The sequence below is a fragment of the Macrobrachium nipponense genome, chromosome 43 (assembly GCF_015104395.2).
Source record: "Macrobrachium nipponense isolate FS-2020 chromosome 43, ASM1510439v2, whole genome shotgun sequence".
In the NCBI taxonomy this organism is placed as follows: domain Eukaryota; kingdom Metazoa; phylum Arthropoda; class Malacostraca; order Decapoda; family Palaemonidae; genus Macrobrachium; species Macrobrachium nipponense.
In genome coordinates, this window is record NC_061104.1 from 33,142,773 (window position 1) to 33,214,861 (window position 72,089).

The 72,089-nt window shown below is 36.9% G+C and overlaps 1 protein-coding gene and 1 pseudogene across 1 annotated transcript; one reads left to right on the plus strand and one right to left on the minus strand.

Annotated features, from left to right (window-relative positions):
* Positions 1-1,037: 1,037 nt before the first annotated feature.
* On the plus strand, positions 1,038-22,880 carry LOC135213635 (deoxynucleoside kinase-like). The gene is made up of 7 exons (XM_064247666.1): positions 1,038-1,168; positions 9,503-9,731; positions 10,490-10,612; positions 13,062-13,240; positions 17,387-17,505; positions 18,120-18,214; positions 21,136-22,880. The coding sequence occupies exons 2-7, from the start codon at positions 9,504-9,506 to the stop codon at positions 21,310-21,312; spliced, it is 921 nt and encodes a 306-aa protein (XP_064103736.1). The 5' UTR covers positions 1,038-1,168; position 9,503; the 3' UTR covers positions 21,313-22,880.
* A 282-nt stretch (positions 22,881-23,162) lies between these two features.
* LOC135213636 (tetratricopeptide repeat protein 21B-like) lies at positions 23,163-53,596 on the minus strand (annotated as a pseudogene).
* Between the last annotated feature and the right edge of the window lie 18,493 nt (positions 53,597-72,089).

Sequence of the window (72,089 nt, forward strand, 5' to 3'; positions counted from 1 at the left end):
CAATACCAGTTAGAACCAACACCGATTCCTATACAGGTTCTTACACTGGACCCCTATAATGGTTCTTACACTGGACCCCTATACTGGTTCTTACACTGGACCCCCCTATACTGGTTCCCTTTTACAAGGAAGAAATAAGTAATTTCAAAAAAATATAAGGGGAGATACATTCGTTTCCCCTCAGCGTTGCCGTACTCGTCTCGAACACAGCAATTTAAGCTTACGCAACTGCGCACTTGGTTGCAGTTACGTACTTACGTACATACACTCGATCATAGACAATCTCAACTTCGAGTGGCTAACTTAACATCTTGATAAGATGAAAAGCAATTCGGTTTTCCAGTCCACCAATTTCCATGAGTACTGTCATAAATGCTAAATGAATGATTTCCATCATTACAGCAGGTTGTTGCGAGCTTTCTTTAACCACAGATATTTGCGGTATTCGTCTTGGAGTATTGATATGCTGTTTAAAATGAATCATCATGGAGTAGTGACTGACAACCAGTTTAAATGGATTAATCATGAACTAATGATGTTTTTAAAAGGGTGAATCATTGATTAGCGACATGCTTGCTAAAATGGTTATTCTTGGATTAGTGGCATTCTGCTTAAGATGGATAATCGCTGATTAGTAACATGCTGTTTAAAAAAAATGGAGTAGGGACATTCTGTTTAAAATGATTATAATTGTGGATCAGGGACAAACTGCCTAAATGTAAGCTCATGGATGCATCAAATGGCCAGTTTTGTTGTACTAATGACAATGTAGTACAAATTACAGTTCATAATAAAGGAAATATACGAGGAATTAAGCAAAACTTTCGAGAGAAGAAGAAGTTGAAGAACGCTTTTGTAATTGTTGATGGTTGTTGTTGCATAAGCAGTTGCCTGCTAGTGCCAACATGCTCATGCAAGCTGAATTGACGTTGCACCATAGTGCATTGTGGATTGTGAATTTGTGAACTAAGCAAAACAGCAGTTTTCCAACGCCATGAACGAACGATTACGCCATTGCTGTGGTGGTGTGAAGGAAGAAAAAGCTGAATTATTGGGAACGTAAATATGAAAGTGGCATCTTACTTTGGGATGTATTTTCACCGGAGTTGGCGCGAAGGTTCACCAGTTCGAAGACATTTTTGCCCATATTTTGCACTAACTTTTTAAGGTAATATGTGACATATACGTATATGGCTGAGTCTGTTTAGTGTATTGTAGTTCTTAGCGGTGTGTTGACCATAAATTCTATAAAGCTGGTTAATTAACTAAGGCTTCCTATACTAGCTAAACGAGTTAATGAATTAGACAAGGCCTGGGATAACTTCTGTTTGGTATACTTCAAGATGCGCATTTTCATCAGATTAATACCTCAGCTTAGGCCTTAGGTTAACGCCAGCTCTTGGCAGGGCTACTATACCAGGGTAAAAAAACCCGAATGGCCGCCCTCTACCGTAGTGCGACCACCCTCCTGAAAAAGAAGTAAGCCTAGGGCTAACAACCGACTGGACTGGCCAACTCACCGACTACCGCGGTTTTGGCCACCCTCCAAAAAAAGTACTTTAACACGTCCTGACACCAGAGATGGTCATCAGTCATGAGTTGTTGGTGGTGATAAAAGGAGCTCAAGACCTCTACCTACTCTCCTTTCGAAGTATTTCCTCCAAAGTTAGAAATTAAGGCCATATTTTAAGATAAAAACAGAGGTTAATGAAAAGTGTGGCCAATGCAGTGCACACTACCCCCATGACGCTTTTGAAATTTTTACTTACAATTAAAAATGTTTAGAAGATTGACGCCATCTCGATGTTTGTGGAGTCGCTTGTGTCAACAAACTTCCCATTTCCTGTGCTAAATCCGCACACCACTTGTGCCCATAAAGGGCTGGGCACTTTCATCACAACAATCGTAAACACGCGACTTCCAACCACTACTTATCCAAGGGACTATTTGGTTATTCTTTGCACTCTTCAATTGTTTATCAGTGTTGTCAATTGGTATGTGTTTACCCTCCAAAATGGGTATAAGATTTACACAAAACCAGGATAATAAGTGAAATTAGCGTATCTATTTGTAGTATATATACATATTACAGCAATTTTATCATTACTGCATTACTATGACAACTAGAATTCATGGAAACAGTTTGTAAATGCATCGCCTTATGTGTGACACTCCACTAGATTGGCAACGATGAGTCATTTTTTGTTGCGTCGTCTGCTCGTAAGTACATCAGAAATATTTGTAATTTTTCGGGGTTAATTTGGTTGCAAAAAGGATAATAGACATGAATTAAATAAACATTTTGAAGTAACAAAGTAAAGTTAAACTAAATAATGAGTAAAGTAAACAGTTAAGGGAATAAAGCTTTGCACCTCATACACCACGTACTCGTGTGCTGCCCGTAACTTTGTTTGTGGAGTGAGCGCTTAGGAACCAGGAACAGCAACGTAGTTCAAGTGCAATTTGGAGTGAATTAAGACCAAAACGTGTATAATAACAATCAAATAAGCACTGTGGAGTTTCAGTATTGATGGCAGTAAGGATAAAACCACCGATTACAAGGTAAAAATGAATTCAGTTCAAACCATGACCCGGTAATAAAAAGTTTCATACTTTCACTAATATAGGCAACAAAATGTTGTTTTATTGGGTAAAATTACAGTTTCAACCATTATGGGAAAACTGGAATAAAAATGTATTTGTTGCATCAGAAATAATGTTGTTCCAACGGATTTAACATTTATTTTGACTGCAAACCATCCGATTTAGAGATTTACTATGTAATTGGAGTTAAAAAAACGAGTTTTTCCAGAAAAAGGTAAATGTCCAGGAGAAGGCCGCACCCGTTTTCAAGTATTAACGACGAAAAACGGTAAAAAACGACCGATTGGTGTTGCACATCGCATAGAAACATGAGGAAATTAATAAAAAAGAAAGAAACTAAGAGTTACTCTTACACACAAAATCTAAGCATAAACCTACTACTTCAATTATGGGGGATCCCAGTGGGAAGCGGGGTTTTTGGGTGGGGGGAGGAGGAGAAAAGTGATTTTCGGGGCACTACCGAACCTAATACAACCACCTAACCTTACCTAGGGCCCTGTACCCCTACCTAGCCTAGTGGGGGGGGGCTCCGCCCCCCTGCGACCCCCCCTTAAGGCCACTACCTAACATCCATCAAACCAAATCCAAAGTGATGGTTCTGCTGTATACATCGTTATACTACCACCATTATAATATACTCTATAAATTAATGAAACTTACCTTAAACTGTTGGTTGATAAAAATGTGCTGCTGCTTTGAGGAAACGTGAAGCCGTTGCAAGGTTCCCTGACATGCAACTTAAAGTAGGAAGTGGCCAGGTACCCGACGACCACATTGCACTGCAAACAATCGGTAGGAAATCGAAGGTCTGTCAAAATTAATGCCAGAAGGGCCAGCCACTGCCTCTGCCATAGGTACAGGAAGACAAAATGCCGTTTTTTGCTTCATTATTCGAGTATTCAGTCAAACAAGGATACCAGTGGACACTAGACAGGTAACTTTTTTACTCCGCTGAAATGCTAGTGAAACTTTAGTTTTCGACTAAAGTCGTTCGTAATTGGTTATGAAACCCATGACGTCATAACGATGTCACACCTCTCAGCCAATAATGAGTAACTGGAACTGCTTTTGTTTGCGTAAGAAAGTAAGTTAGAGGGCTCATTAAAAGTAAACATTACCGTAGAGGAAACACCTCTCCCGACTTAGGAAAAATTCGAGGTAAAAACTTAATTTTTTTTTTCTCTGTAAGTATGCATTAGCGACAATAATGTATTGAGAAGAAGTGTTTTGTTATCACGTGCTTTACTCGGGAAAAATATCAATATAATAGATTTCCCATAATGGTTGAAACTGTAATAATACCTTTTATTGTGCTGATTACAACTGCAATCTTGAGTAAGATCAATAAACGTTACATATACATACTAACATTGTTCAAATGAGGGCTGGGAAAGATGGTGGATTGTCTGTGGTTAGACCAGCCAGTCACACGACTGCTGCCATATTGGATTTCAAAACTGCCTTGAAAACATATCTTACGAAGAGCTCACATGCTTGTTTTAGTTCATATGGGGCTTTCATATATCACATTATGTTGATGAAACTTCAATCTTTTGAATGGTATGCTTAAAGATGTATGATTGTATTCTTGTTTCACCAATTAAATATCGAGTGAATAAGACCGAGCCACGCGATGATGATGGATTGTCTGCGGTTGTTTACCCTATGCCATTATTTTGTAATTTAGGAGAAAACAATTCGAGAGGAGCGTAGAGGTCTCAGTGTTCTGCCAGGATGGGCCACAACTCTTGACTGATGCTTACGGCAGTGAATTTAAGTACTTTTTCGGGAAGGTGTCCGCGTTCTGGGAGAAGTGGCCACTATGTCACGGTCCGCTCATTTATCCTATGTACACACAGCAGTGCCTAGTTTTTGTTGTTATTCAGTTGTTGTTGTTGTTGAAATGATCAGTAGATTAACCAAAATTTTTGCTAATAACAATGATTTATTGAAAGAAGACAATGTTCTATGTATTATTCATACCCGGGGGGAGGTTCAAATGACTAGGGCCCTCACCCCCATCCCGTAAATCCACCACTGTTCCTATGGTAGGATCCCCGAACTTTGCCGGGGGTCAATGTGTAGGAAAGATCCCCTTCATCTTAAGCATCCTTGTTAATTTCCTGCCTCAAATTATTTCTCTTACTTAGCAACCAGATTTGATTCTTTGTATGTTAATGTTTCTGTTATATGTCATTGATATTTGGTCGTCAAAACTGACTGACAGTAGGTCGAAGGAAAGGGTTTTTTCCTGGTTCAGCTTGAATATTCCTTTAGTTTTAGCATTCCTGTTAATTATTTGCTTGTTTTATTTACTTTATACAAAGCCACCTAGATTTGAAGTTTTGATACAGTATATTGTTGTTGTTCATGTATGTTATTGAGAATATGTGTTGAAGAAGTTGCTATGTATGATCCTCTTTATAAGTTAGTGTGGTACAGTAAGTTCCAAAACTGAAGCAACAAATTTCAGAGGATTTCGTTCGAAATTCACTAACTGGCAACTACAACTCTTAGCTTAAAAATCATTTTTTTTCTACAGTGAAAACTCTATCAAGCAAAATAAGGCTATCATATGATGCACAAATATCAAATCTATGATATTTATAACATCATAAGAAAAAATTATGGTAACACTAATTATTTTAAAGTATAGTAATTACTTCAAACTATAGAAACGAAACAATTTGAAATTCTCGTTCAACACAGGATTACCAACATTACCAATGTATATTTCTAGCAATGTGGAAACAAATATTTTAATATCATAGTGTATTATCAATTATTTTAGCAAAGATGAATAAAACCATGCAAGTATCAATAGAATGAAAAGGGAAAATCTCCGCGACATTAAACATAATCAACCATGAATGCACCTAAATTCAATAGAGAAGTGGGGTGTGGTTGGTAGTTCTAATTCTAGCTTTTAGGACCGAGCATAAAACACCATCTTCGAGAAAGGCTCTAACTGCTGCTGCAATCTTCAGGTGACTAGGCCTAGTTCCGGGCATTGCAAGGCTTACAATGCAGGGCCACTGTCTGTTATTTAGGCAAAGATAGAACCTTCAGGACCGATACCAGGACCTGTCCTTGCACCTGGGAAACAGACTCGCTATGCAAAGAATAAGAAAGACGGTCGCAAGCAACCAGAACACCCGTAATATCACCATCTGGTTAAGTAGGGAGACGACAGACCCCAACCACCTCTCCCCCCCCTCTACCTCTATCTCTACCCACAATACTAACTCCACCTTTTCACATCAACCTTTTACCTCAAATCTTCGAATCATATCCTAACCGTGAAATTTAAGACTGAATTTGCGCAAGTGGACGTATCATAAGAGAGTTATATCACCCAAACTCATATTTCCACGGACGACCAGTAATCAGTTCAATCCAGTCCAAGCAGTTATTCCATATAACAGAAATGTATGAGTTTTTTGGATATATATATATATATATATACAGGCAGTCCCCGGGTTACGACGGGGGTTCCGTTCTTGAGACGCGTCGTAAGCCGAAAATCGTCGTAAGCCGGAACGACGCTTGGAAATATGTCTTAAACTAATAAAAAGTTATAAAAACCTTACTTGTAATCCTTTGGTTACACTACATGTTGTTTCTGTAGTATTATGTACAACTGGAGTTATTTTCATAAAAGAATGCTGGTTCTTGAAGGTAAAAACTATTGTAATCCTCCTGGTGACACTACATTCTTGAAGTTTTATGTACAACCTGGAGTGATTTTGCAAAATCTTGAGGGCTACAAGAACAGCTGATTACTATTTACGTATCATATAGACTAATTAAAGTAAAATGTATCTTTAAATAGGCTTATATATTAGTATCAACAAAACATTTCCTGCCATGAGTCAGAGGCCGTTTACTGAAAAGCGAACACTTCTCTGTCCTATCTGTTCAGAAAATAAATGTTACGTCAATCCCCGAGACCATTGTTGCCAAAGCCTCTCTCTCTCTCTCTCTCTCTCTCTCTCATTCTCCCTTCATCTCTCTCATCCTCTCGCTCTCTCTCTCTCTCATCTCATCTCTCTCTCTCTCGTCTCTCTCTCTCTCTCTGATCAAATTACATTGGAAACTTGACATACGATTGCCGTAATATACGAATGTTTTGAGATCAAACAGAAAATTGCGAAAATACAAGCTTTGATATACAACGAAATATTTGAGATACGATTTTGCGATGAGTGTTAGTTGTATAGGCGACCGATAAATGGCGTTCAGTCTGTTTGTTTGTTGGTGCTGCATGTTAACACGTCGTTGTTTAGTTCGTTGTATTTGCGCCTATTTTTCGTGTTATTTTGTCTATTTTATTATTAACCATGGGTCTCAAAGCTAAAGACAAAGCAGGTGATAAGAAAAACCCAAGAAAATGATTTCGATGGAAGCAAAACATGAAATTATAGCAAAGCATGAACGTGGCGTTCGTATCGTCGATTTGGCAAACGAGTATGGTCGAAATCCTTCTACAATATCCACGATCATCAAGCAGAAGGAAGCTATAAAAACCCCCGAGACCATTGTTGCCAAAGCGTCTCTCTCTCTCTCTCTCTCTCTCTCTCTCTCTCTCTCTCTCTCTCTCTCTCTCTCTCTCTCTCTCTCTCTCTCTCTCTGATTCAAATTACGTACTGGATAATGTCTCTCTTTGGATACTTCGATTTTGCCAAATATTGAGGGCTACAAGAACAGTTTGATTACTATTTACGTATCATATAGACTAATTAAAGTAAACGTATCTTTAAATAGGCTTATATTATTATATCAACAAAACATTTACTGGCATGAGTCAGAGGCCGTTTAACGAAAACGAACACTTCTCTGTCCTTAACTCGGAGCGTCGGAAGACGCCTCTCTCTCATCTCTCTCTCTATCTCGTCTCTCTCTCTCTCTCTCTCTCTCTCTCTCTCTCTCTCTCTCTCTGATCAAATTACTGGATAATGTCTCTCTTTGGATACTTGGAATTTGCGTTGTAATCTAACCAGAAACTTCGTTTGTTATTATTACTGGAAACAAGCAATGATTTTTTTCATTATTTGCGCTTTTGGACTGTTATATGTAAACTATATGTATTCATTCGCTCGGTAAACTAGTTCCGCATATGAGGCGTCACTAAAAAACATAGAAAAATACAACATAAAAAGTGTCGAAAAATCATCATAATCTCAAAATTTTTGTTGTAATCTAACCAGAAAACTTATTTTTATTAATATACTGTGCTAAACTATAAAGGATTTTTATCATAGTATGCGTTTTTTAAAAGCGTTCGTTAACTCGGAGCGTCGGAAGCGTCAGCGTCGTAACCTCGGAACAAGCGTCGTAACCCAGGACGGATTTTTCCATTGAATATTTAAGAAAAAGCGTCGTAACCTCGGAACGTCGTAAGCCGGAACCGTCGTAACCCGGGGACCTCCTGTATATATATATAATATATATATATATATATATTATATATATATATATATCCAAAAAACTCATACATTTCTGTTATATAATAATGCTTGACTGGATTGAACTGATTACTGGTCGTCCGTGGAAATATGAGTTTGGGTAAGTCTTAAATTTCACGGTTAGGATATGATTCGAAGATTTGAGGTAAAAGGTTGATGTGTGTGTATATATATATATATATATTTATATATATATATATATATATAGATATATATATATTCTATATATATATATTATATGTATATATATATAGAAAGCACCCGAACATGACCAATAGGCCTAGTGCTTGATTCTTAAACAGACCTCTGGTTATTCCTGACAAGATAAAAAGGTCCTGAGAAAGAGGGAGAGAGAGAGAGAGAGAGAGCATAACAGGAGATACTCGAATTGAAATATGCTCGCCAAACATATTCACACTCCGGATCGTATGGACAAGAATAGTCTCACTTATGCACTAAAAACAAAAAAAAAAAAAAAAAAAGTGGAAACCTACGCAAATACTTGTTTGGTGCGACACTGAACGCAATTCCACATGCAAAAATTTGCACAATTGAGATTCGATGAAATTATTAACTAACAAGCTGGAAAATATATTTCCTTGATTCTTGAAATAGGTCTAACCATGTAACCGATGCTAACGCGCATATAACTTGGATTTGTTTTTTGTTTTTTACAACCAACTTGCGTCTTAGTTATATTTCATTTAATCAGATGCTAAACTTCTCTGTGCTTTATCAAAAGAAATCATAATAACTTTCAATATAACGCTATAAACAGAAAGTTAATTTACAAATATTAGGCCAATGCTTATGCACTCGGTTCCTGCTGCACTCTATGGTGAACACTTGATATCACTCTTTTGAGAGCCGCAGATGTTTCTTTGGGGAATTTTTTTTGTTTTCAATAAAGTAACAATTATTGAACTAACATTGATCATTTACTGGGGAAATACTTTCTGCGCTTATACAGTTAATCACTGATTCGTATTATCAGATATAGGATGACAATAATTGGAATAAAATATACTAACTGGCAACCCCACGAGTTTCTAAAGAATTACGATCAATTCTGAGATTTGTCGCTTCACTTCTGGAACTTACTGTACAAGAGAGAGACATGCAATCAAAGTGTGACGCACTCTCTTGTTGCTAGCTAATTTTATATGCCAGAGTTTATTTAACCAGTATGCATTTGCTTTGGAAAATTTTCAACATTAGAGTTTACAGTAAGATTATATTATGACATGTAATGCCACATAAATACATCAGAAGTATTATAAGATTTGAAGTAGAAGAAAAATATTAAACTCATCTAAAATAGAAATTGCAGGGCGAATCATTGTTCATAAGGTTTGGTTTATTTGAAGCTGCAGCAATTGGTTCTAGCCCATGTTCCTGTAAAAAGGCATCACAGAAAATTTCTTGTCTTTTAGGATGTGTTCGAAAATCTTAACCGAATCTCCAGTAAAGATCCCTCCTTCAGAAGAACCTATCATTGACCTCCAGAAAGGATGTAATCTCCTTGATCCAGCTGTGAAGAATCTATTGGGAAGATCCCCATCTTCTTCACCCTTGAAACATGGTGTGGAAGGACCCTCTGGGATGTCATTGTTGCCTGCATCATTGCTTCTTCAAAGAAGTTTTGACTTGATGGCTTCCAAAGTAAGTTCTATTCATTATGTTCTTTTGTATTTGTACAGCCAGCCCCCGATTAGTCATGGATTTTTCTGTGGAACAGACAAGCTTCCCTAGTCTTCTTATATCTTGACACTCCCTCCTTTCCAGTAGTGATATTCCAGCAACCCATCTCACCATCCTCATCTCAGTTCTTTCCAATAGTCCTTCCTCTTTCCTTGAGTGCCCAAGTTTCTGCCCTATAAAATAGTACGAGCCTTATCCACAGTGTTTATTCGAGATATTTTATGCTATATCATATGTTTGGCAATGGTACTTTTTTTCCTTATACCATGTGCATTTGCTTATCTTCCTCTTTCCATTGGTTTTTTTTTTTAAATTGGCCGACCTTAAAGTTTGCCCGGTCTAGGGATGTGCTTAATATATATTTTAGCCCGGCCTGTAAGTGTTAAGCTCAGACAAAACGAGGGTGTAAACATTTCCGGAGAGACGGTTATGGAGGGGGCCGAATTTTGCTAAAGTATTAAACCATAAAAATGACGGTGATTATTCATGAGCTTTGTTCTACTTTTGATAACAGCGCTGTATATGTGGAATGAGGTGCCAAGATCGTTTGCATAAGGTTTTTTATTTTTTAGAGATTTCTATTATTCGGGATTTTCTGTAATTTGGCTATGGCCTGGTCCCAAGGGTGCTGGTTTTAAGAAGCAGGACTGTACTGTATGTGTTTAACTAGAATAAAGTTGTTTGATAGTATATGCCCTAAATTTCTTTATTTTTTACAGGCATCCTCTGAAAGCAAAAGAAAATCAAGACCATTTACAGTTTCCATTGAGGGTAACATTGGTAGTGGTAAATCAACCTTCCTTCATCATTTTTCTGCGCTTCCAGGTGTAGCAACTTACCAAGTAAGGCTCTGGATGTTTTAATTTTTCTTGATTATAAAGTACTACTATGTTGGAGGTGGTAATGGTCAAGGATGATGAATGTAGTAATCCTATTTCAACATGATTTGCAACTCTGGCTTCCTTTCAACATGATTTTGCAACTGGTTTCTTTCCAGTTAACAAAATTCTATATATGATTCTCTGTTTGTAAGAAAAAAATGTTAGAAATAACTAGAGTATTATCAAGAGTTAATTTCTGCTCATTTGGTTTTATAATTATGCCATAGATGAAAGTGCATTGTCAGTAACTTTTTGGAGAAATAGTAGTTCAACAAACATAATAATTAACTGTGTTTCCTGGCAATTCCATCACCTCAGAAAGAGTAGCTAATCTTATCACCTACCACGCAGATTTCATTACAGGTTCCTTAGTATTTTGGTATAGTATAAAAATGGTTTTCCATCTTTTAACTTGGACGAGAGGTCTTTTAATCATATTTGGTCTTATTATAATATCCTAGATCTTGTATCACTGTCATGTAGTGTCATCACAATCTAGGCTTGAGAAAGTTTTCACTACAGTAATGGAACACTTTATCAACTGAAAGATGTAAAAAAATAATTTGTTGATGTTCGTTCATATTCAATCTGTATGTATACTTAATTTTAATCATACAAAAGTGTAGAAAGGTAAAACTAAGGAACCGAATAACCCAGGCATTCATACCTGTGAATTATAAAAAAAGAATACTTTTTGTGAATGGTGGTCTGAATTATATAAGTATTGAATAAGTACACTAATAAGGTTATGAAGTGTATTGTAAAAGATAAGAGGACAGAGGATTATACATATAAAACAGAATTACAAGGGCAACAGGATATTAACAAAGCAGAAGAACAGAGCATTATATTGATTGAACAATTTGTTATACAACTGAGAAGTATCAGCCTTACAAGCACATAAAATGGCCTCATAGACAAATGTGCTAAATATAGAGGACGAGGATTTAGGACAAGGTATTGATTGGTTTATGGCCTTTGGACAACCTCACTGGCACCACCATACAACTTTACACAGTCAAACAGTTTTGTATCTCATCAGTACAGTGGAAAGTGGAAGTATTGTAACAGTAAAAGCCAGAGCAGTAATGGGTTGTGGCTTAAGAGGTGAACATCTAAGAAGAAAACACTATGTTTTCAAAACTAAGCTCTTTCCCCCAACAAAGTCTTCCATAAAAAATACAAGATGGCAAGTTATAACATATTTATACTTGAATTATGGGTGAACTAAGTGTGTATAAAAGTTCAGAAGGTTCATTAGCTCTGTGTTAAACCCCCGATGCACAATGTGCTGTTCACTTCTGTCTTGCTTCCTAGTTGCTGAAGACATTATGAAGTTTTCAGATATGTTTCAGGGACCATTAGGCTTACAGACTAATCTCATAGGCCACAATCCTTTAGGAAAATTAAGATTCACAATGATGAAATTCATTTTTGTTTTAGTTGAACGTTCGGCTTACTTGCTTAGATATTTGCCCTTAGCATACCAACTGCCATCTAATCACCCCTCTCGTGTCTTGATCTCTTCCTAACTGTTGAAAATTGTGCTTAGTTTTCACCATCCTATCATTATCCATTCTTTCCAGGAATGGAACCATCTCAGAAGACTGAACACCTTTTTACCACTCCTTATATGTTGTAATTTTGTTTCATAGGAACCACTTTTATATACACAGCTGATTTAGGTATGTTAAAACTATCTGGTTTTCTAAATCCTTCAATACACATTAAGCATCCAAAGGTCAAGATCAAAACATCAAGTTAACAAAAATGTATGTAAATGTACTGATGGTAACTAAAAAGAAATTTTAATTCCCATTCGGAATTATGTATGCGTGTTGGAAGTGCCTTTATCATTATCCAAGGGATATAATCATTATGAAGCATTTTAGTACAGAGCTTGCAGTCAAATATAAAATCACATCCTTCCAAACAAAGGTTAGCAAATACTATAGGCAAAAATGTGAACAGATGACACCAGGGGTATTATTATTTGGTATTAGATGGAAATGATGGAAGTCATAGTATGTCAAGAATAAAGATGCCTTGTTTTGTTGTAATTTTAGGCTAAAATTAAAACATTATAGATTGTAGGTGATTTTTAAAAGTAATACTGCTTATTAAGGTCCATATTAGTACAATATTAGGAACTTAAGCAATGAGGGTAACCTTGTAAGTTGATTGTAATGGGTCATCAACAGATCTTAATTCACAATGTTTCTAAATCTAAAGGCAAGATTACCTTAGTCTCCCATCCATATAGTTATTGTATAAAAATTTTGGCTCGTAAAATTGCTTATACAGGTTGTCATTATTAGGAATATAATTTCATATTTTTTAATTATAATCGGCAAAATTATTTTGACGTTTTTGCAAACTTAATTATTTGATATTTCCAAAATTATTCCAGGAACCATTAGGCTTGTGGACTAATCTCAAAGGTCACAATCTATTAGGAAAATTATACGAAGATCCACAGCGTTGGAGTTTCCTCTTTCAGTCTTATGTTCAACTTACTCGCTTAGATATTCATCTTCAAGATACTAACTGCCCCGTCAAGTTAATTGAGAGATCTCTCCAAAACAACAGGTAATTTGTAATGGTTTAATTTTAATTCATGATGGTCAGTATATTAGGATTACCTTTTTTATTGTGTTTTCAGGAAAGTACACCCATAGAAAAGCCCATTTTATTTTGAATGGCCTCATAATGAAATGAATGAAAGCCAAAATTATTTAATTGGATTATAATGTAATTGAGTCTATTTTAGTTGGATACAGTGGACCCCCGTATTTGCGGGGGGATGAGTACCAGGACACCCCCCCCCCCCCCCATGCCAATAGTTAAAATTAGCGAATACTAAGAGCCCCAAGTAAAAACGCTTATAACTGCTTATCTTGAAAGTTCAAATACCAATCGATCTTGAAAATATTATAATCAGTAGGATTTGAGAAGGTATCTGTTTGCAATCCTATATACAAATATGAGAGCAATTTTATTATATTTTATTACTCTGACATCTAGAGTCCATGGAAAACGTTTGTAAAAGCATCGGCGTATGTATCAAGTTAAGCCACGGCATTGTAGTCTCTCTTAGACTCTGTGTAGTCACCACTGGCAACTCCACGTCGGCCGCTAGCCCAGTGACCGTTGACGCTTTCGCTCGTTCAGACTCTTGTAAACGGCTTCGTCCGATTGCTTTGAGCTTACCAGCCACTGACTTCTTGATTTTCTTGCTGATTGGGCTGTGACAGTTCTGGTTCGAAGATGAAGAAGAATTTACTCCTCTCCTCTTGTCCCGCGGATCAGTCACGAAATCCCGTATCCTCCAACTCTTGACTGGTACACTCAGTGATGCCACCGAACTTAGCTATGGCACCATCTAGAGAAGAAGACGAATCACGCCTTTTCTTTTTGTCTTACTTAGCCATTTTCACCTCTAGATCCTGTTTATTCTTCATTACTGTGTGTACCAATGAGTCAAAAACCGTATTAGGATCCGGAGGCAGCGAAGTAAATCGAGAATCAGTAGGCTGTGACGTCATGACTACCACCATTTGCAAGCGGTCTTGGCTATGACGTCAACACGCTGCATGGAAGCATGAGGCTATTTATGGTACTCTTGCAGCCAAGATCAAGAGACCCAACCTTCTGTGGCATTTCTACTTTACAAGGATGTGACAGTCCTGGCTCGAAGATGAAGAAGAAATTATTCTTCTCCTTTTGGCACGAGGATCAGTCACGAAATCCCTGATTCTAGCCTTTCCAACTCTTCACAGCAGCCACACTAGACTAACTTTCCATCATTCACTTGTTCGACAATTACAACTACTTTTTTTGCTTTCATATAATAGGGATGTAACAATCCTGGCTCAAAGATGGGGAAGAAACTTCTTCTCTTGGCTTGAGGATCAGCTACGAAGTCCTTATTTTTTTTGTTTTTTCCAGGATTGGCAGGAGAACGCACTGGCATCATAGCCAGTCACCTAAGCTTGACGCCTAAGCAGAAGATACAGAGGAAAGACTTGTGTCTTTCCCATTATGTGACTTATACACCTCCTAAGGCTTGTAATTTCTCTCAAAAACAATGTGCATTAAAAACCTCCCATCCGAAAGCATAGTTGTAAAGTACTCTTGTACCTCGAAATGAAAATGGAAGCATGCCTTCGTGTAGGCCGCAGCTGTGAAGAGACGTCATGGCGGTCGCCATGTTTATGACGTCACTGAGCAACGCGAATGCGAAGCCAGCACCCTACCACATGGGATCCTGGATGGCAACACGATGTTATACATCAAACCAACTGTCCTTTTTGGGTTGGTTCTCCTGATAAGCCTAACGCCGACCGCACACCTGCATCCTCTGTACCCACATATCTGGAACGAAAACAAGATGGCGATGCACGCCTCTCCCCGCAGGGAAAGGAGCACAATTAGCCATAATTACTTCCCAAAGCACATCCAGATACATCAAAGCTTTGGATTACAGGCAATCCATATGAATATGCGATATTCCCAAGCACAGGTAATGAATTAACCATACCTTAAGAGTTTCTTCACCTACAACTTACTACATGATGAGTACTTCGACGTCGAAACCGTCGAAGAAAATAACAGGGCGTTTATCTGCTTCTTGTGATATCCAGGAAGTCTCGCAGCATGAGAAGGCTTCATGTTCACATACCCGGGAATTCCAAACAACAAATTGAAAACAACAGGGGGCAAACTAAACTGGCTTTAAAAGGACGGAGCAAAGAACGTCCTCACTTAAAGGCGGTAAGAAAATAACTAACGGGGTCACGAGTTAATGAAGGGCGTGTGGGTGGCCCCACATGTCTCATGACCAAGCACAGATGCCAATAGTCCCTTGCGTACACAATTATTTTAAACTTTACCGGTTTCCAGCTGGCGCTGAGTATTTATCCTAATGTTAAGACCGAAGGTTTGTTTCGTATATGAACAATATATTATTATTATTACATTATTTCAAAGTCATAGTAAAAATTAGTACCCTTAAAGATGTAAACATATGTACTTCTAACCCTTCTAGCCAAAACAGAGAGAAAGAGTATTTAGTTATGAAGATGACTTCAAAATACACTAATTATTGAATACTTATCAATGCATATGGATGGAACACTGTTCACCAAACAAGGGAGGCATCTGCATGCAAATCTAGTTCGCTGCCCCAGAAAACCTACTCCCACACCTGAAAATCTGGTGCTACTTGACCACATGCAAACTAGAGTAATTTATCCAAAGAAAAATAATAGGTGGAGGTTGGAATTGACTAATTTAACTAATGTAAGGAAGACCAAGAAAGAGATGGCATGATTGTGTAGGGGAAGATATGGAATTGAAAGGTATAAATAGAGAACGAGGCACAGGACAGAAATCGATGGAGACGACTCATTCGCAATGGCGACCCCATATGAAAATGGGTTTAAGCTAGGAAGAAGAAGTGCAGAAACTGAAAACTATTCGATAACAGAAAACAGGTTTGAAATATATAATACATACTGGCTGCTCTGCTTGAATAAAGTGAGCTGAACTGTGCCATTAACTTCACATAAATCACAAGAAGCCTGAATTTGCAGGATAACTAGATGTGACTATAAAGTTCATCAAAGAATAGGCAGAAACTTAATTAGGGACTGCCACCATCACTGTCTTTCTTTTGTAAACCCTAGGCCGTGAGATGCCTAAATTTACAGTCGACCCCCGCTATTTGCGGACTCGCCTATTTGCAGATTTTTCTATGCATACTATAGTATACTAATTATTTCTGAAACTTCCTATGAAACTTCACCTATTCGTGGTATTTTTCACTGAGAAATACTCACAAATTAGAAATGTATTTTCATATGATTTTTGTGACTAAATGTACTTTTTGTGATAAAACTATTAAAGCATTTTTAGCAAGTTTTTTGTGTTTTAACTATCAAAATAAGAAGTTCTAAGCATTTTTAATAGGAGTTTTAAGTATTCGTGGATTTTTAGCTGTTGGCACCCATCCCTGCAAATAGGGGGTCCACTGTATTCACATCCAGCTGTGATGTTGCACACTTCATCAATGATTAATCTTGGCTGGTTGGTTGTAATACTGCTATATCAGTCTCAGGTTTGTGGGATAAGTACTGTACAAGTGATTGGTTTCGTCATTTTTATGAACATACTAAACTAATAATTTTTTTTCATGATTACAAGCGTATTACTTTTCACTAGAAGTAACCCTCTCGTAGTCCCTTTGCTTAACGCACAAACCTTTTTAACAGTCAGAGCTCAGGAATTGCAGCAAATGATAGGTAAGAAAGTCTCTTTAGCCATCACTAACCAGTATTCATCGGCTTAAGTCATTTACTGGATTATTTCATCCAGTGTGCTTTGTCTACAGTGTAGACTGTATGTAGGGTTCTGTGTCTATTACTTACTGTCTCTTGCTTTTTATCATCTGTCCCTTTTGGCTTCTTCATACCTAGCTGCCAAACTTTGAACTTTAGGTTTCATTCTTCACCACTCATTTGGGAACTAACCATGTAGGTCATCTCTTGAGTCTAAAATCACTTGATGGTCTAATAGTATTGCTGAGGATTAATAAAAGTAAAATATCTACCAGAAACACCTTTTTAGTGTCTACAATCAATTTGAATTGTAGGCATGGGAAATAGGAGGTTTGCTGTATTTGTAGAATATACAAATTTTATAAATTTTGTATTTTCAATTTCATTTTATTTTCAGGTATTGTTTTGTAGAAAGTGGTTATGATTGTGGTCATCTCCAAGGTGTAGAATACAGCATCTTGTGTGAATATTTTGATCTTTTAGAGTCACAGTTGGATATTGGCATTGATCTTATTGGTAAGTCATTTATTGTTTTTTTAAATTTCACTCAAACTATTTTTGGAAGAGGGACAGTAGACTTTCATTGACTATTCCATGGATTGCAGTAGTGTTAAATTAACAGTAAACTCTGCTGCTACATCTATGATTCACATAAAGAAGAAAATTAATTTCAAGATTTGGTTTTTCTTCTGTATTCATCTGTACAGGCAGTCCCCAGTTATCGGCGATCTGGTTTTACACCGCTTGTTTAGCTGCGATATCTGGCACCAATTTCCAGTTATCAGCGCTGATAATGAGTGTATTGGTGCTGATACATACCAAACAGAGGTGCCATTAACTGGTTATTGGTGCCAAAATCGCTGATTTTTGGTTATTGGTGATTTTCGCTTATCATCAACCCGTCTCAATGGAACCCCGCCGATAACCGGGGGACTGCCTGTACTCCCATTGTTCAGTTATTCTCCAGTTACTCACAATGCATAGTACTTACTATCTTGATTTGCTTTTCAATTTAAGACTTTTCTTTCCTAGAAGTATTCTGACTTACCTTCCAATGTGGTAATCTTAATTTTGTCTTCCAATGTGGTAATCTTAATTTCAAAACACTTCTACATCCTTTTCTTGAACAGTATATCTGCGGTCTACTCCAGAGGTAGTTCACGATAGGATGCTGAAAAGAGGCAGATCTGAAGAAGCTGGAGTCCCTCTAGATTATCTAAAACAAGTAAGTCTTTTCCTTTTTATATTTTTCCTTTTTATATTTCCTTTTTTAATATTTTGTGTGTTCACTTGTTAACTTGAGGTATGCAGAAAAATTACAGGCAGGGAAGTTGGAGGACATAATTTCTCCATGCTGAAGGGACTGGGCATCAAAAAGATTTAGATTAACTGGTCAGGCATGGACATCAGGATCTGTTAAATGACAAGTAAAATTAGTGAGGTGACCTAGAAACCATACAAAGGGAATTTCAGGTGAATGATATGCATCCCTTTCTTGGAGAAATCTTTGTCACCTCCCCATCTTGATGGCCTAGTCAGCCGGCTTAAAGGAGCATTTGGCCCTTTTGAAGGAAGTATCCTCTCTCCTTCTGAAGAGAGCCATAAAAGGAGTTGAGGACATCTGCACCTATATAGTCATCTGTGTGTAGTCCCCAAAACATCCGGGGGTTGGAGACCAGTCCTTGACAAGTGCCCTCATTCACTTTGTAAGGAAGGCAAAGTTCAAGATGGAAATTAACCAGTCGGTCATAGCAATTGGATGATAACGCCGGACATGCAAGACACACACTTCTATATCCCCATCCATCCAGACTCCAGGAAGTGTCTCAGGTTCATCTTCCAGGGCAAAGTCTTTCCGTTTTGGTCCCTCTGCTTTGGCCCCTCCACGACTCCTCAAGTGTTTATTGCCTTCACCTTATCAGCATCTACAACACTACCCAGACTGTTGGGATCTTTGAACTTCAAAGTGCATGAAGGACTTGGAGAAAATTAAAGGCTTCCCTTTAAGACAATTATACCCTTCCTTACATTTCAGTAGGTAGAATGAAATGTACCTGGTAACACTGAGCAGTTTAAGGGTTTGTAAAGCAAGTTGACCTAAGTAATCCAGAAACAGGTGTTTCAAGAAGAGCTGGATGTATCTCCATGGTTCTTTAGTCATATTTCCCTTGTTTCAGAAGTTCCCAGTCATTGACCTCAGTCTGTAGGCCAATCTCATTATGAAAGATGAGTCTGTGAAGTCAGCCAGCAGGGGATTTCTGGTATGTATTACTGGAAGGTTATTTTCATGTTGTGATCCATCCATTATATAAAAATATCTTGTTTTATGTTTTGCTCTTATTACATCTTTCCAAGTCTATTCAGTGACTACTTATGCACATTTATCAAGCATAGTCTTCAAAAATACTTTGATGACTGACTAGTATTGGCAACTGTGACAGTGGAATGGTAACATCTGGGATTTGTGCTGGTTTTCTGTTATAAAGTCCTGTCTGGCTCCTTCAATGAAGGTGACACTGGCCTTGGAAATTGAAACAGCAGCCACTTTAGTTCATCTTTAATGGCAGATCAGGATGAGTGATCATGAATTTTCATCACCAACCGAGATTTCCAGCCATTTTGTGATAGCCCTTGTGTATTTTATGGAACATATTATAAAAGACTAATTTTTTCACAAACCCATCCAGCATCTATACATAAGGAAAATCAGTGTACCTGCTGATGAATCAACAGGCTACAAGAGTGAATGGCTTTTCCTCATTCTGAATGACAGAAAACTGTGTTTTGGGGTATTTCAGGCTACAAATGAGAATATGTAATTTTTGGATTACGTAGTATGAAAAAACTGGTTTTATCTTTTGAAAATTCAAATTTTATTGAGAACAGGGTAAATGACTGGGCTGCAAACATTCAGTCACTAAAAATTCACCTTATCACTCTATATTTAATTGGTGAAACAACAAGAAGTTTAAACCTTCAAGCAAATCTTTCTAAAGATCGAAGTTTTGTAACAAAATGAGCTATAGGAAACTGTCATACGAACTATAATAAGCATGTGAAGTCTTCGTAAAGTAAGTATTCAAGGCAGTTTTGAATCCAATATGGCGTCCCACCAAATAACAAAGAATCGTCACCGCAATCGGACTTTTCCTTCCCAGCGCTCATTTAACACTGTACTGAACACTTAATTGCATGTACATTTGTCATTTTATCGCTATTACTCAAGATATTAGTTGTAATCAGCACAATAAAACAACATTTTCTTGCCTATGCTAGTGAAAGTGAAACATTGAATTCCTGGAGCTCTTGGTTTAAACTGAAATGTGTTCTTACCTTGTAATCTGCAGTTTTATCTGATAACCGAGGCCTCTCTGTATACACATTTTGTTCTTAATTCACTCAAAATACCACTTGAAATACATGAGAATGGTTGTTTACAGCACTTCACTTTATCAAAGTAGTGAAACTGGCGGAAACTATCAAAGTAGTGAAACTGGCGGAAACTTTCCAGCCGTATCGCACATTTGGCTGCCACAAACATCCAAGAGCAGATGATGCAAAATATGAAGTAATCAAGATATTTTGTGAGCATTATGATTATACATCAATTGCATGAATAACTGGTAAACTTCTCTGACATGTAATGTGTACATAAGTGGTACTACTGTCTGCAGGAAAGTTGAGTATGACAATTTATCTAGAATTGGAACAACAGTCAAGATGTCATAATACAAGACTGAAATGAAGGTCCTAAATCCAAAATTATTACTTAAAACCTTAAAACACCATTATATTTTACAAAACTGACACTATGCCTGTAATGTATATTACACTGCATGTAATATTTCTAATAAATTAAAAGAAACTACCAAAACAAAAAAAATACATCTCAATGTTCATAGCAAAACCATTGAAATTTGTCTCAGGAATATGGTTACTTTTTCAACAACAACGAACATTTCCAAATGAATTGTCATGAATGCATAATACATTTATACAATTCATAACCTTATTCTGGTGTTTCGGTGCATTGTTTATAGGGGGTCACATCTCTGATTGATGCCGACTGTGATGCATTCTGTGTTGCGGCTCAATCATTTACCCTACAGATTGAATACTGCTTGAAAATCTCTTTATCTCTTTCAGGTGCATGAATATTATGAAAGATGGCTTCTTCAACACAAGCCACGATCCCCTCCTGCTCCTGTACTGGTTATTGATGCAGATAAAGATTTGAATGAAGTAGTGAAAGAATATGAAGAGAAAAAATCTTTTATAATGGGAGAGAAGCCAATTAAGCACCCTGTCAGTGAAGAGAGATGAGAAGTAATAAAATTGTTATTTTCTTTCCCTCTCATTTTAAAGTCAGCATAAATTGTAGTTTACTTCATATGTTACTCTAAATTCCAGATATTGGATAGTGAGTATTTTTGTTTGAATAATGTTATTTTGAAGTTGCATGTTTTTAGTTGACAGGAAATACCTGGAGCCAAAATAGGTGACAGAATATTGTAGTAGTAATCTCAAAAATGCCACTAATACTTACCACCGCTTACCACTTCCACCTGCATTCACATGAGGACTAGATATATTGAACAACAATGATGATGCATCTCTTACTGTCCAGTTATTACATTTATACATGGAGAGGACACACGGTAGACAAATGTTAAAAACTATACTATTGCATTATCATAATTCATTCTATAAGTGGAGATGGATCATCAGGATCTTAACCCTCCTTATCACTATGTTTATGAGGAGGAGGAGCTGGTCTCAGAGCATCTGTGATTGCAGGGTGATGAGAGGCTGGGATTCTGGCTATAACCTTTGGGAGATAAGTGTGATTTATCTTCAACTTCTTTGCCTTTTAATCTTTGGGGGAAATTGATTATGTGGTGCAATTGCTGCTTCTGTCATATCAATCAAGTACCTGTAAAATTTCTGGGGGTTTTCTTTACTTTACGTTCTAAAAATACATGAAAAATATTGAAATGTCAAAGAAGTTGCTGTACAATAGTATATAGTAATGTTCCAAGCTTCATAAGGTGTCTCGATTGTTTTTTAAAGGATTTATTTGACTTCATGAGGTGTTTGCATACTTTTATATATTAAGCTTTTGGAATATGATAAGGTTTGTATAAAATATTTCAAAAATGTTTCATGATATTTATTGTTGGCTAATTTGTATAGCCATTTTTATCACAAATATAGGTGCTAAATCCTCCTTTTTTATTACAAATATAGATGCAAATCTTACTTATTTTATATTTTCATGAGGTCTAACAAAATGATCTATAATTATAAGCTTTGCTGCTGTTACAGGATTTAAATGAAAGAAATTAACACACTTCCAGATAATCTGTTGTAAATTGTAAATAAAGCATACAATGCTAAACTTAACATTTCCAACTAACATCTTGTTAAATATATAAAGTTAAAATATATTAAAGTGAATGCCCATCTCTTGTACATGTAAATATAATATAACTCATGTTTTTGGGAAATTAATTCACTTGTGCCCTACACTTTTTGTTAATATCTTTCTACTTGAATCTTGGTGTGTTGCAGCAATTCTTGTACTTAGCAAGTTATTGATATGCATGAATATATTGAGTTTCTCATAAAATTCATGTGTAAAACTCTCTCCCTGCATTTAGTTAAATAGTACATAGTCTGTAAACAATTAGCTTATGATATAAACATTCAGATCAAGTTATTTTGTAAATATAATTTACTTATACCTTCAGAATTAGAAGTTAGTTTTTAAGGTTAAGTGGTCAACTTATTATTTCAACTTGAATATCAAAAAGACCAAAGCTTTCATATGATTGACATACACATCATACAAAAAAAATTTTAGCTGTGAAGTTTGATATTGTTCATTACTGTGTTCAAATTTTATATTAAAATTGTCTATTGATATGATTTATGCCATTATTTGTGAACTCACTTAAAAATTTTATACTTTTGATAATAAAATTGCCCTCTGGATTCCAGCTTTAAATATCTCCTTAAAAAAGATTTAACCACTCCCAGTCATCGTGTAGTGTATACTATATACTGTAGGTGAGAATGACTATTTTTGTTTTTTTGTAATATGCTCAATATTAAGTAAAAAAAAAATATTATAGATATATATATAGTTGATGTAAACATACAAGTCGTTAGTTTCAAACACGTATACTTGCTCGTGATTTGTCCAAGATGTCCTTGCGTATTCGAGGATATTCAGGATGCTTGGACAACACTACGTGACACACATCTATAGCATCAACAAATCGCCTTGCCTTCATGTAGTTGAAAGCTAATTTATAACCTGCAAAGTAAAGTTAAGTACTTGGAAGCCGCTACTAAAAATAAGTAGTGAATGTAATATTTAAAGTTATCCAAACAACTTCCAAAGGTAACAGGAAAAAACCAGCCAGCAAGGTGAACTGATCTAAAATGATTGTGCATTTTAAGTAGTAATACAAACCAGCTTACAGAAAAACACTTAAATTTTATCTAAAACAAAATGGAAATTGTTGTTTTCAAATTTTAAATTGTTCCTACTTTGATCTGCAAATAAAAGATACAGATAAAAATGTTGCTATCACTAAGGGATTTTTGTATACTCTCACACAAAATATTTCTTTAAATTCCCTCACTAAACAACTAAAATCAGTTTTATATAGCTCTGGGACTTCAACCAATGAAAAAGAATACTTTAGTAAAAAATTAAAAATTAAATTGGCTCATTAGTCAATTTATTCAACACTTTACAACTAAATACGAAGCTTAATCCTTACCTATCATTGGATTAGTATTACCGCTAAATTTCCATGCTTGTTCATAATTGTATGCTGCATCTCTATAGCTCTGCCTTTTTCCATGATTAAAACCCATGTACTCATATGTCATGCAGATCGATTGTGCTGTAAAACACGCTGAAAATTGATAAAAGATTATGTGGCTTCATAAACCCAACTTTTTTTTTGTAGAGGTTGATTTGAGTTTTATATTCAACTTCAAAGGAAGAATGCTATGAAAATTGCTAGATGATAAAACTGGGATGAAATTCCTCACCTTCAGCAGATCTGTGGCCATGTCATATTTGCCAGTTTGTACATATATATCAGCTAAAAGTAGCCAACTTCTTTCAAGATATTCGGCATCTTCAAAGTTCCACACAGCTTTCGCAAGACGTTTCAGCTGATTTCGAGCCCGTGGTGTCTGTAGAATACATTTAGTTTTGTTTGAATTAAAGGAAGTACTGGTGTATGGTTTGCTAATTAAGGGAATATTTAACTTTATACAAGTAAATATTGTTAAAATTATTTGTCATAATTTTTTTAGCTTCCACTGGAATACTACAATGAAACTTGTGATGTAATTTACATATAGTATATCACTGGTACAATGATAACTGAATACACCAGTTTCTTGATGTTACAACTACCATGTACATATCACTTCTAATTGGATGCATTGATAACAGGAGCTGAATGCTAATCTACAGTGAACTGACAAAAGTTAACTTACCAAAGAAAAAAAATAATAATGTTTATTTTTTCCCATATCTGCAATAATGGAGCCAGGCCCTGCCAGATAGGGGCAAAGCCTGGATAAGGCCAAAAACAACTCTTCAGATGTAAAACCTTAACTCCATACCCTTAATCCCCTTACCTTGTCAATAATGCATAACTGTATACACTAAACAAACAATAACCATCACACTTAAAGTGAAAACTTCATGCCAAAGGCAGTGAGATAGCTTATTTTTCTTTATTTGTAACACACAATACAGTAGGTATATTATATGCAAAGTACACAACCAAAAAACACAAGTATTCGTTTTTCTCATTTTGACTGAACACAATAATAGTAAACAACTTTTTCTCTCGCTTGTATGCAGTGCCGACACTCTTTATGTTGGTCATACTTTTAAAATCTTATGAGGAGGTTTACAAGTTCTCCTCCTCTACCTCCTTCAACACGAAGGTCCTGTACTTCCTGCACCATCTTGATGTCAAGAAGTGACAAGATGGTTGGAAGGTGCATTCAGGTCTTGATCGTCAGGTGGTGCCAATGTGACATCACATTCCTGATTGATTTACCCAGGCTCATCGTGAAAGGGAATTACCATCTGCTGAAATTCCTCTATTCCCTTCCTCGAAGCATCCAAAGCTTTGCTGTTAGTTTTCTTGTTAAAAATCCTATTCCAAATCTTGAGCCAAAACAAGCCAACCTTCAGATGCCTTTCAAGTCTGGAAACCCATGCAGTCCTGCAAACTTCAAAGATGAACCTTCCAGTGAGCACTGCGCATGTCAGCTGCTCTTTGCAGACATAATTAGATCAAGGTTGACTGATCAATGTCTTATGCTGGGATTTTGCCAACACCTTGTGACCCTGACTCTTGGTCGTCTTCTTCCCAAGTAACTAGCATATTTCTTCTGCTTTTAATTGGAATTCTTGATAACCTTCTAGGTTGACCTGACAATACCATACTCCTCCCTGATGCATCCCAAAGACCATCCTGCCTAGACTCCTGGAGAATCAACACTTTCCTCACCCCCTTAGGGCATGGTGGGACTATATAAACAATACACAGCATCACACAGAATAAACAAAGGTATAACAAGAGATCAGTGACACCAAGGTCAACACAGAACATGCCAATCTTGTGTTATTGTAGACTGTTACATTGGCAGTTAAATCTGATATAAAGCAAGATTTATTATTAGTGTAAGAAAACATTAACACTACATGACATCACAAAATGATTTACCTGCTTCAATATCATGTAAGCAGTAGCCATACCAAGAATTGCTCCTACATGATCTTTGTAGCTCTCTTGACTAGCAATATTCATGAATTCTTGTAAAGCACGCTCTGAATTTGCTTTCTGCTTTGTAGCAAGAAGGAGGAAGTTGCCAAGGATGTGCAAGCTAACTTGCTGATCTCCTGGCTTAGGACGTAGTTCCTGAAAATGAATTGAAGGAAATCATTGCAACAGGATAATATAAAAATTAAAACTGAAAATAATAAAAACTAATGACCTGAATTTAAAACTTTTATCATCCTTCACTTCCCTAATTTACACATTCACACAATATGGAATAACCTTACTTTGAGCAGCTTATCTGCAGTTCGTATAGCCATGTCCAGAGTGTCTCTTGCTCCTGACTGTGTTACTTCTCCATCTACAGATTCAAATGTTTCTCCACCAATAGTGTCATTATCAGGATTAAGACAGATCTCGATCATGTTATAAATAGCTCGCTGCCCCCACTCATCATCCTTACGGGACTTGTTAAAATACTTAAGAGCAGCATTTGGATTTCCAAGATACCTAGACAAGTAAAAAAAGATTATGTTCTCCCTAAGAAGTCTTTAAGACTTGTAAGATGATTTGGAGGTGCATTTTAAAATGGACATTAAAAGAAAACAGCAATTAAAAATATATTATTCAGAAGTTGATACCTTTGCTTTTGGTTATTTACTTAATGTATTTGTGAAAGATCTCTGTTCTGGATATTGCAGCTTAAATAAATACTAAGTATAATGTACATATAGAACTCTCTGTGGAACAATAATGGTAAACATTTATACCTATTTGCATTAAGATATATACTAATTATATTTCATTCACATGAACAAGACAACTGTTATGAAGGTGCACAACTAAAAGTCATTTCTCTCTTCATTCACCCAATGTTGGCTAGGCACTATAGAGGAAAGCATGTGATCTATAGACAATGCATGCATATCATGTGTATTTCATCATAATCCTTGCCTTCACTATTATTATTATATTATATAAAGGATTAGTTTATCTAGACCTCCGAGCCTAATAAAGACTCTTCTTGGGCTGGTTATTGTACTAAACCTATTATTTCTGAATGCACTTTCTTTAATGTTACAGCTCTTTTCTTTTCTGCCATTCTAAAACTTTGACTTATTCCATTCTTTGCACTCTTAAAATATTTTGCAATAACATGCAGTCATGGGTGATATGAATACTAATGGTTTACTATTTAGTGTGCAACATTGTGTATGGTACTTTGCAAAATACCTTCAGGCCAGTATCAGTGCTTTCAGTTTTTTATTTTTAATCCATTCTCTTTAGCCTCTTCCACTATCCAACTTCTTATTGTGCTGTACTTATTTCCAATTTCCCATCAAAAACAAATCCTTTGTGTGAGCCCTGTGAGTCTACAAATGTTCCTTGGTTTGATAAAAGTAACTTATGATAATATACATGAGAAGATTACTGTATACAACAAACTAATGTGCATGCACACTGGACAGCAGCATGCATATGTTAAACTGTATAAGGTTCTTAAATACTACACAGGCCTCAGTTGGTCCAGTATTTGTAAGTTACCTGCCATATCATAAACTGGAAACCAATTGCAACAGTACTTTATATCCAATATTAATGTCTATTGCTTATTATAAAACAAACAAATTTATTACATAATATTCAGCTTCCTCAAAATGCTACTGTATTTTACTTTTATTCAAACAGCATATAAAAGCTATAAAAATATTTAATAACGTATAGTGTACCCTCACCATTCATGTAAACCTTTGCAAAAATTAAATCCAGAATCAGTAGTGGGCCTTAACGTCGCTTGTTCTGCACGTTCTATATACGGAGCTGCTTCATCCAAAGTCCCGGTCCTTCTCATTACTTCAACAAGGCGAGCAAGAGCTGGGAAATAAGCTGGTCGGCGGTCTAAAACAATGAGAGTTCGGTAATGAAGAATAAAATACCAGTCTCTGGAATATATACATAACTCTGATATATGTATGTTACAACTGTATAACCTCTCTGGGAACCAAGAGGTTACTATTCTAAATCATTTTCTGCCAATATAGCACTAAATATTGCAGTTAGATGTGACTTCCAACTCACTCTAGCTTCTGCTACTCAGGAATATACAGTCAAGCCTGACTTGGCCTATCCTAGATTTCAGTTGTACTTTTTCCCTTCACTGTATTTTTGAGCATCAATTTTGTCAGCCACTGACCTAAATGATTATCCTATAAAGGGAACTCCAGTCCCTCCTACTTTTTCTTTATTAATTAATAAAGTTTTGCCACACATTAAACTTGTTGGTCCACTTTCTGAAACAACTGTGGTCATGGAACAACCCACACACTCACCAAATTGAGTTATCTGAACTCCCGTAAGTGGCCCCTACAGAGAACCGTCAAATACATTGGACACCCTTTGTAATCTAGCTGATGGATAACAGATGTTTAATGTCTTTGGTACTACTACAGTATATACTAATAAGAGCTTCCATAATGACACTTGATTGTTTTTCCCTCTTTGGAGCAGGCTGATGCATAAAAAAACTAGTGCCCTAGAATTCAATTCTACATTTAAGCAAAATCTTGTTGTAAGCTCAAAATTTTTAATAGGACTTAAAAAAATAATTCAACTTACCAAGAAGTTGCTGAAAATGGAACATTGCAGTGTCATATTCATTTCTACGATAAGAAAGATCAGCCATCATCACAGTGGCATTATTATTCTCTTTGTCTGTCCTCAAGAGTGTCATGCAAGTATACTGGCACTGATCTAGGTCATTGATCTGTCATGGGAAAAAAGAAAAACTGCTCCAATTTTATGACTAAATGTGATTACCTATTGATCATCAGTATTTCTTACAAAAATGATAATTTTCATGATAAAATTAATTAGTATTTGGTTACATACTTACCTACTGTTAAAGTTAGCTTTATCTTTGGCCCATTAGGTGCAATCATTTAAATTAGATGCAATCATTTAAAAAAAAAATATGGTTGACTAACCTGCTCAGACTCTCCATGTAATCAACTGTTCCCACCAGGTGATGCTGGAATGTTTATGTTCAGGCCTAATTTCTTCATGACCATTAAGATGTGGGGAGACTGGGTGGTTTCCACTTTAAAAGTAGGTAAGTAAAGTATCCAAATAATAAATATTATCATGAAAATTATCACTAGAATTTGGAGTGAATCTTACCTACAGTTAAAGTTAGCCGACTACCACATTGAATGAGGATGGTGGGTTAGTGCAGCCAGAGAAACAGTGCTCAGCCAAGCGAACTAAAAGCCTTTTTTAATGGGAAGTAAAAAACCTCTAAACATTCCTGCCTGATGTATGATCCTTACTGGCAAGTACTGTTGCCAGACGGAACCACAACAGGGTGTATGGCCCTCATAGCCGGACTTGTCAGAGGATCCTTACAGGGAAAAAAAAAAAAAAAAGACTACATCTTGTAGAGGACTGGTGACTCCTGTGCCTGAGTGGAAATCCCATAACAGTCCAAAACTAAAGATAAATACTGCCTTCATATAGGAAGGTACACTCCTATACCAATGTGTAGCTTCATGCTCCCAAAATTCAACAGTACAATTCCTAACAACTAACGATAAAACAGAAAGCAAGATTACTATCATATTTGGTTCAGAAGAAAGTATATCCCCACCGCAACGATAGGACTAAGGCTTTACACCTCATGCTACAATTGAACATTCACAAATAATGAGGCATAAACAGTTAATCTCCCCTGAGCTGCTAGACAACATTCTCTAGAAAAAGGTTTTAAAAGAAATGAAGACGTTCACGGAACAGAAGCCATGAGGATTACCCAATTCCAAAAATGGTAAAAGCTTGGTAATCAGTTGTGTGCAAAACTTCTCCTTTTTCAGGTTACGTCTGTCCAGGTAAACACTTAAGAGTTCTAACTGGCCATAAGATAGCCAATATTCCATTGCTACCTAAGTGGTAGTTCAATTAGGTGCTGTCACAAATCTGGGAAGGGCTTTCAATTCTAAATCTTTTCTCAAAGCAATGAAAGAAGAGAGAGAGGTTGCCACAAAACAAAGCCAAAGAACAAGAAAAAGCTTGAATCTCACTAAAACAGAAGGGCACAGACCTTAGTCCCAAGGAGAAAGCCAAACTGATTCAGGACAGTACAGACACCTTCTCCCTTGTGGGGGGAAACCGAAAACGTCGAAAACGGAGGGGGGTGTCGTGCCCCTAAAATATCGGGTCAAAATCCTAACTAATATAAGAATATATATCAATTAGTACTTATTTTTCTTCTAAACTACATAGGAAGCAAAAGGAGAGAAAGGAATTAAACTACAATATCAGGTAGAGCTAATAGAGCAGGAAAAGCAGCACCAGAAGACATACGGAAAGGACTGTAGGTTCTGGTGCACCCTAACTAATTGTCTACATAAATTGTCGGCCTCAAGCATCTTCCAATATTTCCAAAATTTTCATCTATCGTCAGATCACTCACTCTACACATCAAGAAAACCTCACTCATGCCTCAACAGCTAGGCTAACATAGGCTGCGTGGTCATCCTGCAAACCCAAAACATTCAGTTTCCACAAAGTCTTTCCTTAACAGCCTAATGCTTTCATCTCTGTTTTTTGCAGATGACATAATGCAAAAAACAGAAAACAGGCACACCACTGTACAGAAGAAAATTGGCCAGAAATCATCAAAACATTACTAACACCAATTCACAGTCTTTATAAGAGCATGGCCTAAAGAAATCTGGCCATAACTAAACATTCCAGCACCACCTGGTGGGAACAGGTGACTAAACAGACAGTCCTAGCAGGTTAGCCAATCGTATTTTGATATTTTTTAAATAACTATCACACCTAATGGCACAAAGATAAAGCTAACTTTAATAGTAGGTCATGGTAAATTCTGTCTAAGCTGACATATACTCTTCACAAATCTGATTCAGTAAATTCTAGCAATTTAACCATCCATACGTACAATTACAGAAAATGCTTACTTGCATGTAAAGCTAGCTAAAGCCAAAAGAATAGAGGCATTCTCTGGATCATGCTGAAGTGCTTCCTTATATAATTTTATAGCCTTTTCAAAAAACTCCCTGGTTGGCTGCATATTCTGCCATTTTTGCACACATACTAGAAAAAAAATTGTTGTGATTATTCTATGATGAGTTCCTCTTGTTTCATATGCAACAGCAGAGTAAATGACTTTGGTACTATTGATTTTCTTTTGTCTATCTGTGATGAAAAGTACAATGTCAAGGGATATTTGAAGACCACAAATGAGGGCAGTTTCGAGCAGAACTTGTGACTAACTTGACAAATAAATGGGGTATTTTTTACTGCTTCAAAATCAATGGATTTTAAACAAGTCACTATAAAAATTAACGGCACCATTGAGTCTTGGATATGGATAGATACATTTCTAAGATAGATGAATAGAAGAAAATACTTAAGAATTAATTTTTTAACTGAATCCAAGATTATAACACCCAATCACTCTGAATATAGATCAGGTAATAAGTAGAAAATTGTCACAAACAATGACATCCTGTATTTGGAAAAAGTTAAATTAATTAGAAAACACACCTTCCTGCAAGCTGTCTCTGCTCTGCAACAGTGTCAGGTAACTCTACTTGAGCTCGTTTCAGTACTTTAACTTGGATATCTTTCCCTTTGCCAAGAGCTTTAAGGGCTTCCTCATAATTGCCATTCCGCTCATGTACCTGTAACAAAATAACTCATGCAATGACAAAGCATACTGTTTTAATAATTTTTTAGATTCCCTAAATACAAACCTCTAACCGGTTAATGGCACCTCCGTTAGGTATACATCGGCTCCAATATTCTATTATCGGCAGCAATAACTAGAGATTGGTGCATTTCTGCACTGAAAATTGGCAATTTTTGGTGCTAGAGAAGCTCCGTAATAATGGACCGTAACCAGGGACTGCCAGTAAGCAGACATATTTCAATTTCTATCAAATGCTATTGAGACTTGCAGATATGCATTTCATTACCGAATATATTGGTCCAGAAGCAAATAAAATATTTACGTTTATTACGCTACTTGGAGAAGGAGAGTTAACCTTTACTGACTGTGGTCAAAGTAACAAGAGTACCATTACACAAGACATATCTCAATTCCTATCAAACATAATTTGAGACTTGTAGGTTTGTGCATTGTAAGTGAACGGAACTGTTCAATTGGTACTGTACGTGCCACACACCAAAATTCAAAATAAATTATAAAAAGAATTCCAATACCTTGGCTAAAAGGTTAAGAAGTTTCGCCTGTGTTAACATTGAGGTGAGATCCAGTTGATTCTGCTGTTCTACTTCAAATGCTTGTGATATAGTTTTTTCAGCTTTGTCAAACTGCTTCAAACGCATCTGCAATTCTGCTAAATCATACCTGCAATAAGTGAATACAAAATGTTGAATCACTATGTAGTTCTTTTGTTTGATCCTAAGGAAACTAAAACTGGCAAAAAACCATAGAAATAAAATTACACAAGCACCAAGTATTTTGATACCAAGACATTGATCCCTGCATCTAACATTATTAATATTATTTAATAACTTTTGAAATTACAAGCTAAGACACATTCAACATGACTTCAAAAACTCTAGACATTTCTAAATCCACAGTCTGTTTGTAAGTACACAAAAATAGTTACATGAAAGAACTATCACCCATGCACATATATATATATATATACTATAAAGAATCATACCTCAGTTGATTACTACTTCCTGTCTTTATAGCTTCCTTGTAATAATTAATTGCCTTTCCATACTGATGTGTTTTCACTAAAGCTTGCCCCATACGACATGCCAGAACAGAATCTCTAGGATTGCGCTGCAGTGCTTGCTCATATACCTGTGACAAGCAATAAAGACAGAATACATGAACTCTACCAGACATATTTCAACATTTTAAATAACTATTTCTTCACACAAAAACACATAATTCGAATGTGATCCACTAGATGTTAAAGCTTTATTTTTGTAAGATATTCAGTAAAACCTGGAACAAAAAACCACTACAAGGCTTTCTATATCACTATGACAGTCTACAATTAACTTCTTCCATGATAAGCTGGCTACTTTCTGAGACTGTTGTCACTTATACTGGAGACTGTATCCCTGCTTTCTACAATTATCTCCTTACTATCAGACTATTGATTTCTGAGAGAATAAGAATTTATTTTTGCTTGACTATTTGTTAGATATTATTGTAAGTTTTATCACCTCAGCATGATCTATTCTTGCCTACTAAAAAGAAGTTTTTATGATAAAACAAAGTTGTAATGTATACTTATACCTGGCAGGTCTATATATAGCTATATTCTCTGTTCCACCTGGCAGAAATTTTCAAAACTCGCGGCAAACGCTAGTAACCTATTAGTAGTTCAGGCAACCACCACCCCGTTACCGTGGCGCTAGCGCTAGGAACCGTTCCCAATTGGGCCAGATTTTCTCTGAACCCTGTCTCCTGAGGGGAGGCGGGTGGAATTAAATTATATATACCTGCCAGGTAAGTATACATTAAACTTTGTTTTATCATAAAAACTTCATTTTAATGTATGACACTTACCTGGCAGGTATATATCTAGCTGATTGACACATTTGGAGGTGGGTCAAGGACAGCAACATTCTTAGAGTATAAAAATATTATTATTAAAATATTATTAAGACTCCAGGTTCCTTACCTGCTAAGGTAGCTGACTTCATAGGTCCTGCCTCTAAGCCTGCTTAAAAAACCTTAGTAGCTCTCAACAAGGAGTGTCCTGTATGTTGAAGAAGCTAAGACTGGAACTGACAACTGGACGTGACCAATGTGTTGACAGAACCCTACGAGCCTCTTATGCCACGGCATTTCAAGCTAGTACTCGATCATTCACCTGAACTACACACACATCACCGGATAATACTAACAAGACTGAGAAAAGTACCGCACACTTTTCTCAGACAACAATAAACACAAACACCATCACCTAATAAAATCAACTAGCTTAAAAGAAGGTTATGGGGTAGTAAACTCCTTTGCCCAATACTGTACCAGAGGACACGTATGGACCTAGTGTCTGACAATTATCAAAGGTTGTCTGAACATCCCTAAGATAATGAGACGCAAAATATTGAATTAGTTCTCCAATATGTGGATTCAATAATTTCCTTGAGGGCTGAAATTCTTTTTAAAAGCTAATGAAGTCGCCACTGCCCTGACTTCATGAGCCTTCACTTTCAAATACCAAAGCTCTGCTCTTGACACAGCATATGAGCCTCTTTAATTTAACTCTCTCATGAAGAAGCTAGAGCGTTCTTCGTCATGGGTCTACTGGGGTCTTTAACTGAACACCACAGAGCATCAGACTTCCCTCTGATACCTCTTGTTCTTTCCATATAACACCGCAACGCTCTCACTGGGCAGAGAACTCTTTCTTGCTCGTGACCCACTACTCAGCCAAACCCAAAACTTCATTCAAAGGATCTTGGCCAAGGATTAGCTGGATTCTCATTCTTGGCCAAGAAACCTTCTTGGAATGAACACACTGCGTTGCCATGTCTCCATCCCACCTTCTTCGATATGGCCTGAAGCTCACTAACTCTTTTAGCAGTTGCCAATGCTACTAAAAAGATAGTCTTCTTAGCAAGATCTCTCAGAGAGGCTTCCTCTAAAGGCTCGAATTTGCTAGAAGTTAAATACTTCAAGACCACATCAAGGTTCCAAGCAGGTGGCCTGCATTGTGCTTGTTTCTTCGTACCAAATGACCTAATCAGATCTCGAAGGTCTAAGTTATTCGAGATGTCTAGGTCCCGCCTGTCTAAACACTGAGGTTAGCATACTCTTATAACCTTTGATTGTCGAAACTGACAAGCGTAAATCCTTCCTCAAGTATAGAAGGAAATCTGCGATTTGGGTCACAGAGGTACTGGATGAAGACACTTTCTGTTCTTACACCACTTCCGGAAATTGTCCCACTTCGACTGATATACTGTGATTGTGGAGGTTCTTCTGGCTCTAGCCACTGCACTGGCCACCTCTCTAGAATATCCCCTCGCTCTGACCAGACGTTCGATAGTCTGAACGCAGTCAGACCAGAGCGAGGGTATTCTTGTGAAACCTGTCGAAGTGGGGTTGTCTGAGTAAATCTACTCGAGGAAGAGTCCTTGGCGTATCTACTGTCCATTCCAGTACCTCTGTGAACCAACTTTGGGCCGGCCAAAACGGGCTATTAAGGTCATCCTCGTTCCTTGGCTCTCCCTGAACTTCTTCATCACTTTCCCCAGTACCTTGAACGGAGGAAAAGCGTACAGATCTAAGTTTGACCAATCCATCAGGAATGCGTCGACCGCCACTGCTTCCTGGTCTGGAACCGGAGAGCAATAGGTTGGTAACCTTTTTGTTCTGGCTGTCGCAAACACGATCTACTACTGGACGGCCCCACAACTTCCACAGGCTCTGGCAAACCTCCATGTGCAACGTCCACTCCGTCGAGAGAAGTTGTTCTCTTCTGCTCAACAGGTCCGCACCCACATTCTTCTCTCCTTGTATAAATCTGGTGAGTATCACGACCTTTTCCTCTTCGCCCAAAGCAGAACTTCCTTTGCCAGATTGTAAAGGGGAAAGGAATGAGTTTCCTCCTTGTTTTCGGATGTATGCCAGAGCCGTGGTGTTGTCCGAGTTGACCTGCACCGTCTTGTCTCGAATCAACTCTCTGAAGTGCTTCAAAGCCAAGAAATTGCCATCAGTTCCTTCCTGTTTATGTGCCACTTTGTTTCTTCCTTGCTCCAAAGTCCCGACACCTCTTGAGGGCCTAATGTCGCTCCCAAACCCACCGTCCGACGCGTCGGAAAATAAGACGAGGTCTGGGCTCTTCTGCTGAAGCGACATCCCTCTTGCTAACCTGCCTGGAGTTAGCCACCACTTTAATTCCTCCTTTACTTCGGCCGGAATTAAGAAACTGGAAGGAATCCGGTTGCAATTTTCTTGGCCATGAATTCTTCAGGAAAAACTGTAGAGGTCTCATGTGCAGTCTTCCTAAGAAAGAATGAACCTCTCTAGCGAAGAGAGTGTGCCCAGTAGACTCATCCCACTCTCTTGCTGAGCATCGTCCTTCTTTAGAAAGTCCTGCACCTTCCGAATGCATTGGGCTTGCCTTTCGGGGGACGGAAAAGCCCGAAAAGTCACTGCCGATATCTGAATCCCCAAATAAACTATCTGTTGTTGGGGATCCAATTGAGACTTTCCCATGTTTACTACCAGACCTAGGTCTTTTGCTAAGTCCAATGTTTGACTCAAGTCCTCCAGACATTGACTTCTTGATTGGGATCTTATCAACCAGTCGTCCAGATAAAAAGACACTCTGATCCCTCTTAAATGTAACCATCTCGCCACATTGGACATCATCCTCGTGAACACTTGAGGGGCTGTGCAAAGGCCGAAGCATAGGGCCTTGACTGAAAGACCTGTCCGAATCACAAACCTTAGATACTTCCTGCTTCCTGGATGAATCGGAATGAAAGTATGCGTCTTGTAAGTCCAGGGGTCGCCATCCAGTCCCCTGGACGTACCGCTGCCAGTACTGAATCGTTCGTCTCCATAGTGAACTTGTCTTTTCTACGAAAAGATTCAGTTGACTTACGTCCAGCACTGGCCTCCAACCTCCCGAGGACTTTGCAACCAGGAACAGACGGTTGTGTAAAATCCCGGAGATTCGTGATCCAGAACAGGCTCTATGGCTCCTTTCTCTAGCATGGAAGCTACTTGCTCCCACAGAGCCGCTTTCTTCACTAAATCGTTGTAATTTGCCCCGAGGGCTCTCGGAGATGTTGCGAGAGGAGGTCTCTTCAAGAAAGGAATCTTGTACCCTTCCCGAGCTACGTTGACAGGCCAGGATCTGCCTTCATATCTTGCCAAACTTCCCAGAAACCTTGAAGTCTGGCTCCCACTGTCGTCTGGAGGACTGAGTTCTCATTCTTTAGAGGGGGTCTTGGCTCTCTTTTAGCGGGTACTCTCTTACCCCTCAAGCGGGTCGAGCGAATGTCCTTCCTCAAAAGGGCTGTTGCGAAGGCCTAGTATCCTTTGGAGTCTTCTTCACCAACTTGGGTGGTAAGAACTTCTTAACTGAAGACGAGAGAAGATCTTGAGTGGCCTTCTGAGAAAGGGAGAGAGCTATATCCCTAATCACCTCTGAAGGAAACAGCTGTTTCGAAAGAGGAGAGAACAGCAACTCCGATTTCTGAGAGTTAGAAACTCCTTTTGAAGCGAAAGAACACAACAGCGATCTCTTCTTAAGTACTCCTGCTGTGAATAACGAAGCCAGTTCATTCGTTCCGTCTCTCAGAGCCTTGTCCATGCAGGACATAATGCTCTTAGCTGTTTCTAAATCCTGCGAATCCTCTTCTTCTAGGGAGTTTCGCTAGTGCTCCCCAAAGACCAATCCAGGAATTGAAGACTTCGAAAGTCCTAAAAATCCCTTTAAAAAGATGGTCAAATTCTGAAAGACGTCCACCAGACCTTAGCAGACCTGTAACGCCTGTCTGCGTGAGCTGTCTACTATACTGGAGAAGTCCCCCTGGGAGGAGGCAGGTACTCCCAGGCCTAGACTTTCTCCAGTAGCGTACCATACTCCTGATTTAGCAAAGCTAACTTAGCTGGTGGAACAAAACCCAAAAGAGTATTTTCCCGCTTCTTTCTTATCCTTCATCCAGTCATTCACACGTTGAAGGGCCTTCTTCGCCGAAATTGACATCGTCATTTTAAGGAAAGAGGACTTCTTTGGAGTCCTAGTCTTGGAAAAACTGTGATAAGGGGGATAACGGAGCTGTCGGTTTAAATTCCCCCTCAAAAATAGCAATAAGACGTGAAGTCAGAACCTTATAATCTGAAGAAGGTTCGTATTCTTTTCCTCAATTAATTCCAATTCCTCTTCTGCTGAGAAATGTCTTGTAACTCATTGTCGTGTTGACGCTTCGTTGACGGAATAGCGTCCTGCCGCCTGCGTCCTGCGGCTACCGAGGAGTCGGCGTCCTGCCGCCTCTCGATGTCCTGCCGCCTGCGTCCTGCGTCCATCGTAGACACGCCTGCTTCCTGTCGCCTGCGTCCTGCGTCCACAATTGGTCCCGCGTCCTGATGTTTGCGTCCTGCTTCTTCCGAAACTATTTTCTTCCTGTGTTCTGCGTCCTGCAAAACCAAGCGATCGCTTGTCCTCCTAGCGCCAGTGCGCCCTGAGTCCTCGGCGAACGCGTCCTTGTATTCCCTTTAAGAAGACTTAATGGGAAGGAAATCGTCCTTACGCCTCGAAGATGCTTGCTCAGGCGCATCCCAGGACTTCGCCAGAACTGCCAGCTTGGACTGCATTTCCCTTAAGAAACCCTTCGTACTATCCTCCTGAATGGTAGACGACAAAGGCGGAGGATTACGAGCGGGACTGCGACCTAACGGAGAGCGATCTTGTACTCTACCCGACGGAGGAGAAAGACGAGGGGAAGATACACAAGAAGATGGAGGAGATTCTCCCATCGAAATACCAGGCCGAGAAGGACGTATAGCGCCAGTGCGCCCTGAGTCCTCTCTAGCACGAAAAATCCTTTTGCCTTCTTGATCGGCACTGCGTCCCGTCTTCCGAGGAGGACAACACCTCAGGACTACTCCAAGCCTCACGATCTTGAGCCTGTCTCTCAGAAAGCAGTTGATGTCCTGAAAGTACCTCTTGAGGGGCGGGGGCGAGACACCACTGCATACCGACGTTCTCGATCGGAAGTCGAACCTTCCGAGGACGCACACTTCCCAGTTACGCCTTTTCTCTGCGGACGCAACTGCAAAAAAAAAACAGCCTGGGAACTTGCAACAGGACTGTTCGAAGGGACGCCTGACCGTGACAAAACCTCTCTCGCCTCCCTTCGACTGTCGACATGCCTTCTCCCTTGGGTCTGGGAGCTTGACAGAGGTCTAGGTCTAGGAGCACGAGAGAGACGATCAGACGCCCCCTCCACTACACTTTCACTGACATCGAAAGCACTAACTCTATCTGTAAGTCGCTGTATCTGGTCGCCCATGGACGCAAGGGCAGCGAACACCTTCACAATATTTGTATCGTTCGCCTCCTCCGATACAGCAGCGGGCGCAGGAGATACCTGGGGAGAAGGAACTACCAACTCTACATTAGAAGGAGCTGGAGAGGAAATACATTCACTCCTTTTACTAGAAGAATTTGACTTCTCACTACGAGAAACAGACCTCCTTACACGATCTTTCTCAAGTCTCTCAACATATTTCATAAATATCTTCCATTCCTTCTCTGATAAATTCTCACATTCAATGCATCTATTCTCCCAAGTACACAACATTCTCCCTACCACTTCTTACAAATGGTATGAGGGTCGACCGAAGCTTTCGGCAATCTTACCTTACACCCCTCTTTTACACACACTCTAAACATACTCCCAGTATCAGACATCTTTAAAGAACAATCCAAAGCGAATGCCAAGCTAACGTTTCCGAGTACAATACCAAAAATCCATGAAAAGTCAGCAACGAGAATGAAAATCCTAGCAGGGAACCACCAACAATGTTGCCGGTTCGGCTGGCAGAGAAAATCTGGCCCAATTGGGAACGGTTCCTAGCGCTAGCGCCACGGTAACGGGGTGGTGGTTGCCTGAACTACTAATAGGTTACTAGCGTTTGCCGCGAGTTTTGAAAATTTCTGCCAGGTGGAACAGAGAATATAGCTATATATATACCTGCCAGGTAAGTGTCATACATTAAATGAAACTATTAATATTTGAAAATGATCATCTAAATGGGAATTAACATTGCTACTTAGAAACTCCAGAGACCTACATCCATTACCTTTGTGTCAGCTTTTCTGATGAAGCTTGACCTATGTGTAAATGGAAGTTCATCAGACTACATACTATAGCATCAACTTAAACTTCATTCTTTCTTTAATAATTATTTATCATATAAAAATGTGTTTTTTTTTTCTCAGATAAAAAAAATGCAGTATTACAGAAATTTCAGTCATTGCAATACCCATTATAAAAACCATGTTTCACATTTGTGTACACAATTCAAAACTCAGCAGCACAGACTGACATTGCAACTACAAGTAAATTAAAGTATTTTTACTTGACAACCTCGAGTCACTTCTATCCTTCTAGGCAACTACAAATAAAATTTACCTATTCAATTACGTCCAAATTGCAATTATTTTACTCTAGCCTTGTTCAACTAATATCACTCATAAGACTACATAAAAAACTTTTATTTGAATAAGAAAAAAAATTAATTATTAGTGTATTTTAAGATTTAGTTTTTATAGAATTAAAAATAAAAATCCTATTTCATAATCAAACTCCTTTATATTTTACTGATATCTGATAGTTTTCTCAAAGGAACAATCAAGAATATGCTTTCAGATCATACTGAAAGCTGCACAAAGTTCAAACAGCAGTTTTACCTCAATAGCTCGGTCAGGCTCTTGTATAGACATGTATGCATCTCCAAGAAGCAAATAACTCTGAGGTGTAGGGTTCTTCTCTACCACCTCTCTGTAAATGTGCAAAACATGTGTATATGAATGCAAAAAGACATGTATGGATGAACCAGCTGAGAAATAAAAAAAAGTTGTAAATGAACTCTACAAGTATCCTATTTTCTTTTGAACTATTACTAGCTGTCTAGTTGAGGTCTATCCCCACTCAAGTTAAGTTTATCTATTTCAAATACATACAGCTGAACTGTTCACATTTTTAAATAATGTATGTCATTACCATAGTAAAATTTAACTGGAAATATGTAAAAGAACAACTTTCAATGAAGACACTTCTCAACAATTCTGTGATCATAATTATCTGATTACTCACTATTGGGCAACTATCAACCATTTACAACTTACTTGTAACAGGAAGCAAACATACGCTTATCCTTCAGGTGGTTGAGATATATAGAAGCCATTTTATCCCTTGCCTCCAAATAATATTGTTGTCCCGGGCCAATATTGCGCAGCATAGATAATGCATGTTCTACATCCCCACGCTGCAGTGCTAAGTCCCAGACTGGCAATATTTAAACCTGACTTCTTCTCAGTTCCCTGATAGACAAAATAACAAATCATATACTTGTGCTAGATAAAGCAAGATAATCTCCAAGAGTGGATTCATAGTTACATGAGTCTTCCCTGATATAAGCAATACTGAATTAGCTTAATATCAACTAAGAAATATCTACAAACTTTGCGCAACTTTATATACATGAAGGCCTGCCCTGTGAGTTTAAAATTTTACACACCTCAACACTTCTGTACTATCAGCTAAATAATTATGATTACTTTTCTGCTATGATAACATTTTATCAATCGATACCGACTGAATGTTAAGAGTAACGACAGGTTACTGTAGGTCAAAAACTATGTGAAACTGCTGTCAGGTGTAAGATACTAATAAAACATCCAAGTGCATGCTCTAATACAAGGGTTTTTAACAGGGGTATCCATACCCCTTGGGGGTATGAGAACCACAAGCTGGTGGTGTGAGATTTGATCTCTGGATATTTGTATATATTTGATATAAATGTGTCAATGTATACTGGGGACATTTTGTAAATAAATAACTATATACATAAAACTATAAATGCTTTTGATTTTCTTGTATGTTCTATTCCTAGCTATTCATACCTAAGTATGTATTAAACTAAGTATATTAAGTTATATGTACTGTCAACAAATAGGACTTAAGTGGACTTACATGAAGGGGGTATGGAAGTATACTGGGCAATTCATCAGGGGGTCTGGAGTCATACCTAAAGGTTTCAAGAAAAACCCCAGTCTTTTTGTTACTGACCAGAAAGCAAAGTGTCTGTTAAGATGTGTGAGCTACTGTGCATGAAAATATTTAACGACTAAGTTTGTGGCACAGAGAAGCTCATAATCCTTAAGTATATGTACTCTCATAACTAAAACACATATGTATCATTAAATACAAATTGGAACAGAAAAAAAACTTAAAAGTGTTAGCTTATGAATAATGGAAAATTTCAAGAATGATAATGAAAACTGGCAATACAACAGAAAGGAAATGAGCTACAGAATCCTTAACATAATTGTTAACAGCACTGACATAAAAGAAATGTAATATAGGAGACTGAAGCAAAAAATGAGTCCAGGTGCCAGAAGTTGTTAGCCTACCATTATTTTTTTGTCTGTTTGACCAAAAACCAAGTCTGGGGACATTGAAGATTGTCAACATAATCATATATATAGAACAGATGAACTCAAGATGAAACAAACTTGTCTTACTGAAACTCAGTCATTGCCTGTGTCATAATCTTAGCAGCTTCCTCAGGCTGATTATTCAACCTGTAGGCATCACAGAGTTCAAGAAAAATTGACACTCGATCTGGCAAGGTCATTTCAGCTTTGTTACGGGTACCTTTTGTTGCTGTAAAAAAAGAAAAAAAAAAATGTCAAAAATAGCTTTCAAATTTTGTAAAAGTGACATATTAATAGCATATTCAGTAATTCTCAGCAGTAAATAACTACTCCAATCAATGTAAACAAACACTGGCTATCTTTCATCAAAATCAGCTTTATTGGGGGCAGGTGATTTCAGTGGAACCCCCTTATTCGCGAGGGATCCATACCATGCTGAGACAACTCCTTTCTTATGACTGACAAAAACATTGGAAACATTCAGGATGCAAATGTGGGTTGTAATGAAACACAACTATTGGTAAAGGAAGGTAATTTTGCATTTCGTTTTAGGAAAATTTTCAACAGATAATTCATGGTTAAACAAAAAAGGGTAATCTACAGTAATTTTAAATACTTTTTAAATTACTAACTTGAATACTTACTAGTTGGTCTTGTATTAGCAAGACTGAGACAAGACTTCAGAGTTTTTATAGCTTCAGCATATTGTCCTTCTTTTTTCAGAACTCTTGCACGTACGAGATGATAAGTAGGCTGCTCTCGTACCTTTAAGAAATGAAATGCTGAAGAATTAACAACTTTATTCAACGCTAAGCACTCAAAATATTAAAAACTATTGTTCTAATATCAAAAGCTAGAATGATAAGCAATATTTCAACAATACAAAAAAATACTATTTTTGTTTTTACTTACTTCAAAATTGTAAGAAAGTCCTACTTCCAAAGAGAGTTGTGCTTGTTTATAATTTCCTTGATGGAGTTGAATTTGTGCCATCAATAAATGGGCTTCTGCACTGGTGGAATCTAAGAATAAAAGATTAGATGTTTAACTATTAGATAGAATGATATTCACAAATTTTAATCTCTTGTGTAACAAACAGTTGACATGCAGATTTCATTGCTCCAGTTTGCACAAAAATACCATGAATGAACATTTACATTCAGTCCCTCCCACACCACACATCCCCAAAGGAATTAATGTAATGGTCTTGTTACGCAACTATGCAATACTGTATGGGACGATAACTATAGGCATGACAAAAAATGTTCTAACCTTGAATAGAGTCATCATTAGCACCATCTACCTTGGTTGTAAGGATTTATTACTTGCGATGAACTTGTCTGTTGCAATGTTAATATGAACTAAAATGAGTAATGATTCATAAAACTGACTGTTACTTGCAAAAATATTTATTCATGTTTAATTAATTAAATATAACACACTTACCAATATTATCTAAAAACATTTTGCAAAGAAGTTGCTGCTGTTTTTACATCACCAGTTATGAACTTAATTCGAGCTGACAGTATAAGAGCTGCTAACAGAGCAGGGCAAGCTCGTGTGATAGCTTCTAAAACCAGTAAGATGCGGTTCATTATTGGAGGCATGTTACTTCCTGCTGCACCAGTTGGACTAGGCTACAAATAAAGAAAAAATTAATAATAAAAAAAAAACAATCTGGCATTTTAACAAGCTAGATTCAGTTCTATAAGCAATGACATTTAGAACTGAAATTAATGGCACTTATCAGATTTTTTTAATTATAGATCTATAAACAATCAAATAATTTTTGGTTATGCTCAAGACAAATATGGCATACTTCAGTTATCAGACATAAGTAATGCACTTGGTTCTTGGGTGTTGGGTAACCAAATAAGTGGTATGGGAAAATCTGTCAATAATCTTGTCATTTTCTTTGCCCATTTTTTGAGACAAAAGATGTAAGCTGACAAGTAGTATGGATAACTTTGGCAATATGTATTTTTCTGAAGTTCTTATTCAGATTATAATTTCAGTTTTATTGTTAAGAAAAACTATAATAAATACAATAAAAACCAAACTTACTTGATTAGGAAACATACAGCAAGGCCTCATTGGCAATCAGAAGAAGGAAATCTGGATTTAAGGCAGCAAGATAAGTAGCTCCAAAAGACAGGGTGCGGTAACTTTTGAAGTGGTTCTCTATAGCTTCATTCAACAATTCTGAAATTGATATTAACCCTCTTAGTTACTAGGTCTTTGCAAGTTCTTCATACCCCTGAGCTAAGAGTGAGACAAAGAATAGCTTAAATGTACTCGGTCTGACTAGCTGTAAAGTTATTATTCTGTTATGATGCTCCTTCTGGTGCCACTTTAAGCAAATACTTTTACTTTATTGTAGGTATGGTTAAAGGGTTGTATGTAACTCAGTACATATATACAGTGAAACCTGAAAACTTAATTACAATATGCAAAAATAACTCAATTGCAAAAATTTAACACCATTTCCCATTCACCTAAAATCTTCTCCGAGGGCTGATTCTTCATGCGTCCTAACACAGCAGACAGGTACAGAATATCTGGTGAAGTGCCTAAACTCCTCTGAACCTGAAATATAGTCCTTTTATAATAAAATGAGATTTTATTTATATTTACCAAGTAATTAAATAGCTAAGAACTTCTAAGTACTGACAGCTAAAAGTTTAAAATCTCGGTAGCGATTCTTTTGTTTTGGTGCAGGCAGGTATCCCCCATAGGTAAACAATGTAGCTAACGAGATCAATTTATTTACGCCCTATCGTCCATGTGGGGGCATAAGTAAATTGAGCTCATCCATGAGAGGGGAGGTGGGTGGGCTCTCCCATTCTGTATTTACTTGGTAAGTATGAATAAAATCTCATTTTATTATGAAAATATCATTTTTATGTAAGTAACTTATCAAAGTAATTACAAAGCTGATTGCCACACTGCTAGGTGGGATTCATGGATGGAAAAATTACTGCAATTTATAACTGATAATGACATGTGAATAGAAACAATTTTGCTAGCATTAACACAGTGCTTGTTGTTTCCTTACCTGTTAAAAGAGCTATAGCAGTAAATACTGCCTCTGGCACAGGTCATCTAAACTAGCAGAGGTGTGGTGTCAGACCAAGGGTCACCTACTACATAGTGGGGGCCTTACAGCAAGGAATTCACCAAGCACTAGTAAAGCACAGACATTGCCACTGCCCTGGGCACACTACCATTAATAACAAAAAGCCAGACTACCAAATGCAGTATGAAAGACGATGCTCACAATCCAAGACGCCTTTCCGATGGTTGTCTTTTGTTACCAGGGAGGCACTGACAGATGCGACTGAGAAGACGACTGTCTGCAGGCAGACCCCACCAATCTCCCTTGGGCCTCCAGTATGACTTCTCCCAGGTGTGGGGGTGTGTGTCAGGGAACTTTGCCCAGGAGAATTGGCAGGATGGACAGCCAGCTGCTCCACCAACACTGCACTTTCCTTTCTTTTGAGAAGAACATGCACTGACTCCCCCAACTGAGCCATAGAGTTAGCTAACAACTCAAACTTACTTTCGAACCTCACTTCAAGGTGGGCAATGGGACTGGGTTCAGAAACATGGGAGCTGGGTAAAGGATTAGGTGGTATAGATGAGACACTGGGTTTAGGAGATAATACAGAAATAACAGACACATCAGATAAGGATTTTAACGATGCCTGACTAGCTAACGATCTTTTGTATCAAGCAGTCACCTTACGTAGCCTATCTTTCTACAATTTAGACAAATGAGAAGACAAAGTCTCCCACTGCTTTGACCCCTACACTTTGTACATACCGTACACATGTCGTACTTGGCAGATGTCAACTGTGCCCTGCAACCCTTGTTATAGTAACGGGTACTTGTCACTTGTCAGTCAGACATAGTCAGTGAAAAGCAAAGTCAAACACAAAGAAACAAGTTCAAAAAATTCTAATGCCTGACTAAATAACCAAAATCCAACGACTAAAAAAAAAAAGAATCATAAGATACTTCACTGATAGTCCTGAACAACTGGTAAACAATTGATGGATATCCTAATTTAAAGAGCGGCTACTTACAACCTTTGTCAGAGGCTGGCAAAAATAAATTTAGCTCACTTGCTACTTTGTTTACCTATTCCCCCTGTTGTGGGCTGGGATACCTGCCTACACCAAAACAAAAGAATTTCTACCGCGATTTCACATTTTAGCTGCCGGTACTTAGGAATTCTTAACTATGTAATTACTTGGCAAGTTACTTTATGACTACAACTTACCCAAGTGGTTAAGTTACGGACAGCTACCAAGGAAACCTACTCAATCATTTCATTTTAGATAAAGGTTACTTTACAATGTAAACAAACACATTATCAGATTTTAACAAAATGTATTCCTTCACCTTGTTCACTCAAACTCATAAGAAAAGGATATTACCTCCTTCAAGAATTCTAATTGTTGCTCAGCAATATATACTTGTCCCTCCAACAACTGACATGAAATTATGCCTGAAAATAAAATTTAAAAATAATTATTTTTGTAATTTCCATTCAATTTAAAATACAGCATTAACTTATTAAATTTTAGAGAAATAACTGCAAAATTAATTACTTCAAAAATGTTTAAAATACAGTATATACTGTATAGTTTAGCCTAACAAAAACATAGCTAATTGCAGTAGATCTACCTATGTACTACGTAGGTATGCATAAAAGATATGTAAAATAAATAAAATTAATACAAAATAAAAAACCTCAAATATCTGTGTGTGTGTGTGTGTGTTAAAGTATTATCCAGTACAGTATGGAGTTTTACATATAATCATAGACAATTAAACATGTTCTAATTCTATGTTAAGAAATCTGGTTTTGCTATGATAAAATTCATCAATTACTAAAATGCACTCAATCAGAATAAGGAAAACAGAATTAAATGCACATCATAAGACATGTTTACCTGTTAAAGCAGCTACAGATGACTCATCTAACTTGGTAGCATTTTTATAGTATTTTGTGGCTTCCTTATTGCGTCCTTGCAACAGACACTGGTACCCAACTTCAGTCAAATACTCAGCACTTGAAGTATCAACTTTGGCTGCTTTGCTTGCCATCATGAAGGTCTCTTCAAGAACAAGTCGATTCCTTCCACACTGTTATATTAAATCAAACTTTTACCTATATTGTAACATCAAGGGTATAATTTTAAGACTCCAAATTAAAACATGTGATCAACAGATAAAAGCAAAAAGCAAAATAAAACTGCTTCACTAACCAAACGCGAGAAAAGCTGAGCCATGTGAATAAACAATGATGCATTGTTAGGTTCGCTTTTATCCATTTCACTATACAAGTTTCGCAGTCCCTGAGCAGTGTCCTCAAAATTTCCTTGTCGACAAAGAGTGTAAAGATTTTTATATTTCATTGCCTCAATATTATGTGGCTCCACTTGCAGTACTCTGTAAAAAATGTAAAGATTTTTATACTTCATTGCCTCAATATCATGTGGCTCCACTTGCAGTACTCTGTAAAAAGTCAAACTGATTAAAAAAGCTGTAGGCAAAACTTGAACAGATCACCACATTCTATGTAGATATTTGGGAGAGCTCTCCCTTTCTTATGGTGCGGTTTAACTTGAACTGTGTGAAAGCATATCAATTTTAACTTTAACCATCTTTAAGTCAGTGCGTCCTACAAACCCTCCCTATAGCATCAAGAAAATAGTTAAAAGGTTTTGACTCCTATGCCCCCAGTATTTCCCGTCACTGAATCTATGAATGTCAATAGGGATTACATCTTGTTTCATCAAACTATACTCTTTTACTTCTGGCAAAATATAGTTGGTCAACCAGTCCTCAAAAATCTGAAGTGTCAACCATGCCTTCTTGTTGGATTTCCAGATGACAGGAGTTGACCCTTCCAAATGCCCTTCAGTGCCCTTGGATTCTCTTAGCTTGAAATCCCCAGCTTTAGGCCCAAGAAGCAAATTCAGTCTCCCTTTGCTAACTTTGTGGCCTGGTGCTGTCTTCTCCTCCTTGGCAATGTATGTTTGGGTAAGCATGCGTTTCCAGAACAAACCTGTCTCACCTACATTAAACACCTGTTCAGCACAGTAATTAACCTCCCTGATTACCTCTGCCAATGCACTAGGAAATTCACTTATACTGCTTTTTCATCGCCACTGGCGGCTTCCCCTTGCACCCATAAGGTTATGCAAATTTGCATGGGCCTTAAACTGCATGAACCAACCTTTGCTAGCCCCAAACTCTTCACTCTTACTCCCTTCCCCTTTTTCCTATTGTAAAGGACTGACGGTTTGTATATAATGCATATGAACAATAAAAATTTCATACAAGTGATTTACTAAAAACAGGGTACTTTATACGTAATAATTCATAGTATGTATACAGTACTACTGTGCTCAAAATCATCGTAGTTTCCGGCATAAATCAATAAGATATAATATTCAAAGAGGACAATTTGACACTAAGTATGTCTAGAAGATTATTATAAATATTGAATTTCAACGCATACAACAAAGGTTAATTTCAATTACAAAATTTTTTTTAGAGAAATCATACCTATTGGCAGCATCTAAACACTGGTCCCAGTTCTGCTCAGCCAAACACACTTTCATTTTTTCAATTAAAGGAGCAGCAAATCCAGGATATGCAACTACAAGAAGATTCAAAGTTTCCATGGCTTCAGCATATGACCCACGATTTTCATAATGCTTTGATTTTCCAAAAAGAGCATCCATATGGCGAGGAGTTCTGAAAATCAGTAGGAAATACAAATGCTAAATAGGAGAGATAAACTTGCTCAACTAACTGTATTGTCCATAACTGCAACTTAATACCTTAGAGGTGCAATACTAACTATGTATGTATCAAAGTACAAATAAATGTTGAACAAAAATTAATATTAGCTCCAGAAAATAACTTAAAAACTCAACAGCAAGCAGGTACTTGGGATGTACACAAAGGTGCTAACTTACTTTTGAAGGACAGTATCAAAGTACTGAAGTGTATTCTTGTTCTTACTGTCTTTTCCAGCCATAAGTTCAACCCATCCTTTGAGTACCATACCCTCTTCATGCTCAGGATCTAATTTCAGCAGCCTATCGACATACTCCCTGGCTTTATCAATCCTTGATGACAACAACAGGAAAAACATGCTTGCATAGTAGAGAGGCTGGAAGTTAAATGTACAATTACATAATTATGTTTTAACTTGTCTGGTTTACAGTACAATGTCTAATAAATATAACCTATACTTTTCCTCCATTATGCGCATAAAGTTGGGCAGTGTTACATACACTTACACATTTCAAGGATACAAAATCACACTCCAATGAATTCTCCCATTAGTCAGATTATGCAATGTTTTTATATTCTTCATTCTTATAACCTCAAAAATAATTCATTTTAAATAATGCACACTACCTCACTGCTGCACATAAGGCCTACCATCATCTACTCTCATTCATTGTAATTGATAAGAACATCCATGTGAGTGTTAGGAATACAACAGAAGTCTGTGAATGAATATGTAGGGACAATTAGATAGGAAAATCCACTGGTAGAAATATGTAGAGTGAGGGTAGAGTTATGGTAGATGGAAGTCAGAAGGAGGTAGTAGAAGTGTAGTAGGAAAAACACTGAAGCATTAGCAGTTTGGAAAAACGAAACTAACGAGGCTACCAGGTCATCTAACATGTCACACTTAGTTGTATTTTTCTGGATAATAAGCATGATACTGTTTTGCCTTTTCCTGTGTTTTCTTAAAGCTCACACTTTGTACTTCAACATTTTCTGCTTGTCCAAATTTACACTTATTAGACATAGTGATTATTGTAAGAAATGTATCTCACTGGCTTATCAAGATAATGACTTCAACTTGGCTATGCCTCACTTTCCATGTTCAAGTAATATGATCATCCAGGTAAGTCAACATATAGCCAAGGTTTATTGTTGCAAGGGTAAAATTTATACAGCATTATGTAAAACTGTACATAAAAACTAAAGCCTTACAAGATTAACAAAAAATTAAATATGTGAAAAAGACATACCATTTCTGAAGCCCGTTTTCTCTCTTCCTTCAATTTTGCATCTAACTGAGCAACAGCTTCTTTATCAACAACTTGACATCGCCGATGGGCATAAATCAGTGCTAACAAAGCACCTAGCATTACATCTCTTTCATTCTGTAATGTTAAAAAAAATATGTAAATTTAAAATACTAAGGTTATATCATTTACAAAATAAAAAAAAATCTTTTAGGCCACCTCAGTAGTCTCATAAAACTACTTAATAGTTATGGTCATACGTACACAAGATATAGTAAGAAGTAATACAATAAAAAACATTTTTTGACGTAGGAAAAACTTATTTTTGGTAGTCACTGTTTAGTCACTGTTGAGTCCTCATGGAGTCACTCTTCCATGGTCTCACCAGAGCTTCATGGTGACCAGACTAATGTCAAAGAATTCTCTTTTACCTGGTCTTGTGGCTGGGTATTGTGTCGTAATGATAAACATTATAACATGTGATGGAGTATAAATGGACTCAGGATAAGAGGGCACTTTCTCTTATCCTCAGCAAATCCTGAACCCAGTTTACCTACGTCTAAAAACCCACAAGAAGTGGCTATGTGCATAAGCGACATCATATTGTTTAAATAAGACCAGAAACAGACCTAGATGCCATTACTTTCTGTTGGTCAATGCAGGATGATCCCTTACCAAATCCCATGCCTGTTCATCAGGAAAGTAGGAGGGTTTTGAGGACTCAACAGAAACTACCAAAATAGGTTTTTTCCTATGTCAAAAATCACAATTTTTAAAAGTATATAGGTAAGTGGTATTTTTCTTAATATACAAACCTTACTTCCTTTACATTAGGAATTACTTTCAACAATTGCTGGAAAACAGCCGTTGAACTTTCAAACAAGGTAGTAAGTTAGTTAACTACCATCCGGTAGTCGGGAGTCCTGTCCTGATAAGATGTAAACATTCCAATTTCCTTTAGGCACAGGTATCAGATTGAGGGGTGGCATGAGGTGGGCAATAATGTAAAGGACCTTAGGTTTTTCCTGTTTTCAGCTTTTATGAATGGTGAATATAAATTGATCTGATAAACTTGTAGTATTGTGTTCACAATGTAAAAGTTACGCAAGTAACTTACACAAATGAGGTAACACAGCAGTCTTCTAAAGTCTGAATATCAACCTGTGAGTACTCGCAAGATTTTGAGAGAGAGAGAGAGAGAGAGAGAGAGAGGCGCGTACCTCTCGTTGTACCTCTTAGCGACTTATGATCTGAGTTCATGTCTATAGGGATTGCTCAGTAAGTGAAAGTACTTACTTGTGGTACTATTCATTAATATTACTAGTAGTGTTATCTTCATTAACAATGAATTGGGTTGAGAGATATCTCCCCTTAATTTAGAAACCGCAAAGGGAGCATGGTGTTGTTACGAAAGGCTTTTAACAGTTTTTGACCAAGTAACAACATTACGCATACAGTCCACTTAGTCCATCCAATTCTACTATTTTTTGCCACAGTTTGTATAGTGTAGGACCAATCTAAGTTTAGTCTAATGCAGTTATAGGCAGTAACAGCTAGAGAAAACATCAAATAAAATAAAACATAAACTATACGTCTCAATGAAACTTTGTTACTGCTGTGTAAGCATAATTCACACATAAGAAAGAGTGACCCAATCAACCATAAAAAAAAAAATGTACTCTAAATGAAAACACAAAAAGGTAAGGCAATAATAAATGACATAGACCTCCTGAGGCCTGCTATACAAACAATGATGCAATTTCAGTTAAATTGATGAAACCCAAGGTTGATGAACAAGTCTCTTGAAAGAAATGGTTTGCTTGTCATAGGAACAAACACAGTAATATTTTCCTTTGGCACTGTAGGCAATGGCAAATTTAAGGGGGGGGGGGGGGGGGGGGGGGGGGGGGGACATGGTCACGTGGCCCTAATGGATATGAATAATAGAACATTGTTTTCTTTCAGTAAATTATTATAAGTAATAAACATTTGCTTAGTTAATTATTATTTCAACGACAACTAAAACATCCACAATTACTATTGTGTATTTGTGTTAGCACACATATATAAATAATATTGATATATGTATAAATATACCATTGTCTGTACATGTTACATATTTATATGATAATCTTCAGTGCCATCCCCATCCCTTCATGAAAGATTCCTAGATCTGCCACTAACTGTAGGTCATTCAAACCAAATGGTGTGGTGGAAAACATTGATACACAATTATTTTCATAACACTGTCCTTGGCAACAGCTTCCATAAACAGTATCTGCCCTTGCTAATCTGCTTACTAATTGTTAATACTTTTTATAAATGTTTCCAATAATAATTCTTGAAGCTTAGGAAAAAGATAGTGCATTAAATATCTACTACCAACTTACCTGTAAAGGTTGCAGCTGTCTGATTGCCTCCTGAATATGCCCCTGAAGAAGATGAGCTACAGCTGAATAGAAACTGTATCTCTCATCTCTTCCAAACTTTTTAGATGCAGCAGCGCATTCATTTTGCATTGCTTGATAATACTGCTCCCTTCCATAATAGTGGATTTTCCCCTAAAAATCAAAATGATAAAAATGGGTTACTTGATAATAAACTTTGCAAAATAAGAATGAATTTCCTAGATCTGGATTAGGTAACCTTCCTCTGCATACTGGAAAAACTTCTCTTTACAACAAAAAATTATACTTTGCCAAATAACAGTTCAATTGCCAAGTCCTTTACAATAGTAGTCAAAATATCTGTAATTATAGAATTGGAACACAGACTACTTTTCTCACTTGTGAAAAATACTAAATTCCTTATATATTAAGAATACGAAACTCTAGTAAAATAAAAAATTCTGTAGTAAGATACCATTACTAGGGTAAACAACCGAGTGGACTAGCTGCGGCCACCCTAACTGTATTCGGACCCACCTTCAGAAAAAGTGCTTTAACACGTTCTGAAACCGGCGATGGGGACCAGTCATGAGTGATAGATAGTACTAGGTCATGGGAGCAACATCTAGAGTCATGAGACTCGTGACTGGGGCCCATCTCCGGTGTCAGGACGTGTTAAAGTACTTTTTCTGAAGATGGGTCCGCTAGGTTGTTTACCCTACTGAGTATGGGTTCTTAGCAAAATATTATAATTCAAATTAGCCACGACTTTTAAAAGTTCTTTTAAACTGATTAAACAACCTTAACTAGGCTAACAGTACTTTTGAACATTCACTAAATGGCATTTTAGTAAAATTAAGACAAAATTCTATACTCACCTTGAACAAAGTATCAATTTCGGACATCGTTGATGAGATTATGATGGCGAAAATTCAGTGCATTAATGTCATCTCCTACTGCTTGGAAAGTCCAAATTGGTGTCGTGGCTTCATCAAGAGTCCTTTCAAATTTATTTCTTTACATTTCTCATACTAACCGCGCATTGCAGTCTAATACCTGAGTAATATTGCTTGAACTTTCTGTGATGTTAAGCGAAACCACTAGTTGAAGGCAGAAGCACATATATTTACACTTGGAATTCGGCGTTCTTCTTCTTTCCTAACAAAGAGCGTTACCATGGCAACGTATCATCATTATCCACTGATCTCTAATTCCGCATTAAAAATCGCGAACTTTAACACTATTACTGAACGATTCTTGAGCTATTGGTCCTAATTATGGCACATTATAAAGGTCAAATAGATAGATACATCTATATCTATGGATACACCTGTGTATATCAAAATAGACACATACTTTTTATGCTGATTTCCGGACACCGGTAAGAGCGATGACCCGCCATCTTTTGCCATCCACTCAAGTGATTTTAACAGAATTTTTCGAACATAACTATTTCTCTGTATCCTCCAACTCATTACTTCTCAATTAATTTCTGAAGCACAGCACATCTAATGTTTGACGATGCTACTGATAATTATCATAAAAGGTTATGATAATTTAAGTACATGTCGTTAATGAAATAATAGCGCAATTTAGCTAAAAATGACAAGCACTAAGGCGCTTTTAGTTATTAAGCGCTTAAAATATTGAAAATAGGGAGTTGGACAGCAGGATAAAGGGATCCAGAAACAGAGTATACAATGATTAAATGGTCAGATTAGGAAAAAAACCAAAGTTGCATTCAGACAACGGTCAGAGATGTTGGACAGCATGAAAGTAAGTGACATTGAAAAACATCATTCAGCACCTTAACAGCATTGTGAAAGAATGTAGTTTTTAAAAAAATTGCCGATATCAAAAGCTCGCAGATGAAGTGTTATTCACACATCCACGCATCTTCTTCTTCTTCTTCCCAGCTTTATCCCTATTCAGGGTCGCCGTTTTTAATGAGTCTCTTCCATCTACCTCTGTCCCGTGTCATTTCCTCCCCTACTCCCTTCTCCCTCATATCATCTCTAATGCAATCTCTCCACCTGGTCTTAGGTCTTCCTCTCCTTCGTGTTCCATCCACCTCCACGTCCATCACTTCTCTTGCCATGTGTTGTTTATTTGTTTGTATGGTGTTTTTACGTTGCATGGAACCAGTGGTTATTCAGCAACGGGACCAACGGCTTTACGTGACTTCCGAACCACGTCGAGAGTGAACTTCTATCACCAGAAATTCACATCTCTCACTCCTCAATGGAATGGCCGAGAATCGAACCCGCGACCACCGAGGTGAGAAGCAAACACCAAACCAACCACGCCACTGAGACACTTTGCCATGTGTTGCTCTTCTCTTCTCATCAGGTGGCCATACCATCTTAACCTTCCCTCTTGGCACCCTTTGTTTGATGGCATCAGTGGCCGCTTTTACTGGTATACGTGAAGCCCCACCCCTAATATGTTTCATTTTCTAACCCTGTCCTTTTTGGTTACTCCACTCGTCCACCTAAGCCATCCTCATCTCGGTTACGTTCAACTTTTTTCCTACCCTCTGTTTTCTATCACATATGACACCAGACACCTTCCTCCAGTTGTTCAACCACACTGAATCCGTTGTTAATTTCTCTTCCATGTTCCCCTCATTGTCAATCACTGAGCCAAGGTACTTGAATTTATGAACCCTTTTGATGTTTCCTCCGCCTAATTTGATTGTTGTTTGCTGGTCGCCATCCAATTCGGTTGTCATATATTCTGTCTTTTTCCAGCTTATTCTTAAACCTCTACTCTCCAAGGCATATCACCATCTTTCAAGCTTCCCCTTCAGTTCTTCCGGTTCTCGGCCACCAAGACTATGTCATCAGCATAGAGCAGACACCATGGTGGCTCCTCCTGACATCCTCTGTTAACACATCCAAGACGATGTTAAACAGAAGTGGGCTTAGAGCAGATCCCTGATGTAGCCCGACTCCAACTTGGAAATTTTCTGTTCTTCCAACTGTAGATCTGACGCTGGTCTTTACATTTCTATACATCTCCCTGATCATTCTGACATTCTTCTCCATCACTCCTCTCTCCCTGAGACATCTCCATATTTCCTGTCGTGGTACTCTGTCATAGGTCTTCTCAAGGTCTATAAAGGCCTTATGCAAGACCTTTTGCTTCTCTCTGTACTTTCCATAATTTGACTCAGAGCGAAAATACCATCCACAGTACTAAGCCCCTTCATGAATCCTAGTTGCTGTCTACCGATGAAAACTTGCTGCCGTAATCTTTCATCCATAATTCTTTCAAATACCTTCAGTGTATGTGACATGAGCTTTATTCCTCGGTAATTATCACAACACTGTATGTCCCCTTTCTCTTTGAATATTGGGATTAATATACTTTCTCTCCATTTTTCGGGTATCGTCTCACTTTCCATAATCTTTTTCATTAACTGCCACTATGTCAATTCCTTCCTCATCAAGAGCCTTCCAGCTTCTGCAGGTATGCCATCTGGTCCCACCGCTTCACTATTTTTCATCTTTCCCAGTGCCACTCTAACCTCAGTTTTCGTTATTTCTGTGACTGGTCCACAATTTGTGCGTCCGTCTCCTCTTAGAAATCTTTCATTTTCTTCATTCAATAAGGCCTCAAAATATTCTTCCCATCTTAGTATGTCTCTCTCATTTCTCAGTATATTACCATCCTTCTCCTTAATCTGTCTTATGCGTGTTATATCCTTGGTATTCTTATTTCTCATGTGTGTTAGTTTAAATATCTTTCCTTGCCCTTCCTTGGTATCTAGCTTTGTAAAGCTGATCATATGCTCTATCCTTAGCAATTGCTACAGTTTTCTTTGCTAATTTATTTGCTTCCTTATAGGCCATCCAGTCCTCTTCCATTTGGGTCCCCTCCCACCTTTTTTTCCTTTGCTTCTCTCTTATGCATCCTTCACTTCTTCACTGAACCACCACGTTTCCTTATTTTCGAACATCTTGCCACTACTCTCACCCAATATTTCTCTAGCAACCCTCAGTATTATTTCCATCGTTCTGTTCCACCATTCATCAACACCCCCAATTTCGTGAGTTGTTCCTCTAATACTTTTTCTTTAAAACTGCCTACAAAGTTCAATCTCTTTCAGCTTAAACCATTTAATCCTTTTTGGCCCCTGCATTTTTTTCTTCCTTATTTGTTCAATTTCCATAACCAAGTCCATCACTACCAAACGATGTTGCACACTCACATGGTCTCCTGGTATGACCTTACAATTCTTTTACCTTGCGTAAATCTTTCCTCTTATACATCAAGTAATCTATCTGGCTGGAACCTTCCGCCGCTTTTGTACGTAACTAGATGTTCTTGCCGCTTGGTGTAAAAAAAGTGTTTGCCAGTACCATATCCTTGGACACAGCAAAATCAATAATTCTCTCACCCTCTGCATTTCTTTCATCATAGCCATACCCACCATGTATACGGCTGATCACATGGTTATTCTGGCCTACGTGCCCATTCAGATCTCCCCCGACAAGGCATCTTTCATCTGCTGGTACCTTTTCCGTTTCCTCCTCTAAGTCCGACCAGAAGTGATCTTTCTCTTCATCTGAGCATCCTATCAACCATCAGCCTGACCCAAATAATCATATCATTCAACGATTTCCTTCTTCATTTCACTTGACAGAATTATTCCAACACCATTCCTGCCTTCTTTTTATTGCTCCGCTATAGAACATCTTATACCCCTCCCAAAGTTCCCTCGCTTTGTTACCTTTCCATCTTGTCTCCTGTACACAGAGAATATCTACTCGTCTTGTTTTCATAAGGTCAGCTATTGCCCGCCCTCTTCCTGTCATTGTACCAACATTTAATGTTCCTACTCGTAGTTCTCGAGCTCGCTTCTTTAGCCGCACTCGCTCCCGATGCGGTAGCCCTTGCATGTCCATAGTTAGGGCGATGTATCTGTGGGTCACTTGCGGGTGACAACCTAGCCCTATTTTCATTCCTTGCAAGACTCATTTCATATAAGTTCTGGCGGGAGATTTTACAGACGGATGCCCTTCCTGACTCCAACCCCCCCTATTTATCCGGGTTTGGGACCGGCTTGCCTTCCCCCCCCAGTGGCATGAATCGTTGAATTTAAAAATATATTTTAAAATGTAGTGATTTTTTTAAGTAAATCGTATTTTTCCTAACTATGCACACCCGTGGTCCTTTACAATAATAAGAATTACTTTCGGCGAAGCTGGACACTGGCCTTTTTAAACAAGGTGGCTAACCATCTTAAGCCCCGTTCTTGCATAGTTTTTCTTCAATCTTTTTACATATCAGCTGTATCTTCTTGATATTTTAGCACAGCATGTTTTACTGTAGACCTTCGGATAATTCTGGGCAATACAATGAATTATCAGAATTTATAAATTGATAAAAAAATATAGATGAAAAATCATATGCTGCATTTTGTAAAATCCTGTAACCATCATACTTGGAACATCGCATTTATCTGAACATATTTAAACGAACTTTGATATACATACGATGCACTCTTCAGGATTACAGAAAACACGTGGAAAAGAAGAATTTGGACCATGATTTAACTGTGATTCGTTATCAGTAGTCATGGATTTGATAGCAGATTGGCACTGCTATTTAATGACTATATGTACGGCTCAATCTGTTGGTTACATAAAATCACTGACTTGAAATTCATACTTGGCTGTAGTGCTCTTTTAAGGAATCTAGTTCCCATCCTCACTGTGCCAGGATAGACAACTGGTCGAGATAGTTGGGTCAGGAAGACTGGCTAGTGGCTACTCTTACTTTTTTCTTTGGTTTCTGAAAGAATCTGGGACTATACTCTGTTTTTTTCCATTTGTCCATCCGCCTGTGGTGTTTTTGTATGGTAACACTGCGTCCCGGGCTTTAGATAGTTACGCTGTGTAAGTTTTAAGTAAATAAAAGGATATCTGGGTGTACATTTGCAACTGTAAAGTGTTTAAATTAATTTACTGTATGCGAATTACACCGTTAATATTCGAAATAGGATATTGTTATTATTGTTGAATGTAACTATCTAAAATCCGGGACGCATATTCCTGAAGTCTGGATGGAAATAGACCCCCTCGGATATTAGAACCAATCAGAGCGTGATTTGTAGCGGTGACGTCGTGAGACTCCGCCCTCCTAGCGCTACCACGTACAAGCACGTTATATTAATCTTATCTTATATGATAGGTTTAATATTGGTAAATATAGTTATTATAGATGTATACAGAAAATATGTATCAACTATGTAGTACCAACTAATATTTACGCTATCGCTTATGCATCATAAGTTACCGAGATATATGGGACAATTGCTCAATGAAACACGCAGAAAGCCATGCCCATGACAATCAGCCCCCTTCATTACATAATAATTCATGCAGAAGCACCAGTTTTGAGAATATAATCTTGTGAGGTGTTATAAGATTGGTAAATAAATATAATTATTAAAAAAAAGTAATGAGATACGCAAGGCATATGGCTGGCAACATTGCTCAATGAACACACCAGAAGGGCTATGATCCCATGTAAATCAGCTGTTTCGTTACGTGATACTTCACTCGTTTGAAAAAATGACTTAACTGCTTATATTGGCCTCGACAGGAGGACTATGATCCCCTGGCAATCAGCTGTTTTTCGTTACGTAATACTTCACCCATTGAAAAAATGACTCAACTATTCATATTGGCCTCGACACTTAGGCATTTAGTATATGAAGTAGGCTGACAATTTAAAATGTTTGTTACTTTGAATTTTATTTGCAATCATTGTACCCTTCAATATGCACAAATTTTACCCTGTTGATCATATATATGTCTTCTGCAAGTTGATTTGTTCTTTGCTGCTTACATACATATATATTTTCTATTGTTGTTTTGTAGTTTTTACTCAATGTTTTTGAAATTTACATATTTAGTCAGTTTAAGCTAGAATACGGATGGTAATTCATGTTCGGAAGTATTCATGGTGTGAGACAGGAAATATAGACCTTTATTTTAGTTGTTAGGGTAAATCTATGTTGCAATAAAAAAAAGCATATTCTTTTAATAATATCCAACGGAAATGAGTAGCAAATTCATTCTAGTCAAAGAAAAATATACCAAAAAAAATTTTCAATTTGCACAGATATGTAATAAAGCACAAATTTACTCTGTGTATTGCAACCAAGGCCGTGCTCAGGTTTTGTTGTGCAGATATCCTAAACTATGCAAAACTTTTGCTTTGCTTGTATTGTACATATTACCATTGCAGCCTCGGATACCAAAAAGCTTTCCTTTGCTGATATTTCACTGTAAATTTTAAAATCAACTGCATAGCTTGGAATATAAGGGAAAAATAAATTATTTACAAGAGATTATTTTATACAAAAAGTTTATTATATACAAAAGATTATTCCATACAATTCTTGATGCTGAATATTTCTCTTCACTTGTCGAAATCTTCCCTTGATTTAGCATTAGTTCGTAAGCACACGAAATCTTTATTTTTCTGCAAAATAATATTGTGGAAGCCACTACCTTCAAAATCTAGCAACTCGGGATTTCTTGTACACTCCATAGTGACTAAAGTACAAGACGAAAACAACAGACTAGGAAGACTTTAGACTACAGACTCAATCAATTCGACAGGAGTTACAGAACAGGAACAGCACATGCAGTTTGTTTACATTGAGCAATGGTGCCATATACCTTGCGTACTCAGACTCTCAGTACCTTTTTATAATAATAAGCTCCAGCGTAAATGCTAACTGGTAACGCATAGTTGATACCATTTATTCTGTATGCATCTATAATAACTAATATATTTACCAATATTATAACGTATTATATAAGATTAATATTTTCAAAACTGGTGCTTTTGCAAGAATTAAGAAAAGTTTATAAGTGGTAACACTAAGGAGGGCGGAGTCTCACAACGTCACCGCTCCAAAACACGCTCTGATTGTTTCTAATATCCGAGAGGGTCTATTTGAGTATAGTTGGTGGATTTTTTTTTTTTTTTACTTTGAGATGGTAATCAAGGCTTTTTGCTGTACCCCTTTAGCCCCAGCTTCATTGCTTCAAGCTCTAATCAAATCCCTCCATTATCATCTCTCATTTAAGACATATCTTTCATATGAGCCCTGTCTGGAAATATGATACAATAGTCTTATTACATTTTGTAATAAGAAAACAAATAAATAAAACTACTTCATTTAAACATCACTGTCCATATTTGAATTTACCCACTGCGGGAAAAATTTGTTCCACTCAGTGGAAGATTGAAGGAATATACTCTACAAAATTACGAGGGTAATTCCTTCCACTGAGTGTTCTCTGGTAATACAGTAAATTGTATGAAACGAGCTGTTAAGCGCACAATGCGCATAACGTGTTTTCAGACTTGTGTCAGAAAATCCAAAGGATTAATAATTGTTTTGTAAGTTTAAGTAGGCTAGTTAAATTCAGGTAAGAGTAATTTAGGTAAATGCAATTAATCTAATGAGGTCATAAGATAAATTAACCAAGGCCATAAATTCCCAGGGCATTCAGTTTTGGTCCCAGAATTCAATTAAGTTTCGACAAGGTAAACTAATCCCAAATAGTAATGCTAAGTAAACAGACAAACCTAATTTTGACTAAATTTTCTACTACGCTCATGTAATTCTACAAACCCTGTAAAATTGTTCAATCTGAGTCTATGCCTAATTAATTCTCACAGACTCCAATATTACAATAACTTAACTACATAAAGGGGCTCAAAATTTAGTTAAGGTAAAGAAAACAGTGCATTATGTCTTAAATAAAAACATAAGTTAAACGTTAACTCTTAAACGCGACTGGACGTATTTTACGTCGACATTTTTTGTCTCTCGGGTGCTGACTGGACGTATTTTACGTCGACATACAAAAGTTTTTTTAAAAATTCGCGGAAAAATACTTATAGGCATACCAGCCAAAAACTCTTGAATCACGCGCCTTGGGGGATGCTGGGAGTTCACGGATCAAGGTGTTGTTTGTTTACAATCGTTACGCAGGCGCGCAAGCGCGAATTTCTTGCCGCACTAAAAAGTATCTGTGACACATCTCGGAAATTATTTCGTCACTTTGACATAATTTTTGTACCATTTTAAATTAGCCGTTACATGGAGTATTATATATGAAAATGTGCGCATTTTTATGAAGAATACAACAAAAAAAATACTCATGATTGTAGCTTTTATCAGTTTTGAGATATTTTCATATAAATAACGAGAAGTGCCAAAATTTCAACCTTCGGTCAACTTTGACTCTATCGAAATGGTCGAAAAACGCAATTGTAAGCTAAAACTCTAATATTTTAGAAATATTCAATCATTTAACTTAATTTTGTAACTAATTGGAAGTCCTCTAGCATAATATTTCGATTTATGGTGAATTTATGAAAAAAACTTTCCTTAAGTCCGCGCGGTAACTCTTCAGAAAAAATCATACATGCGATTGTGGTAATGTTTGCACCATTTTAAATTAGCCGTTACATAAAGTTTTTTTTTTTATATATGAAAATGTGCGCAAGTTCATGCACAATACAAACTAAAAAACAACCCATGGTTGTAGCTTTTATCAATTTTGAAATATTTTCATATTAAAAATGATGTGACAAATTTCAACCTTCGGTCAACTTTGACTCTACTGAAATGGTCGACAAACGCAATTGTAAGCTAAACCGCTTATATTCTAGTAATATTCAAGTATTTACCTTCAGTTTGCAACAAATTGGAAGTCTCTGGCACAATATTTCGATTTATGGTGAATTTATGAAAAAAATAACATTTTCTTTACGTCCGCGCGGTAACTCTTCCGAAAAAATCATACGTGCGATTGTGGTAATGTTTGCACCATTTTAAATTAGCCGTTATATAAAGTTTTATATATGAAAATGTGCACAATTTCATGTAGAATACAACAAAAAAATAATTGAAGGTTGTAGCTTTTCTCATTTTTGAAATATTTGCATATAAATCACGATAAATAAAAAAAAACCACGTTCGGTCAACTTTACCGAAATGGTCGAAAAACGCAATTGTAAGCTAAAACTCTTACAGTCTAGTAATATTCAGTCATTTATCTTCATCATCTTGAAACAAATTCGAAGTCTCTAGCACAATATTTAGATTTTATGGTTGAATTTAAAAAAAAATCTTTCCTTCCCTCCGCGCGCGGATTCTCCGCAACAAATCTCCGAAATGCGTACGTTCCATTCTCGGAATATTTGCTCCGTTTCATATTAGGTATTTCATAGAGTTTTATATATGAAAATGTGCGCAATTTCATGTAGAATAAAACGCAAAATATTTGAAGGCTGTAGCTTTTCTTATTTTCGAAATAATTGCATATAAAAAAAATATATATATAAAAAATTCGACATTCGGTCAACTTTACCTAGTCAGGTATGGTCGAAAACTGCATTTGTAAGCTAATATTCTTACAGTATAGTAATATTCAATCATTTGTCTTCATTTTGAAAGAAATTGGAAGTCTCTAGGACAATATTTAGATTTATGGTGAATTTCTGAAAAAAATATTTGTTTTACTTCCATGCGTTACGAATTCATGCATTATTTTGTGATAATATTTTCTCTGTGTTGCTTTTATCGTTTTACAATGTGTTATATACCAAAATGATCGCAATTTAGTGTAAATTACAACGAAAAAAAAAGTAACTCGTTACCTAAAAAACCGTTTTGCCCACAGCACGATTTGAATACAATTATATATGAAATTTTGTTTTGCGCTATCATATATCGCATTATTTGTATATGATAATGATAATTTTTTCATTTCTGATGGTTGCATACTAAACTTCAGCCAATGACAAAAAAAGGAGCCAAAAATGAACTCTTAATCTTGAAAACTAAGCACGCTGTGAGTTTTTGAAAAAAATATTTTTTCCGCTTCCGCGCTCACTCTGAAACACCTCCGGCACACAGGAGAACTTTTTTTTTTTACCGCTTCGGCGTTTAAGGGTTAATAGACGCAAACTGCTTCCTAACGAATGACCGTTGGCTTCAAATAAGCCGTCCAATCAATGCGGCCTAGCCTTTGTGGTAAATTGGTATGTTGACCTACCTTTAAGTTACCCAAGTTTGTACACACCTCTTAATGCACTCCTAAACTAAAAAAAATCCTATATATTTAGTCAGCAAAACCAGCGACCTCTAATTATAGTCGTGGAAATATATGGTTAAGTTGATAAGAAATGTTATTCCACTTAGTTTAGTATGAATGGCCGTTTCAAAGTTTGGTTGCAGATAAGGATTCGGATAGGATATGGGATAGGATAGGTACAAACAGGAAAGGAGACCATACAAACCAATTATCTTAAGGCTTATTAATTTCTACAACCCTATACTACGTATATTAAACTCAAGACGAAGTTGATGATAGAAGTTGTTGCCCATCTACCATGCTGTCTGTTTGAACAAGGCCTAAAAAAACCTCGCGCTTGGCCTATCGCTACCCCCCCAAAATAAGCCTATGCCAGGTCAATGGTTCTTATCACTTCCTAAATCAATTAAATCATTTCTTACCTAATTTGAAGGGACAGTTAAATCTATTTATTAAATCTATCTATCAAATATTTTAAATGTTAAGTAAAATTAATCAGATTATTCAAAAAATATTAAAATTTCTGCAGAGCTTATGCTAAAGAAAATGGGGTATAGTTATTTATAGCTCTTAGCAGTGACTTTGTTAAAGTTAGAAAATGGATATGTACAATATAAATTTACAACACCCATATAGACGTCATCACTATTCAAGATTCATTCTTAAATATACCGACTGCTTACTGTAATTTGGCTTTGCAAACATTATTGTCAAAAGGTAGTGAAATGCAGGTATAGTTATTTTTTTCCAAAATACCATATCATTTACCGTAAATACTAGAGTAACGTGCGATTTCGCATATCATGCGACCCCAAAATTTTCACCAATAAACAGTGGTTGTGTCATGTATCATGAGAATTCCTTTTCCGAGAGCGTCAGTTCATAAGGTTTAGCATGCTAATGGTCAAGTCATTCAGATGTGTGCTGCTGCTAATGAAGTTACTGTAATTTTCTTACTAATTCTCGAGAATTGAATAGAAAATTTCAAAATTAAAAAAGAATCCCAAGATAAAAATAATTGTAAAAATACGCCTTGGAGTCGTAAATCATTCTCTCTCTCTCTCAGGAATGAATACTGTAATTTGAGTCTTTCACCAAAGGGTATCAGTAAATGTGTAGACATTTTGTGCGTTTTAAAAAATGTGCAGTACACATACATTCCTGTTTCGGTTTTTGGAATTTTTCAGATTTCGGAAATGTGAGGTCAGATGCATAATCAAAACAAACACTACTGCAGCAAAAACATTTTTTCCCTTAAACGTTTTCATTATTGTTATTCATTAATTACAGTTTATTTAAATAAATATTAATATAATACTGTTAAATGAATGTGAGATAATTAAGATAACCTATAATAAAATAGTGGGACAATTAATACCATATGTTCACTAATAGCTATTATTTTCAAAACAAACATAAATGTTTTGCAGTTCAACTTATGAATTTAACAGTATGACTATATAATATATTTCACCATATCGATCTTGAAGTTGAAGAGTCGTAAAATTTTGAGGATGGTCCGGGAAAAGGATTTGTACTTTGTGATTACGTATCGCTACAAACACCATGTGGTATTTCATACACTATACTGATGACGCATCGCTACGACACATTGGTATTTTTCATACCACTATACATTTAAGTTAAAATGATCATATTATATTATTGTTTTCACGAAGAAATAATTATATAAAGAAAATTATTGAGTAATTTTTGCCGTCAGCAGTCAGAAAATCACGAACATGGTAACGTTCAAACCTAGTGCCATCCACGGCATATATCTATAAAGAGAACAGATGCAGAGGACAGTCATTGGATAACTGATCTCCATGGCTACCAACCAACCAATCAGGTGTTAGTTATACTACTCTGAATTTCTTAGAATGAACGTTTACACAAGCGAAGCCAACGATGATGTGTGTTTTGCATACAGTACGTAGTTTTAGATTTTATTAGTGTATTTTACTGATTACATGAAGAATAGAATGATTCCTTCTCACTACTTTTAAATGCAAAATGGTTTGGATTCTTCCGCAAAAAAAAATTCTTTAGAAGATGATAACCATTTACTAACGCGGTTGACATACCTTAAAAACAAAATTCAGCTCTTTAATCTCTGGAAAAAATTTTAATCTTTTGTCTGCTGGTCACACCCTTTATATCCCCGGCGACTAACAACAAAATTTGTGTTATATGTTCCAGGATGTAGGTATAGCACATTTTTTAACAGTATGCCCTTAAAACACACACACATGCAGTTGCGCGTGCGCTACCAATTAGTTTCAGACTCAAGTTAACACTTACAGTATAGTTGAGAGGAGAGAGATTCATCCTTTAATTTGGTACTGTCCCTCTAAATTGTTTCCTTCGTTATTTTTGTTTTGTAAACCAATTTCATGCAGCACTTTACGAAATGATTCCTGGTAACCACCTAAACCAATATTTTCCTTCACTTGTAACTTTGTCTATCTGCTGAATTTCTTTCCTTGCATAAAAAGTCAATACAGTTCGCCATATAACGCATCGATCGAAACGGTCCACATTTGTTACGGTTTTTTATCTTTCCCTTTTCTTTTCCCTAAAAACCAGCTCTCTACATTTTCCTTCAGTTTAATTAGCTTCCTTACAAATCTAATGAAAGTTGCTTTTGATATCTTTGCTGCATCTGCTAGATTGATTCCAAACTTTGAAATTTAATTTTCTTTTTCCCATTTAAAAAAACTTGTAAACGTATATTAATTCGCGTTCTTCAGGACGAAGGACACGCCGCGGGGAACTCTCCATGGTGTTTACGGAAGCTTGCTGTGCGAGACAATGAATACGGAAGGTTGTTGTTTTTTTTTTTATTAAGCTGACCTTGTGTCAGCACGGGCTCTTGCTCACAGAGCAGCCCGTAAGATTATCTCGACCCATTTTTATACGATTTGACCAAGTGTCTCAGTGATCTGACCCAAGTGAAGAAGTGGCACAAAAGTATGCCAGATCTCCAAGTTTGTCATTTTTCTTCCCTTCTCTTACTGAAGCGAAGGTAGCCGGATTAAGGAGAATTGGCAGAGCTGGAAATGGTCTTGGAGTCCGCTCATAAAATGGTTTGATTTTAATGCCCACTGGTTAAATATACGCTCTCTCTCTCCCAGGAAGGATACCGTCAATTCAATTTATCAGTATCTTTTCCTGACAGACACAGTAAGTATTTAGGGCTCCAAGGCTTGGCATCTGTCAATTATTTTATTATCTTGGGATTTTCCATGGTCAACTTTTGGGAATAGTAAGAAAAAATGCGATTATTTGAATAGCAGTAGCAGGTGTTGCAGCGCACACCCAAATGAATCGGGTAAGCCTAGCACGCCAAACAATAGTAATTACAAAATGAGCTGAGCTCTCTGGCTGGGCTGTTTTGGTCCTCCCCGTGTTTGATCGCATATCTGCCAAATTTATAAGAACAACAGAGATAAAACCATTTCTCCCATTACAGATATCAAATATCTATTCCGTTACGCAGAATTCTAAATAAATTACGTAGGTTCACGATTGATAAAGTTTTTTTTATGCAATAACAAGAAACGGAGTCGGATTTTCTATCAACATGGCATCTCATTTTGGTGCTGTTGCGAATGTTTCAAACAGTTCCACGTGCGTTTAAATCCATACTACACATCTTGATTTCTTAATATCGTAGGTAGAGAATTGGTGAGCAAGGAAATATGAAATTAAGCATAACAGAGTAAGTTTGACGAGTGAGAAAATAAACAATCGTATACAGACAGATTCTCTCTCTCTGACAAAATAATAGATAGGAAACAATGACTGAATATTGCTTGATATGGCAAAGTTTTGGCCTGACTGAAGTGTGGAGTGACTTTGACACCGACTTACAAGTTATTCCTGGTCATCTCACAGCCATGGATAGACAACTTCACAGCCGAGAAAGGGCAATCGTATACAAAATAAATAGGTAAGGAAAATGCGAAATGCGGGCCTATGTTGTCCCATAAAGAAAACTCTCGCTCGGACAGCTGTAAGATTTAGGAGAGAGAGAGAGGAAGAGGAAGAGAGGATGAGAGAGAGGAGGGAGAGGGAAGACTGGTGGGGAGATTGGGAGGAGGGGGGAGAGGGATGAAGAGAGAAGGGAGAGAAGAGAGAGCGAGAGAGAGAAAGAAGAGAGATCGAGATGAGACGAGGGACAGATGAGAGAGAGATGAGCAGGGCCTTATACTCTTATAATTATAGCCTCGGGGTCTGTCACACGCGGGCAGTTGTTGTTTTTGTAAAATTAGCATAAGGGCAGATCTTTAAAAGCCACGCCAGAGAGCTCGCCAAGGTGACAAGACTATAATTTCCATATGAATTGACGATGTCCTATACGAAGATGCAGGAGATGAAGATGAAATGATCAAAGATCTGGAAGATGACGAATATGATGACTACCTTGATGGAGAAGAATTCAGAGCAGTATTTGATGATACGGACACGGAGAGCGACTTTGGAGGATTTTAGTTCATTAATTTTATGCATTTTTTTTTTTACTTTAATAAATTTTCACTTACCTGTGTATCCTAAAATAAAAATAATAGTTCAAGTAACAAATGTTTCTTTTACCGAGTAAAACAAAAAGGAAAAAATCCTTCGGTATTGTGCCTTAATCAACTGATTTGGAAATTATAGAGGGGTTAGTCTAAAACAGTTAAACATGTTGTATAACCCAAAATAATGCAAATGGCGCACGATCGCTCTTTTGAATTTTAAAATACAATAGTAATATGAGAATGCATACAATATTATTGGATATAGTGAAGTACAAGTAAAGCATAACTTTTTAAAAGATCTACGGTTTTCCTCCGGTAGTAACTATCGCAATCTGCCGATTTGGGAAGCATAGACGGACCGCTAATTTTATACCGCGTGTATGATGCGACCCCTTTAAAATGAGGGTTTCAAAAGTTGCATAATATGCGAGTATATACGTAAGTAAAATAATGAAGTTCAAGCTGAAGTCCACATATAAAATATTTAAGGGCATGAAGTTATTTCTACAATATATCATTTTGTTACTGTATAGTAGTTTAACCAGATCAGTCAAAATTTTTTATATACAGTTAACAAATTTTTGCATACTGTACAATAATAATAATGTACAATAAGTACACCAAGAATAAACATCTAAATTAAAAACAAGAACGGTTTGGTTAAATTACCTAATTATACTATAACTGGTAGAAGTAAAATATGTACACTCAAGGTTAATAAAATAAAAAATCAGAATTCCCTTGACTTTATTTTTAGGACATATAAACATAGTGGTGTCTGTAATAGCTTTATTAAATTTTTAAGTGGTCAACACTATCACCACCAATCTCAAAACAACATGCACACCACACTAACTGGCAGTCAAGAAAGACAACCTTGCACTTTTAATCTTGAAAAATGAAATTTATTAATTTAAAAGGCTGTGCATTATCTGTACATTAACCTTTGAAATTATTTTCTTAATGCATTACCACCAAGTCCTTATAATACTGCAGATTCAATAATTAAAAGTTCATAAATTTGAATGTGATGCTTATCAATCATTTGGGAAAAACACAGCAGGATATGGAATACAAACTGCTTGCCACAAAAGATAAAACTATGCAATTTGCGAATCAAATTTCTTCCGTGGAGAGCTCGAAAAATTTGAAAAAGAAAAAAAAAAAAAATTTCCGTTGACTTCGAACAAACTGTATCGGAGGCCGAGGTAAAAGCGCAAAACAGCAAATTTTAAATTCCAAAACGGGTAATACGAAATATGGTCGCGTATCTAAAATTTTAACATCGCGTGGCAGAGGAGGAAGTATGCTCTGTTGAATGCCGGGCAGAAACAGTCCTGAAAAAATCAAATCCTGAAATAAAACTGTAAATATGTAATCCAAAGAATAGCGGCCTTTGGAATCGGGAACATCCAATGCTTCATCCATGTCCTGCTGCAAAATCATTCTGGTGAAAGCATTTTAATCGAAGCATACCAAAATATGTAACAAAAGGTGCGCTATATAAACGAGTTTGAAATGCACGAGAACAAATGAAAATTTCGTAAGGGATGACAAATTCCGAAAAAAACTGAAATAAGGTACGTATAAACACCTTAATTCAGTTCGAAACGAGCGCAAAAAAATTGGATAGTAGTTATTTCAGGATGTAACGTTAATATAAAACATGGAAGATCGAAAAGCGACGGCAACTAACTGGTGAAAGCCTCTCTCACTCGCGTAGTTTACAGTACCAAAGCATTTGCCTGTTGAAAACAAAACGGGTTCGAAGAGAGATGTGCACCGAGCACTCAAACTGGCATTTCTTATCAACTGGAACTCTTCCAAGATAATTACTAATTAAGAAACTTTTATATTTCTTTGTCAAGCATTACTGATAAAAAAATGCAGTATGTTATCACCCATCAGCAAAAAATTCTATTAATACATGAAATGCTTGGTCATTAAATAACAACCTTCCCAACTGGCTTTACTGAGTACTCTACCAGTTTTAAAGGGTGTCAAACCAAAGCATATTTTCACTCCTGCAAACAATAAAGTAATTGAAAATTTCTTCAGCTTTTAATTAAAAAAAAAAAATAATAATAATAAAAACTCCTCTGCTCTGACAAGAATATGTAAGCGCAATTAAAACGATTTCCCAAAACAAATGCCAGCATCAATACTAATACTGTTTATCTTCCTCATTGAAAAAATTAAAAAATCTTATTTCTGTAGTCTAATCTTTATACTATATTCATTTAACTCGAAACAGTATAATTTTCCCCTTAATTCGATACTTTCATAGAATTAACATTTTCTTATAAATTTAACTTCTCAGCTTTGGCAAGAAAATGGGTGCAATTAAAATGCTAACTTCAAAAAATGTAGTTGTTTCTAATAATGAAAATGTTATCATCAATATATCCTGCTCATGAAAAACATTGAAGACTATAGGATGTGTAGTTTTCTGGTATCTACAATTTACTTGAAATGAGTCAACTCATTAAATAACTAACGGAATATTTTTCCCTTGATTTTGATAGAGCCATTCTTTGTACAGCTATTCCACTTGGCAAAATATAGTAAACTAAACAAATATCTAGGGAATCTGCTAAAAACTGACCTTAATAATTAAGAGCTAGAACAGCATATTATTTACAACGTGCATTGTACGAGACAAACAAAGAGTAGTTATTCACTGTGAACTGACTTAAAAAAAAAAAAAAAATTTTAAACCACCAGGCTAAGAAGAGAAATTAAGACAATTTATTTACTGAAAACCTGTCTCCAGTTTTTAGGCAGGATTTTTGAACATTTAAAAATTTTTTTTATTAGTAGTCATACAAGCTAACCATCAAGGACCACCTGTGGTTTTTTTGTTTTTAAATTATGATCAAAACAAGACTGGTACTAACACACTGTGATCGCATAAAATAACAAAAGGATGATAAATGTTTTGCACATTTAGTGTTATACCTAGTTCTGAAAGATAAGGTTACGGTCAAATTGCACAAGATATACAAGCACTGACTCTTGTAAGACTACTTTCATTTTTTTATTTAGTTTATAAGGGAACTCTCAATCATAGCAGTATTATTTGTATGGTAAATGCTAGTTATATTTTTAAAAAAACAAAAATTCTGCCATAAACTTGAAGACAAAAATCTGGGACCTGGAAACTAGTAGGTTTTTCCAATAGTGCGCAGAATTTTTGGTGAATTATGAAAAGTCTGCAAAAATTTGCTGTCAGCACAAAAACTGGGGTCTGATGCTCGTTATGTAACACGACACAATCTCTTCAATACTTTTTAAAATCAAACGCACCACTGACTCTCAAAACAACCATTCTTTTTAATACAAAAAGATACATCTCGTCCATGAGGGGCAACAATCAGTGGATACGCCTGTGTTTTTCCAAAGAGCCGACTTTTTTCTTTCAAAAATTTACGTGGTCCGCAAGAGAAAACTGTCACTGGGAAATTCTCTGTCCGAGTTTCAAATCTATGTATGCCATATGCATAAAAATACATAGTATGTTTATAATGAAAGAAAAGAAAGTTCTGGCGATGGAATACGTTTCACACGAACACACTTCTTCTGTAATGCCAATTTAAATTATTGGCTCCACGGATTGTAAGCGGCAAAAAGTGGGCCTTGACCTTGGCCAGCTGATTGTGTCGTTTTCATTGGGGCATTGTTGGCTTTATTAGAAGAAACTCCAGGCCAAACAGGTGCTACCATGCTTGGGGGTGGAACCCCTGAGGGTGGGGGCACTCCAGTAGGTGCAGGTACACCTGTAGGAGGTGGTACTCCAGTTGGAACACTACCACTGGAACCTTTCATTATGTTCAGGATCCTTTCCTGCAGTTCAGACTGCTTGTTACTGGCACCACCTACACCACCAGATGGCATCATAGGTGCAGCCACAGGTGCTGCTGGCATATGTGGAGCCATACTGTAAGCACCATACATACCTGCCATA

Excerpts from the sequence above, each read along its gene's own strand:
- LOC135213635 (XM_064247666.1), top strand. The coding sequence starts at position 9,504 with ATGTGTTCGAAAATCTTAACCGAATCTCCAGTAAAGATCCCTCCTTCA. Across the intron at positions 13,241-17,386 it reads AGATCTCTCCAAAACAACAG|GTATTGTTTTGTAGAAAGTG; the intron begins GTAATTTGTAAT and ends TTTTATTTTCAG. Across the intron at positions 17,506-18,119 it reads TATTGGCATTGATCTTATTG|TATATCTGCGGTCTACTCCA; the intron begins GTAAGTCATTTA and ends TTTCTTGAACAG.